At 39.2% G+C, this 72,089-nt stretch overlaps 2 protein-coding genes across 4 annotated transcripts; one reads left to right on the top strand and one right to left on the bottom strand.

Annotated features, from left to right (window-relative positions):
* The first annotated feature begins 10,419 nt into the window (after positions 1–10,419).
* On the top strand, positions 10,420–56,599 carry LOC145447974 (barrier-to-autointegration factor 1-like). The gene is made up of 5 exons (XM_080326279.1): positions 10,420–10,669; positions 29,166–29,289; positions 52,892–52,939; positions 54,785–54,919; positions 56,420–56,599. Exons 1-4 carry the CDS (start codon positions 10,544–10,546, stop codon positions 54,916–54,918), a joined length of 432 nt encoding a protein of 143 aa, XP_080182405.1. The 5' UTR covers positions 10,420–10,543; the 3' UTR covers position 54,919; positions 56,420–56,599.
* On the bottom strand, positions 44,317–50,889 carry LOC145447792 (uncharacterized). 3 transcript variants are annotated; one of them, XM_080326077.1, is made up of 10 exons: positions 50,688–50,889; positions 48,711–48,811; positions 48,455–48,652; positions 48,310–48,399; positions 48,008–48,253; positions 47,839–47,941; positions 47,163–47,356; positions 46,266–46,364; positions 46,078–46,194; positions 44,317–45,897 (listed from the first exon to the last, which is right to left on the bottom strand). In XM_080326077.1, the coding sequence occupies exons 4-10, from the start codon at positions 48,364–48,366 to the stop codon at positions 45,589–45,591; spliced, it is 1,125 nt and encodes a 374-aa protein (XP_080182203.1). In that variant the 5' UTR covers positions 48,367–48,399; positions 48,455–48,652; positions 48,711–48,811; positions 50,688–50,889; the 3' UTR covers positions 44,317–45,588. The 3 variants fall into 3 exon arrangements, with proteins under 3 accessions (XP_080182203.1, XP_080182198.1, XP_080182211.1); XM_080326072.1 differs by having other exon boundaries at positions 49,756–50,889; XM_080326085.1 differs by lacking the exon at positions 50,688–50,889 and having other exon boundaries at positions 48,310–48,396; positions 48,711–49,321.
* Positions 56,600–72,089: the final 15,490 nt, after the last annotated feature.

Below are 72,089 nucleotides of genomic sequence, written 5' to 3' on the forward strand. Positions count from 1 at the left end.
AATTATTTCATCCTATACTTCAATTTCCGAAAGCGTCGCTGGACTTGAACTTCACACTTTGCATAGTAACCGGTAGATAGTGGGCAAAGCTCATTCAATTCGCGGTGATATTAAGGAATTGTTAGTAATCACGACACGTATTCATTTTGTTGGGAATTCCTATACCAGTAGCTTCACCGGATGTCGTTACATGAATAGTGGTATTTGGCACAGCGCATGCGAAGGTGTTTGACCGCTGGTATATTATACATCTCACCAACAAAATTATTTAACACATGAATACAAAGAATAAATATGACCCACGCTCCTGCGCAAGTTGCCTGCGTGTATAACTAATTAAGTTTCGTAACAAAATTCTGCAACGCTGACATACGTCAAGTGAATGTGATTACCGCATTTGCGACAGCAACTGATGCTGTGATGTATAAATTATCCATCAATGTTTAAGCAACATCTAGAGTGGAACAAGTGACGCATAGACTTTGTGTTAAATTTTTGGCAGGGTCTAAATTAGGAAACAGCTCAATAAGGAAGCGTGACATATCCTTATTTTTAGGTCATCAGACCTTTACTCTTTACGTTACCAATGATACAACCAATCTTGTCGATCACATCTGTTTCATTTCAATGCTTTCGAAACGTGCACTTTTGACTCCTCTGATGTAATTTTTACGTTCCTTGTTTGCTGCAATTGAAATTTCTTCACGCATACATTACACATATGGAGTCAATGGTAATTGCGAGAGGAAGCTTTATTGCACACGTCACTTTATTACATCAGTGGTTCCCAACCTTTTTCACCTTGCAGACCGGTAAAATTTTAAAAAACATTTGTCAGACCGGTGTACCATCGAAAATTAAAATCAACCGAAAATGTCAAGCATGAAACCGTTAAATAGTGACGTTTTGAGAGTAATTAATTGTGTTCATGATATCATTCATGTGATTTTACGATAGTTAGTTTGCTGAGTCCAGGTAAAATTATTTGACCAGACAAACCTGCTAGCGCTGAGAATCGATGACAGTATTTCACGGCGAAAGCCGTGGATTAACCGACTACTGCACTACGCCAACTCGAATAATATTCTTCCTTTCGACAATATCGAGAGAAGTGTTTTGGAGTAGGACCAAGCACCTCGTCGTACTAAGACTAACTTGCTCATTTCACACTTTCGCCAGATGTACTATGTATGTAGTGGTAGCCTTACCATTGGGGGGGGGGGGTAGGTGAAACTTCCGGGGGGGCTCCTTTATCTATATTATCGTAACTTCTGAGGGCTACGCCCACGAGACCCCCCTCACTAATGGTGGACGAAAGTTTTATTGTTGTGCATCTCGGATGCACTGTTTCGATAGTGCATTGTCTGTATATCATGATAAAACTTTCAGCATATAAAATAATTATAATGTTATGCCAAAATACAATAAACGACTTTTCATATTTGAAAAGAAGTGAGTCAAGTGAACTATAGCGCGTGTCGAGACCCACCTATTTAGAAGAATTATGGGATGTAGCATGACATGATAGTATACCAAGGCAACTGCACACCAAATAGACCACATAAATCCAGAAAGCTGTCGGCTGACATTAGTAATAAGCCAACACACCACGTCAAGGTATCAGCCAGGGGCTGGATTGGGCCTATCATTTTACTGCAAAGAAGATTTTGTTGCATGATTTGGCATAAAAGCAAAATATGTGGCAATGAGGTACAACACCAGTAATACCACATGAACACATCAGTACTGGTATCACCTGTAAAGAGCTAGTTCCACGATCTGTAAGAATATACATTTCAATACAGCATCCATTGTAATGCAATATTTATTGAACTCGAAGAATTTTCGGGTGCCTCTTCTCAGGAGGCATTTAAACATATTTGAAAGCAAAACCAAAAAGGCAAAGCATGATGCAACAATCAAATCACACACCATGATATTGGCATTGTAACAATGATAACAACAACAACAAACTTTGAAGGATATGCACAGCCGGTACTACAGTAGCAGCACAATTTGTAAATAAACTGGTACACACACGAAACAACACGTACTAATAAGAAATCGGTAAGTATAGAGAAAATCTTTTTGTCTGTAAGAACCAGTGTTGGGATGACTCGAGTCATGACTTGACTCGAGTCAGACTCGAGTCAACTTTTCGCATGACTTGACTTGACTCGAGTCACTTAGCAAAAATGACTTGACTTGACTTGACTCAGCGCTTCAGAAATGGGGATTGACTCGTGACTCGGATCTAGATTTACGAGTCTATTTCAAGTCATCTAGTAAACGGTGTCAATTAAATCGCTGCATCTCTTTGATGTTCAGATTGTTCGCGATACGCTGGTGTGACTTGTGAGAGCCGCCAGTCATTCACAGATTGTACTTTTACTGATCCCCCATTGTTACATCACAAATATATAGACCGAAAACGAAATGATCACAGCTTACGTTTATGTACTAGCTGTAGAATAATCTAATAACTACGTATCTCTGTTTGTTAGACGGCTCAGTGCTTACATCGCGAAGTGCCCAGCTTAGCCAACCAACTATCTAGTATGATTTGAATCGAACGAATATAGATTCTGCGTTTATAATCTCACGGATGTGTTGATAGGTAGTGTATTGTACCATATCAATTTGTTTCAACTTCTCGGCGCTTCGTATTCGATCCTCCATCTTGGTTCACGTATTTTATTAGCTGCTCTAAGAGTTCGTGAGTGATACAACGCCTTTTTGCACGTATATTTAACTTGATACTCGTTATATTTGATTCAAGAGATATCACCAACCAATCTGTCATTCACACAGCTAGCAAAATGTAATGACTTTGAATCATCACTCGTACTTCGAAAATTTAATTTGACTTGAATTGTGACTTGACTCGTGACTTGACTTGACTTGACTCTACTTGACTCGAGTCACCTCCAAAAAACGAGTGACTTGACTTGACTCGAGTCACCTTCGAAAATCGATTGACTTGACTTGACTCGAGTCAATATGTGCAATGACTCGAGATGACTCGTGACTCGAAGGTAGTGACTTGATCGCAACACTGGTAAGAACTTGCCCGGTTGGATTAAACCTAAAAAGCCACAAATAGCATAGACAAAAGACCAAGACAATCAAATACCATATACGTATTTGAAAGCACTGTTACATCATTCAAGTCTATAAGGCATTATAGTTGGTGGAAAAACAGCATCATCCTTAATTTGTGCAGAACATTCCTGAGCTGACATGGATGGTTTAAATATTCGCGTAGCAGTTCAGAATTTGCATTGTCACTTTCTTTCTGAATCTGAACCACTTCCTTTTCTAAGATCCTGACTTACATTTAACATGTTCTCGCTGCATTGTAGCATATACTTGAATACAGCAATTAGGAGATACTGAAGCTATCTATCAGTTACAACATAACATATAAATGAGTGGTACAAAACTCATCGCAGCTAATGAAATCTACAGTTGTCAATCGACGTGTGGGCCTTACTAAATATGTTGTTTACCGAGTCATCTTAATGTAACTGGTAGCCCATTTCAAGAATGCAATGGTAAAAATGTTCTTATGCAGCACCTGATCTTTGGTCAAGTTTTGGTTGCAGTCGAATCCGTGGAAAATTGCACTTATTATTCTTAAAAGTTGCAGTAAAAAGTTGCATTTATTTTTCACCAAAGATGTACTAATCTACTAAATTCCCACATTTATGGACAAGTTCCTTGAAATTAATATGGTATGAGATACTCCAATCGATGCGTATCCCAGGCACTGTAGCAGAACGCAGTGTTGGCGACTTATCAAAATCAATAATCTGAAAAAATTGACCCAGTGTTATATAATTTTCGACGGTCTAGCCTGAATGTACGTCAAATCAGAAATGACTTAAAATTTAAACGGCAGCGAAAAAAATCAAGCGATCCATTTATATTTAGTACCAAATATTTCCAGTAAAAGTTAGTTGCATGAAAATCGAAAAGCTGCAAAACGTTGCTTGTAAAAATGAAGAAAAGTTGCAATATAAGATTCCACCAAACAGCTCAAAACATCATACTACATAACTTCCGAGTATTTAGGAAGCTGCCAGAAGCTTTAAAAAAGTTGCATAAACGTGTCCTATGATCATTCAACTCATACCTCTGCCCTCCTGAAATTGATTCCATAGCTAGATTGTTTGGTCACATTTTGGAACATCTTTTTCTGTGACATAACATTAAATGGTCAACCTCGCAATAAATTGAATATATGTAGCCTGCTGTTCACCTTTCTCAATGATAGCCGTTCAAACCGTTCAAGTAACGACATACATTTTTGAGGCATTAAATATCATGCATCAGACCGTTCGAACCTTTCCTGCATACAAGATATATTGTATATCTATTTGTATATCACTGCCGATTAAAAGACATCCATCTCTGATAAATAATACACTTCCTGCCAACACTATAAAGACTTTCTAACTGACTGTACCGGGTGCATATTGATCATGCTGAAGCTTTGAAAATATGCTGTCAATCCTCGCTCATGGAATGAACAAAATTACCATCATGGTAAGCCTGAGAATGGATTTCCATTCAGAAAAGGCCTAATTCACAACTAATATGTTGAGTCGCGAGAATGCCAATGTAAACAACAATATATATGTAATAGCCTACATGATTTCATTTGCTTTCAAATGACTATTTCCTTCGATATTTTGGATAATCAAGCTCAGTGTGGACTTGCTTCGTTATAAATTAACATATCATTTGAAAGCATAAAGAGCCAGCAAGTAGAATCGCAAACAAACATATACTCGAAACTTTGATGAACTGTAATATACATTGCTTCCACTAGGAAGTATACATTCTATAATAGTTCATTCCATGTTACAATATGACCCCATAAAATCAAAGTAAGCTTTTTTAACGGGCACAGAAATTTGATGATCGACTATACGGTTTACTGTACTATATTCTACATGGACATATATATTCACAGTTATTTGCAAAATGATAACTAACATTCGCAAAAATGTTGGATGGCGGCCCTTTAGGTAATGACAAAATGAATGGAGATCATAAAATCAAAGTGAGCTCATGTACCTGATACAGAAATTTAATTATCGACTACTGCTTACGGTATCATATTCTACATTAGGCTTACCATCTCAAAAAAGAGGACAAAAGGGCTTCCTCCGAGGACACTTAAAAAAAGTCAAAAAAGAGGACAAATCCTCTTAAAAGAGGACGTATGGTAAGCCTATTCTACATAGGTGAATGGGTTTTATTAGTTATTCGTAAAATGATAACTAAAAAATGAGAATCGATGATTGACCCCTCTTCACGATACACCACCATATTCTTCATGGTTACAAGGACTTCCACGGTTATTCAGAAAATAGTAATACTTGAATAAAAGCTCGTATACATCGGAGAAAAAGTTGAAAATAGCGCGTAAACCGAGTAGGGGGGCCTCGAAAGCGCGTAAATCAACCAGCAGGCCCTATGCGTCCGCCTACCTCGCCTACACCAATAGCCACCACTGCTTCTTACGTATATCGTTATGGTGTTTCAAAGGCAATCAATGTTTCGGCCAGTTAAGGAAACCACAGCTATACTAAGTTTATTGCGTCAAGAGAAAAATTCACAATGTCATACACAAGACCCAATGAGGTACAATGAATTTAAATGAATAGGCGAAATGACTTGGCACATTCTAATTATTAGACATATACCGATCATGGCGTGCCAGCCTTTTAAAGGTAAACTGCATCTTCATATACAACTTTGCGGAATCGTGTTCAGAATATTTTTTCATATGGCAATTTCCGACTTTACGTATTTCTAACCAATCGAAAATTGCCGTAATTTGGACTGAAAGTGCCAATATCTGTATGTTTACAGAAAAAGCCTAATGTCCATTTCAATATCTCCTGATCTATCCTCACCACCGCGGATGTTGTGTTGTAGAAGTAGCAGGGCGATTAGTTTAGTTGGTGTTGGTGGATTTTTCGCTTGCAATGGATAAGACAAGTCATATTGAAACAGAGTTGAGTACTCTGATTTCGAAGGTAAGCATACTTTTCACACATAACGTACTTACAAATATGATATCAATACGCTATGCGTGCTGGTATGTCCAATGTCGCGGTGTGTTGCATATCGTCATCACTGAGTTTCTCGAGGTTGCGAGGGAAAGTATGAGAGATCAGCAAACCGGATAAAAATCACCTGTGGATGTGAGAATTGAGAAATGCGTAGATTCATGTGTCCCCCAAGATCTGTTAAAATTGGTAATATTAAACCGAACTGAATTGAAGTATAGTCTAGTCAGGAATTTCCAAATATATGTTTGTCGTTGGTGATTTATTAGGATATAGCTATCGTTGTCACATAAAATTAGGTTTTAATTTCGAAGATTTCCCGCTTTTGTTGAGAGCTGCCGACGGCAGACTAACCTTGCATCGGTGCAATGCTGTGAAGTCTTTTTTCATGTTAGCAACAATTGTGTAAATTGTAGAATGAACAGGCAGAAAAATTCGCGAAAACTATTTAGATTTACTAGGTTGCTTTACTTCTATTCTTACGGTAAGGAATTTTAGACCGAACAATAATGATCCTGACCAGGACCGTAACAGCACTTCGTCAGCCCCCCCCAACGTTGGTCTTGGGCCGTCCATAGGGTGATAAAGAAAACTTCTGGGGGGGCATCGCCCCCCCCCCCCAGAACACCCATGGGCCTTTGCCTTTTGCCGCTTCTCATCAGCGAGATCTGTTGTAGTGTTTATGAATCATCTCTTTTTGTCGAGAAGCACGAAGCGCGAAATATTTCCATAATGATAAGGAATCGGGAATTGCATATTGCTATCAATTTTCTCCTTGGAAAATGCAGGGGCCGAAGAATCACAAACAAGAATCACGACATGATTTTTTTTTCATACGCTGATTACAAATATGAAGTCGCTTTTTTCCTATCACGTCAAGATTTTTTATAATCCGTGATTCAAAATTTCAGTGCTAAAAACAGCCTTTTCTGTGACGTATTCCTTGCTGTTGGGTCATATCTGTAACAACTGTGCCGTTATCAGAGGTGGTCAAAGTACTCACCATGGGTACTCAAGTAGAATTAGAAGTACCGGCGTCAATTTCTACTCAAGTAGAAGAAAAAAACCTCAAAAGACTGCGACACAATGAAAAGATAGGAAGGCGTCGAAACGACTTGAAGTAGTCTTTGAAATCAGCACCCACCTGAGCCCAGGCTCTGTAAAAAAGAGGAATACACAGCATATTGAATGAAAAATAAAGCGACATTGAGGCTGTGAAGCATTTGAAAAAAAAATCTTTAGGATTTCGCGTGCCAATGTTTTGGAGACATGGACATGGAAAAGACTGTTACATTTGCTCATATGGTATTCGTTTGGTTTCAATGTCAAAAATGAGCATCAAATGCAATATCCAATTTGACTTGCGCAATACGACCGATTCCTCATGGACCAGATGTCACAATTCCATTGCCTTCAAAAGTTTTACCAACAGTTGAAGATTCTCTCGGTGAAGAGCCTTTTTCTAAAGAATGTTCTCAGCATGAATGTGATGATGATCAGCAGCTATATAAAGTTGAATCAAGCTGAACTAAATTACTTTGTCATAAATTTGAATTTGTCAAGTTAATCTGCTCTTATTGTAGGTTCCAGATAAAAAGCCAAACATATACTTGACACTGACACCATTGTTGTTTGGTATATGCATCGTGATAGTGAATAAAGACGTTTGTTTGCCTCCCAATTTTCTTTAGTCTACTGTGTCGATGTTCAAGGTTTCATATAGGGACGTTGGGAACTGTGAATTGCACCTTTTTGTTTATTCACCAAGCCTATAAAAGCTGTTTTATCGGATCCAAGAATTATCAACGAAAAACTCAAATAACCCGGCTTCTACTAGTTAGAACTGAGTCAAATTTGTTTTGCGTTGTGTTCCATGGGGCTGACAGAAAAATTCGATGTCCTAATTTTCCTTATAAATTAAAAATTTTAATTGGATCTGCGGAGTCCTATACTTGTTAAAATCGAACCAAATTTGGTTTGCAGCGTTTTCTGGGACAACCTGACAAACTAATCAGGGAATGGCTGGAATGGGAAAAAAGTCATTTTTGAACAGCCCTATTGGACATGAACATTCGGCTCAAGCCATTTAGCGCCTATATGGACAATTAAACATATATGGAGGCTATATATATCTACGTTTTCGGTCAGCATAAGGGGAGTCTTATACGGCCAAGGTTTTCTCACTGCCGATCACTCTTGCACACATCTCGCATGTTACATGGCGACGCCGAAATGCCCATGTCTGTAAATCATGAGTATTTTTACTTCGGGAAGGATACCCAATAATCATCATATTCGGCATCATTGAATCGCGCGCGGCACTAATTTTTTTTTCAAAAGTTGCATAAATTTTCAAAAAAATACTCTATAATTTATGTAATTCACGAAATCATTTTGGCTCCCCTTCGTGCTCGCCCCCTCCCAATTGGGTGGTTTTGGGTGCGGCAGTTACGGTCCTGATGGTTATTTACCAGTGAATGTGCTTAGTAAGTTATGAAGGTACTTTAATCGGCGTTGCGCGGTACCGCACCTCTTTTTGTCGCAGTGGAATACAATTAGCATTTAAAATTTTGTAAAAATTTCATTTTTCAAGTAATATCTTGGCCATGTTCATGTTTTATCACATTGTTTCAAAGTTAATCATGACTAAAATATCACCCTGATAAAATTAAAAGACGACATGAATTAAATTTTCTCAGAATGAGTAAAACGGACATGAGCTACGTTGATTCTACCGTGACGATATAGCCTGTTCATTCAACCAATACTGATAAAAAAACAGCAGTATACAGAGCGATTCAACAAATTTGCACTATATACTTTAAGCCATGGGTGTGAAACTCAACTGACGTTGCGGGCCGAATTCAACACTTCAAGTCCCTCGCGGACCGCACTAAAATTCCTCAATCCCAAAACACCTCAAAATCCATGCTCTTGTTTTTTATTTGAATACTTCATAAACCAGCCTATATACACAATAGTACATTACAATGTATTACGAATCATGGGGATTCTATTTTAGCTGCACATTTATTCGCAAACATCGCAGTGAAATTGGCGATAATACGATAATTAGGCGGCTGAATACAGTTATAAACCGATGAAACAGTGGATCTATAAATGATATAAGTTGGCATATGTCTATGCTTCCTTTGTTTTAGTGGTATACTGGCCTCAGCCCTGCGTATACGTTGTGAGAAAAGCGAAAGATTCCACTGCCAATACGCGGAAGTTGGGATTTGCTTCATATTATTGTATCGCGATTCGGGTTTATCTGTAACTTGCATGTAACGGTTTTGCATTGGCATTTTTGCTTCAGTGAATAACTAGTTTTTAGTCAGTTTTTCTATAAATGATTGAAATGAATATAGACTACGCACATTCTTGCGTTCTCGGAATTGGGCGTCAATGGCAACGACCTTCTCCTAATGGTGACTATGCCAAACGCAACACCGCAATCGGGTGGTTATAATGTGGCCTGTAAACATCCTCGACATGTGCTCTCTTGAGGGACTACCTAATCGAATTATTTCTTACTAAAATTCTCAACATTTGTTAGAAATGTGCTAAATAATAGACGCATTTTCCAATCTACTCATAATTGCCTCGCGGGCCGGATAAAACCATCCGGTGGGCCGTATGGGTGACACCCCTGCTTTAAGTTCTACAGTTTAGAATATTATATACTAATCGTAGTCGGTCATCAGTATCACATTCACCTACAGGTACCGGGAGTAACAAGCATTTACTACAGTTTCGGCCGTTTCGCGTATTCATCTCTCTTCAATGCCATTGCCCTAGCTTTCAAAATTAGTTCCTGGTCCTATGTATAATATATTTGTAATTGCCGATTGCTGCGGGACAGTCATCATTCATTACGTTAGATAATTTAAGCTCTGCAATTTTTGAAGCAAACACCAAGTATAATATTAGTGTGTTTACTATACAGTTTTGCGTGCGTATTCAATCTCTGCCCAGTGTTATTGACCCAGCTTTTGAATTTAGGTTTTGCTGTGACAACAATCCGTATCTATGACAATTTCCTATGGATGATGAAGATGTTAATTATACGTCATATAGGTTAAAGAGTCAGTACCGCCAGATTTCGTCCTCCATGTTATCCCCAAGTGCTGACCATCTGGTGTGAAAGCCGCAGATACAATTTTAGCTCTGACGCTTGTCTGTTTGATGTTAATGTCTATAGGCTTCAGATGACGAATTTTCTAGTGATAACCTTTTCGTCTTGATGTTCATTCGTCATGTAATGTAGGTATTTTGCTGCTCATTGCTCTGTGGTCAAACTTCAGAAACGTTCAATGGCATTGTGGTTATTCATATTATCATAAAAATGTGTCTGTTCCTCAACAGAGAGTCGCAGTATAAAACTATTGTTAGACATAAAGCACTTCCCGATCATCTATACTACATCATATCAACGAGCCATAACCAAGCATATCAACATGAACCCAGAATGGAAAAAGCGCAACGATTTTATCCGGGATCACATGGGAGACAAGCCTGTTACAGATGTTAAAGGCATAGGGGTTTCGTATAAAGACAAACTAGCAGAGAAGGGATTTCACAAGGTTCGTTGGCCTCTAATATCTGCATTGTTATAGAGATTTGACTAAAAAGTTTGACATGCTCGAAATACAAACAACAAATCCTATTACAAAATATTTTTGATAGCCTACATAATATTAGGGCTGTTCAATAATATTTTTTTTCCCAATTCTATCGACTAGGTGACCTAAAGAACGCTGCACGCCAATTTTGGCTCAATTTCAACCTATATAAGCATTGCTATAGAAAAAAAGTTTTCGATTTATTTAATAGTACCCATGGAATTATAAGGTTGTCTAAAAACAGTTCCAAATTTTTGGTGACCGCAGTCATCACAAGCTTATTTCAGAAAGAATTGCAATGCATGGAAAGGCAAAAGTAAAACAGAATATAATATGTTAATAGTATCACTCATTGAATGATGGGGTGTATACATCGAATAATTGACCTCAACCATCAGAGTTGATGGGGGTGTGATTGAAATCAACCGAAAAACTGTTCGAAGAACGTTGCCCATGGAATATTGAGAAGGTGCCTACTCCAGATTTTCGCAAAACCCTCTTTACGACGAAGGTTGAGTCCCTATCCTCAGCATATACTTGCTGCATCATCTTGCAATGAAAATGCATATGCGCAAGCACAACTTAATTAACAGGCACATATGCTAACATATATAAATTGGAATATTGATAAATATACGCAAGACCACAATAATAGAAGCCTTTAGAACAGTGGTTCTCAACCGGGGGTCCGCGATGCAATTTCATGGGGTCCACGAGACTCCAAGTTTCCGAAATGATTGGAAACGAATTTGTAACTTTTTTAAATTAGGGAAATCACGAAGCAGTTTCGTTTGAAACTGCTAATGCTTCAGTAAGTACATCCACAGAATGACCGTAACAGCTTAAAAATCAAATGACGCCGCGGGCCGGATTCAAACCTTCCAAATTATCGCGAACCGCATGCTTTGTTTTTCACTTGAACACCTTATTACCAAGCAGATATAGAAAATAGTATATTACAATTGTATCAGGGATCATAGGCGCTTTATTCTAGCACAGCGGTTCTCAACCTTTTTGGACATGCGCCCCCTTGGCGATGGTAAAAAAATTGCGCCCCCTGACCCCTCCAACACTTATTGTCATGTCAAAAGGAGCATATAATGTAATACAGAGGTAGGCAACATTTTTGCAAATTACGCCCTCATTTCGATTACTTATATAGCCGCCAAAGGTCACATTCCAGGGCATAGCCGTAATGAGCTAACTGGACGCAATATACCTACGTTATTCTGTCCATATCCATTCCCGGTGAACTCGGGACTATTCTGCTGTTCACAACGGCCCATTGTACGCACCGAAATTGCGAGTGGCAATGTTATGAATAGTTGCCGGGATTGCAGATTATCGCACAGAGCGCGATAATTATTCTGATACACGAATTGATTCCGTAATTAATAGTAGCAGTATCACATATTATTATCAAATATTTAGCCTTTCCCCGCCCAAGTGATCAGATTCACCGGTAGGGTGCATGGAGGGAGTGCTGTCGAAAATTTAGGGCAAGTTATAAATGATAATGCATCTTCGGGGTGGCCAATAGTTATTAGTCACTTTGTTGCATACTGTTATTTCTTGACCCCCCATCAGGATTGTCGATTGTATCGGTAGTGGAAATATATTGAAATCGCCCAAATGTACCATCAACAAATTCCTTTCGCGGGGAGCACACGAATGAGAACCACTGTTCTAGCAAGTAGCAACACCTTTATTCGCGAACAATGGAATCGACGATGATGATTGGTGGGTCGAATAGACTTATGAACAGCTGCTAAAACAGTGGTGGTAACGACGATACAAGTTCACTTATTTTCAGAGATGGTCAGTAACGAAGTACTTCTACTTTTTGAAAGTACTCAAGTAGTTTTCCTCGTCTTCTGGTACTTACTCAAGTAGATCTGATTTTCTCTACTTCTACTTATACTTCGTAATATTTTGTGATCTACTTACTTACTTTTCGTTATTTTCAGTTTGTCAAGTAGAAGTAGTTTAATCCCTAATACGAAAGATAGCCTGAGGAATTTCGGGGCTGTTGTCACTGAGTACCAACATTTCATATTCATAAAAGTCAAGTGAAGCCCAGAAATTTTGTTGCGCTTCGCACATAGTAGTTATGGAGTGACAGATATGTTTCACGAAAGTATCAGTGAATATAATTTAGGTTCCGGATTGCTTGATTGCTTGCTCATACTGCACTGTCGCCCATATCAAATATTTCATCACAGTATGCTAAAGATGGCCCACCCTAACGTTTGAAACTACCGTTTCGCAATCTAGCAATTACCTATCATATCGTAATCGATTCGCCTGTATCCTGCTAATCTGGAAAATCCGTAGTTTTTCTAACGTTACACCTGTTTTAGCACTTTTGAAGCTTTATGGACAAAAGACATGAAATATATTCTACGCTTTTTAGAAGTGGTATTTGTATTTCACTTTAAATTCCGAGTATCATACTTTGAATTGTAATTGCTTTCAGTTCTTTTGTCTGCAGAACACACATGTTGAAGCACAAAAGCAAGTGTAGTAATACCTCTATTTTCCGAAAGTAAAGCTATACTCAATATCAATTTTACGATCCACAATATTTGTTATTAACGTATACCAATATGACATGGGGTGATTACTTCATGAATGTAATCGATTGCGATTACGATTACTTCCGAATGACGCGATTACGATTACGATTACGATTACAGCAAAATCAGGAAGTAGTCGATTACGATTACGATTACATTGGAAAAGTAATCACGATTACTCACGATTACATTTGTTTTACATCTTATAAGCTATGCTGCAAGACAATATATGGATTGCGCTGAAAAGGCCTAATGAGATAACAAACTCCCTTTAAAAAAGATGCGTCATTTGCTTGTTACGTCATAATGTAACTATTGCCCATTTTTATGGAGGTCACTTTATCGCGCCCATCGACGTGCATTCTTGCCAGGGCCATAACTGCCGCACCCCAAATTTCACAATAGGGTGGAGAGCGATCTCGAAGGGGACTCAAAAAGTATTTCGTAAACCAAAATAGTTATAGAGTATTTTCGAGAGATCTAATTAACTCGAAAATCCTCTCTAGATCAGTGATTCCCAACCAGGGCTCCCAGCTAGCCTACTCGCAGCTCCCATTGACGTTGGAAAATCCAACAAAAATAATAAAAAATCAATCTATAACAAACAAAAAAACTGATATTAAAAATTACACTTGCTTGGCTTGGAAACTGGAGTTTATAATTAAGGGTGGAGACCAATTCCTTTGCTGTCTAGTAACGATTCTCTATACTCAGCAACGATTTCGTTACTCAACTCTCGTCAGAAAGTATGCTCACACTCAAATGCGTTTGGATGGGCACTCAGATTTAAGTTTGCTTAACATCGGACTTAATTAAGAGCAAGTGGTGTTACAACACGTTTTACAACGCTATCTGACCATCAAACCAATGTCTGGATTGTTAAGTTCAACGGCCGCATTGACGGAATGAATGCTTTTTTGTCCATAATGAAATTGTTTTCAAGTCCTATTGTAGGTAATGTGGCCACTGACCCTAGTAATTTAGAACTTGAGTTGCTAGACATGCAGTCATGATATAAGACATGACAATTTGTTTGTGCGTCTCACGAAAGTTTTTCTTTTAGTCTGCTACGTTTGAGCCAATACAATATCTTTTGATTATATAACAAATAGGAGGTCACGAATTAACAACATACACTAAAGTAATTATAACAAGATAATATGAATTATGAATTACGTGTCCCCAGCTCTACTGGTAGGTAATTGTGTGGCGAGATAGCGCAGTGGTATAATCCATGGCTGCAACACCAATGGTTCCTACCAAAGGAATGGAGGTTTATCTAAACTCCTCCTCGCCGCCTCATCCGCGTAAGCGGTGTCTTACAAAAAGCCGAGAAGTGGGCCGTGCTACAAGTTGGCAGATACGGAATCAAAAATGTAGAAAATCGGCCTGGTGTATAGGACCGTTGTGGTCGACAAACACCATGATTACCTCAAACAAACAAACAAACTCTACAGGTAGATCTGACCATCGGGGGCTGAGAGAGGATTAAAAACTAAGAGTAATATAATGCAATTACTAATATTATTGACGAAATTCAGTCTTCAACTTGAGATTGCCACCCTATGGGGTCAAAGACCAACGTTTGGACTGGGGGACGAATTGCTGTTTTGGTCCCGAATCCAGCTACATCCCACGCTAACATGATGGATAAGCACGTGGCCATGGCGGTAGATCCCAATGTTAAGTAAATAATTGTGAAATAACGATTGGCGCCCGTTTCAAGTAGAGTCATATGAGAAACAGAAGAAGCGAACATAAAATTCTGCCTTCAACTTAATCAACTTAATACTACAAGCGGCAGTTACGAGAAACGGCAAAACGACTCGGTTATGATATATATCATCATCTGTTGATTTTACTGCTTCGTTGTGGAAACCCCAATGTTTTATTTGCCGAGTACAAAATATCAAATCTTTGTCCGGTGTCCGTACGTACTAGGCCTACTGCTCGCCAAGCAGCAACGGTCAAACTGCGTTTAACCAAGCATAACCAAACATCAACACATAAGGTAGGCTACTATTTTAAACTAGGCAGAGCGGAGACAAATTATACTGCTGCAAGGTAGTAGCGTGTGGAACGTGTTGATAACCTCATATAAAGCACGGCAGGTGTTCTTACAATCACACTAGTGTACGACGTATACGTACATCGAACATCTATTTACTGTGGATATACTTCTTACGCAATGACGCGCAAAGCTAACTGCAGCTTCTGACGTAATAACGAGCAGAGGCGTTTGAAAATCAGACGCTTGTGCTATCACGAAACTTGTATAATATCTCTTCCTTCAATTCCTTGTTAACAAATGTTCAGTTTATGTCATAGTCCTTGTACAAATAAAAAGTAATCGTTCTTTCACAGAGAAATCGATTAGATATGGGAAGTAGTCGATTACGATTACGATTACTTCGGATTTTTTTCGAATGTAATCGATTGCGATTACGATTACTAGAAAATGCTGTAATCGTCGTAATTGATTACGATTACTAATCGCGATTACCCCATGTCTGATACCAATCGCATAAAGTGTTGAAACCGTATCTGATACAATTTCTACGTATAGCTGTCGCCTGAACTTGGGGCCTTATAATATGGGGGAGGGCGCCATGTCATGATATTCTCTGAAACGGGTCTTCTAGTAAACAAAGGGTTAATTTCGCATTTTCATATCAATACTATAATTTCCATCCCATGATGCGAAAGAATGCTTATTTTGTCGAAAATTGATACCTCCCGGGATGCATCAATACAAATCTCTGCACCTTCGCATAGCTCAATTTGCAGCTTTTGACAGTCCATGCGAACGAATTAAGACTGTTTTCAAAACTACTTACTTACTTGAGTAGATATGAAGTCAGTAAATTCTACTTCTAATTCAAGTAGTTTTTGGTGGCTTTAGGAAAATTACTTCTACTCGTACTTGAGTAGATTTTTTCGTCGCTACTTCTACTTCTACTTGAGTAGCTTTCTTGACTACTTTGACCACCTCTGGTTGGAATGTAATTTTGCAACTCTCATACGTAAAGTATAGGCCTAATACTCACCAACAACATACTTGATTTCACATTTACAGAGTAAGAGTCTGCCACAAAAGGCCGTATCAGACGAGGCGCTGCCGGCGATGTCGGCCGATAATTTCTCTACTATCATGTGAGAGATCGTTGCACTTGATTAATTTCAGAAGTCGTTGACCCGTTGCATTTGAACCTGCTCGGGGATGATTGACATCTGCGAATCGGTTTTTTGTTGAAGTACAGTTCAGGTACACTGTACAATGTACATACTACCGTATTATGATCAGTGATGGGCGGATAGTGATTTTTGAGAATCCGAATCCATCCGACAGCTCAAGTCTCTGAGGAGCATTCCTTCTGAATACGAACAATCTCATCCAAATACCCATGCAAATCCGAAAAATCTTGTTCATAATCCAGAAAATCCGAACAGAATAAATATTCCAAAGAATCCCAATTGTGCAGCGGGGCTAGATACATTTAGGGCCTAGAGTTGGCTGGTTTATATTTGCTTGGACCTTTGACAGAACAACTTTAGAGTGCTACACGTTTTGGTTGTCGAGCTAACGATTTTTTTCTTTCGACTTGAAGTCAAGAGTTACGTCTGGTCAAAATTATCCAGAAAAAAGTAACAACTAGCCGAAAATATTCGAAACTAATTCTGCGATATGGTTATGATGCCTGTCCAATGTGTTCATGCTGCAATGTCTTGTCGAATGAAACGTTCTCGGAACCATGGTAGCATGGTATTTGTGAGGGTAGGTCAAAAAAGTTGAAAGTAGCACGAGTTTTGACTGCCATGATATCTGCAGAAGAACGTGCGCGTACTGGTGCTACTCGAAGGTGGTGGGTGCACCCGATTTTGCAACGCCGGCCTATACTGGGTGAAGCAGCTCACTAATTTAGTACTACATCGCAGTAATTCGTTTCGCAATATTGCGCCAGAAGGTCCGTCCGCCAAACGGCTTGAGCAAAAGTGACGCTATTCAAGTTTCGACACCGGTTTATATAGGGATACGCATGAGCGCATCTCCCACTTCTCTCATCGCCGGCGATGTCGCCGAGTTATTTGACACTGTCAATTAAAATCGGCGGCGATTCGGCCGATGGCAGCGATAATAAAAACAAACACTAACGCATCGCCGGCATCGCCTCGTCTGATACGGCCTTAATAGTATTTAGTCCTTGAATCTAACAATAAGCAGAATTGTCATTATCATGCAGATGGAGTAACAGCCCTTACCAGTGAGCTTTTACATAATGAGATTGATTTATTTTGCTGTTCTTGTGTAAATCACACTAACATGTAACATACTTACTCCCGCCATTTACCCGCTTCAATATTTTATTGTTTTTTGGCTGTAACTCGTTTTGTATTCACAATAGAGAAAACTTTCTTCTTAGGACTTATATGAACATGATGTTTCTGCAGCTTTTGAGCTATATATCATGACTCTACGACCAGTGGTTGTCGAGATGGGCAATTTTACCCCCTCCAGCGCGGAAATTGGGGGGTTGCCGGCTGGAAAATGGGGGCTATCCCCTAAAATCAATTTTTCTTGAAGTTTTAGGTCATTTGTCGGCATTTAGGAACCTCCTTTTTTAGATTTAAATAAAATCATTTTCACTCCACCCTAGTAATATATACATTGGATCCATTGATATACTGTATCTTGGAGATTGGTCACGGTACTGGTGATACAGCAATGTATGTGAATTCAATGTATGGTCACTACCGGTAGCCTAAGTTTAAAATTTCTACTGGGTACAGATAATTCCGTACAGTACAACTGCAACACTGAGTACAAGGAATCGGATCTATACGGGAAAAACAACGGAGCGAATGTTCTTTACAGTATATTACCCTTTCGAGGAATAACTCACCATCCAGATATTTCGAATCTCGAAAGTGGCTTTCTTTACCGATTCACGACAACCAATACGTTTACTCGATAGGGGTACAGAAACTATAGCGCAGCAGCTGCTTTGGTGACGACGGTTTATATGTTCCATTATGATGCGGCAATTGACTAAATGATTCCATAACAATATTTCGGGATAACGAGGTTAAGGATCTTCGAAATATTTGTATGCTATAATTGATATACCGGAAATATGGATTTAATAGCGATGAAGCTGCAGATTATATCATCGTAAGCTGAAGAAGTCTTGACGTACTATATTCATCTTAATAGATCGAACCATCGATACGATCCGAAATCTGTATGCCAATTGCCGGTGAAGCTGGCTTACTCTTACTGTGCAATTCAAAATCTACCAAGTATTGAATAACATAACATTATAGGTATGAAAGTAACCTGGAAGGTGCAGATAAATTCTGTAGCCCCTTGAGATTTTTTGTCTGGAAAACTTTGCCCCTATTACGCCCATGCGGTAACGTGTTGCGTAATACCTACGTAACTTATGGCTGAAATTTACCTTATTCCATTATTCCCAGTTCTAAATACCCTAAATCTGCCTGACTGTGGTTTTACACTAATGCCATGCGGAATAGGCCTGAGATATTTTGTACCGTTCGTGTACGTACATGTACAATTGTGCATTTGACGTGGCATGAAAGAAATAATAAACCATTTTCGTGGCAACTTCACATTATGCCGTATTTTGCCACACACTTGAGATATGTTGGTCATAGTATATAGTAGTATATATACTATCGATCTCAGTATACGGTAATTGTGAATTACAATATGATTTCGCGGTCATAGCTATTATTCATTTGACGTCGTATGTCGATGTAGCAGTAGCACACGAACTAATAGAAAGAATGCTTATTTTTTACCTAAGCTATAGTCGTAGGCAAATTGAATTGATCAAACCTGATCCATAAAGACTGAACAGCGAACAATGCTATATTCCAACAATGTAAATAGGCCCACCCAAAAAGCCTTGAAGACACGAACAACAATAAAGTGGGCCAAACCACCCCTTTCGATTGATAATTCACCGCCAAAGACAATGTCCTACACGACCTACAGTTTGCCACAGCAGATGAGTGCTCACTGCTCATACAGTTATCACCACAATGATTCGACTGAATTTTTTAACAAGGATGCACTTCACATTGCACACTTGTCGCCCCCCTGTCCGTTTATCCAGGCTTCTGACAGACACAGATTTAACACTCCAAAAGTTAAGTTTTGGGAAAGCGCAGCGCAAATTTAATCCCAAACTTCATATTTGCCCGAAAAAAGGTATAATCACTGATAACACTGGACAACAATTTTGAACGAAAAAATTTTTGACTTTGATTTTGCACTTGATTTAGGCTAATTTTGGCATGCTGATTCCAAAAATGCTGCCGGTTTTCTTCCATCACGTCAAGTTTTTGCTCTACGACATATTCCGAAAATATGCAAATTTTCACTAATTTGGCCATATTAGTTTTCCATACCACATATTAATCCATACATTTACCGTATAATAAGTTATATAGGCAAAGGCTCGATTGAATTATTAAGAAAAAAGGTATTGGTATCGATATACGTCGATGCTTAGACCCATTTTTGGTTAGAAGATGCAATCATCCGAGGATATTTTACACACATATTTGATGCAAACTGCAGGATAAAGCAAGAACAAAAACATTACATTTACTACCAGCTATAGGTCCAATGCTCCATTCAGCTTATCCAGTGTATCTTGAAACTCCTATACGCTCGATAATTTTGATCAAGATGAAGATCTTGACGATAGCAGGCCTAATGATGAAGATTTTGAAATCGAAGATGATTCAGAACGTACTCCATCAACACGAGTTATTGATCCGACAGAAGCTTTGAAAATTGGAAGAAAAATCTTCGGTACTTTTAACATCCTTACGAAGTAAGAAATTATTACTTGGCAAGGTAGAGAAGGTATATCACTTTCGATTAGGAGGAGAAACAGCCTTTTCTTCGTAGGCCTACTTTCGATAGCTTTGTGTATTGTCGTGATACAGGCATTGACATGATACTGTTACCATGGATTACTGGCGGAGTTAGGGATCCCCATTTTCAACTCAAGTGAATGGCAAATGCCTAGAGGTAGCCTAGCTCAAAAAGGATCGTAAAGTGTAGCATTCTCCAAAATGGCAACGTCTTCGGTGCATTAACAATTGCACACTCAGTTAGTCTTAGTGAATAATACAGAAACATGAGAATAATACAAAAACATTGAGTTGTTGCAATATCACGAACACGATTGGATCATATGTGTAAGATTTGAAATATTTTTTTTTCTTAGTGGTCAGACAACAAGGATTCACTTGCACATGTAACCCTGATACACATGTGTCATTGCCATAGGGTTATGTCCAGGCCGTGTTATTTTTGGCATTTCAGGAGCCAGATGCCAAAACTGCCCAAAATAAAAATTTGAAAATGCCAAAAATAACACGGACTGCCAAATAGTGTATTTCGTTCATGGTGTTGTGTTAACAGGACCGCGTAACAAGCGAGAAGATCGTTTGTGAAAGGCAGGTTTCTTAATCTGGGTCCAGCCAACCCATTAGGGGTGAAAGCATGATGTCCTAAATGGTGGGGGCACAGCGAGATTGAACGGCTCACTGCTTTTGGTTTACGTCATACTTTCCATTTGTCCAAAGGCAATTTTACGACCATTTTTGACCGGCTTGTCGAGCGCTAAATTTGATAAAACGGGTATCAATGAGAAGCTGCCGCAGTACTGATTATTAAAATATAAATTATATTCTGCTCATGGAACTGGAACTCCAAAAATCAACCACGATTTTTGCATCGTGATCGAGTTGAACATTGTGACGCAACAAACTGTCTGGCTATTTCTGAGCTGCATAGTCTCATTTTGCCAGACAGTCTTGTTGCGTCAATGTTCTTAAACAAGCTAACCTTCCAAGGACTCTTCCATGCGAGTTGGTAATATTAAAGCCACCTGAAGTGAAAAAATGTCCTCAGAAAATATATCGGTACTCTGAAGAAGAAATGATAGTCGGGCTACTAAATAGAATGTGTTGAGAGACAGCACATGAAACTCCTGGAAAAGGATCAGGAAGAAAATTATTTCCACGATGAGATCGATGGCACTGGCGAAGTGATCTCTTTTCATGATGCATGGAAGCCGGTTCGGCCCTCCAAAGATCTTGAAGCTCTGAAAACCTTTTGTGGATAACTGGCAACATTCTTTCCCTCAGCGGCTACTGTTGAAGCCGATATTTCCCAGATTCGCTGGACGAGAAATGAATTTAGGAGAAACTTAGCTTACCTGATTTGGAAGCACTGCTACAGTGCAAACGATTTAAGTCGATTCAACAGCTTTGACAATCAGCTGTTGAGCGTGTTTGTTAGGCTTTTCTTTCTTTTTTTGCTTATTGGCACCGATTCCGATGGATACTGCACATTTTGTGGTTTCGTTTGATATAATTAACCAATGAAATCGTTAGGTTTTTTCTTCTCTTATTGTTTGTTGGCACTGATTATACGTAGATGCCGCACATTTTGTGGTGTTTTTTTGACAAACTAGCCCAAATAAAGCGTTTTTGGGACTAATTCGAGGCTGAAACTATCTATTTAGAGGACGATGCCAAAACTGCCAAAAATAAAAATCGAAAAATGCCAAAAATAAGTTATTTTTGGCAGTTTTGGCATATGCCAAAAATGACACGGCCTGGTTATGTCGGACAGCAGACATTCAAAAAAGCTAAAATAGCTAAATAATTTCTCCGAAAACCTTGACATAGTCAGAGATGGGAAAGGAGAAAATGTCCCCTAACATCTGAAGATGATGGGGGTAAGATAGCAGAGTAGATTGGAGCTTACATATGTTAGCTGACTATAGCTCGAGTATCAAACCAGACAACCTACAGCATTATGGGTTATTAGCGTAAATTGGGACCCTGAAATTCGCACTTTGTCTGTCCTGTAGAAGCAATATCAGTCTAAATCAACCAAATAATGCAGTACAAATGTTTATTTGAAGTCTATATTGATTTAATTTCGACTGCTTATAGTTTTTGACACGTTTTATACAATCAATCCAAAATGTTAAAAGCAGTGCTATTACGTGGGTTATGCGACAATGTGGTGGGTGCCTAACCAAAAAACTTGATGTGAACGTAACGGAAGCCATTTTTGAATTCAGTTCCCAAAAGTTAGTCAAAATCAATTGTCTGATCAAAGTCAACAGAACCTGTGTTGACCAGTGTAATTCACCCAAAATGACAATCCTAGGGGTGTGTTTTTAATGGTATGGTATGGGTGTATTAGGCGTATTCAAACCCACTAGCATTGGTGTAAATGACGAATTTAGTACCCAAAAGGTGTGATGACTTGAAATACGGCCTGCGCTAGAGAGTAAATTGCGAAAACACACCATTTTCGTTTACATTGTACCTCTGGATCTCACCATCCAGCTAATTCAAAAGCATGCATATCGACTTATATAGATTCTATATCGCTTTATTTCAACATTGATGGACGCAGATTGGGGAGTGCCAATCCATTGAAATAAACTGAAAATGCACATCATTACTACAACAACATACTATTATGCCTTACGATTGGGGGGCGAAACTTTCATCCCCCTCATCTGTATAATCGAGACTTCTGGGGGCTACTCTTCGCCCCCCAGACCCGCCTATGCTAACGGTGGAGGAAACTTAAATTGTTGTACGCCTGGTATAGACTGTTCCGGTATTACATTATGCGTTCATCATGATGTGGCAGTTCACTGGTCAGTGCTCCCCTCAAAAAGATAAACTTTCAGCATACAACATAATTAAATTGCTTGCTAAAGTACAATAAATGACTCGTCATATTTGAAAACAAGTGACTCAGGTGAGGTATAGCGCGTGTCGACACCTACCTATTTAGAAGAAATTTTGGATGTATCATGACATAATGGTATACCATGAGAACTGAAAGTCGAATACCACATAAATCTAGATAGCTGTTTGCTGACATTAGTAATAAGCGAGCACATCACGTCAAGGTTTCAGCCAGGTGATGGATTAGGCCTATCGTTTTTCTACGAAGAAGATTTTGTTGCATGATTAGGCATAAATACAAAATGTGCGGCAATGTGTTACGACACTAGTAATACCACAGGAACACATCAGCACTGGTGTTACCTGTGAAGAGCCATAGGTATAACTGTACCTATAGTTCCACGATCTGCAAGAACGTGCCTGGTTGGATTAAACCTAAAAAGCCTCACATAGCATAGATAGACAAATGTCCACTACAATTATATACCATATACGTATTGGGAAGCAATGTAGGCCAACATCATTCAAGTCAATAAGGCAATATTATTGGAGGAAAACAGTATCATCCTCACGTAATGCAGAACATTCCTGAGCTGATATAAATGGCTTGAAATATTTGTGTAGCAGTCTAAAATTTGCATTGTCACTTTCTTTCTGAATCCGAACCAACTTCCTTTTCTGAGATCGCGACTTACATTTAGCATGTATTTGCGGCATAGTAGCAGCCCAGATACCTACTTGACTACAGTAATTAGGAGACATTGATGCTACCAATTAAACATGGCATATAGGCCTAAATGAGTGATACCAAACTCATCGTACGGTTCTCAACTGACGAGTAGGGCTGGGAGAAATCGAGTACCTGAGTGATTCTGAATCACGTAATATGATTTGAGTCGAGTTCAGTAATCCAGTATCACTCAATATGACGTCATAACAGAATGTTATACGTCAATGTTCAAATATGTACAATGTCTGTTATCCATCACATAAAAGGTACTTTGGTATTTTTTCGTCGATACCGACTTCATTCCACTTGGTGACAATGTTTTGCGATAATCATGAATTCTGAAATGTGCTACGTCCAGTAACCTTCGTAGCTTTATACTATATGTTTCGTATGCTACGGTACTGCCAATCAAGGTTTCAAGGCTTCAACTGTGACAATTAGTATCGAAACTATAATTCTCGTAGATAAATTAACTTTCAGTGGTGAGTAGCGTATAATTTCAGTGCTCGAAAATAGCGTCTTTTACTACTCGAATTGAATCATTGAAATTAATACTCGATTCAGATTAGAGTTCTCAAATCATTGTGCCCAGCCCTACTGAAGAGTGTACCATAGGGGAGACCGGGGACAAATGTAACTAGGGGCAAATGTAACAATCGACCTCGCCGCTAGTAGGATGGAGAAATCAGCTTGATATTTTAAGTGCGCATGCAATAGTTATCTCTCCTATTATACCTGGAGTTACGTTGAGCTACGATGCGAAACCCCGGAATAATTTGCAAAAAACGAAATTTTTGACCCTTGAGTAAAGTTTTTCTGGTCTGGAATAATTTGTCTAGACGAATAGTACCTCAAGTAGTTACAACGTAATATATGTAGCTGGAACAATGTTACTATAGTCTACCGTGATGATAGAAAGAATAGGACTTGCATCGCCGGGAAGGTACCATATTGAGACACTAATCATGGCCAAGCGTGTCAGGGGCAATCGTAACACTCTGTTACTTCTGCCCCGTTACAATATGTTATCAATTCTAAATGTCTTTGTTCATATGTTGGTATTACCATTCATCTACTGCAGAATAATCTTGCAACAGCCAGAAGTTCACTAGAACAGATACTACCTTGCGATAGCAATTCTAACATGATCATCTGTCGAAACGGCCATACAATAGTGCTGATGTGAATCTGACGGTTCGGTTATTTTCGTGATTCAACCACCCTTCCTCATGTTGATCGACTTTTGGTGTGTCGAACTTCAATGGTCATGACTGAATTCTCGTCCTCTGACTTTGATCATGGCCCACTTACGTTTTGATATTTGATGTGAGCAATTTATTTTAATTTTGTACAGCACAGAAGAATGTCATTATAGCTTTGACGCCACACAATGTTGCGTCCTCGTTTTGCCATACTATCATCGGCCCATTCAACCAAGATATGTTAGCCAGATTGGTGTCGCACATTCGCAGGTGACCGAAGGACCAACCCATTATGCACGCTGAACAACAAAACCTTGGTAGAAGAGGCCGAATATGTGTAGGGAGATGATGGAATGAATGTGTCTCTTGTACACTTTAAGCTTGAACAAGACACGAAGGGTGATATTGCATTCAGATGCCATAAATGCGATGGGGCGTGGCCTGGAAGCGTTCAAACGTCTCTTCCTTTAGTTTCATGCAATATTACAATTTGTGCTTCCGTTTTCGTTGTTCATTTCGTTTGTGTTCAGTTATAAATAACACTGTTACGATTGCCCCGCAAGGGTGTTAGAATTGCCCCTGGGTACGGGGCGATTGTAACATTTGAGCAGCGATTTTTGCGACCCAAAATTTCCATGATTGATTGTTGATTGAGTTCCAATTTAGTTTTTATATCAACTATCGAAATGTTGGCTTTTTTATTTAAAACTTTGGAAGTGAAATTTCCACGAGAAAAACACGTAATGTTGGAAAATACAAAAAGTGTTACAATTGTCCCCGGTCTCCCCTACTCAATATGCTGTCGAGTCATCTTTATATTTAACTGGTAGCCCATTTCAAGAATGTAATATTAAACATTGTCATATGCAACACCTAGGGCAAGTTTTGTTTGCAGTCACATCCGTGGATAGTTTCACGTATTGTTGGAATCGAGTCACTACCCTCCAGTCACGAGTCATTTCGAGTCATTGCACATTTTAACTCGAGTCAAGTCAAGTCAATCGACTTTTGAAGTTGATTCGAGTAAAGTCAAGTCATTTGAATTTTGGAGGTGACTCGAGTCAAGTCGAGTCTAGTCAAGTCAAGTCACGAGTCAAGTCACAATTCAAGTCAAGTTGTCTTTTCGAAGTATGAGGCATGCACACGTCATTGCATCTTCCTAGCTGTCTGAAATACATATTGAGTGGTCATTGATTCAGAACCTATAAACGAATATATAGTTAAATATACACGCAAGTAGGCGCTATATCGCTCACATATACGTAAAAATGCTAAACTACATAAGTAATTGCAGAATGCAGAGCCTCAGTTTATAGTTACCAGCCAAAATAGAGAATAGAGAAACGAATTGATAAGATGCAATACATCACCCATTCACGAATTGATATGGTACAATTCGAGCCTGCGCCAACTGTTGAGGACTATATAAACTATATCCGAATTCAATTTCAACAAAACAAGAAGTTTGGTTAAGGTAAGCACAGGGAACAGAAATAGCCATTTTGGTATCAAATTACTCTACTATACTAGTTTACAACAGCGTAAGCTGTGAGCTTCGATTACTTCGTTTGCGGTCAATTTGTTTGTGAGAGAACGATGGAGGCTCAGTAAAACGCACGATCATAGAATGATTGGTCGCTCCCACGGGTTACACCAACGTTTCGCGAACAATCCGACCATATATGCAAGATACAGTGACTTTTATCGACACCGATTGCTTGGTGACTTGAAATTGACTTGTGAATTTTGCTCCGAGTCACGAGTCAATCCACATTTCTGATACGCCGAGTCAAGTCATTTTAGCAAAGTGACTCGAGTCATCCCAACATTGATTTCACTTCATAAAAGTTGCAGTAAAAAGTGCATTTATTTTTCACAAAATTCGTACAAAAAGGCACATTTATTGACAAGTTTCTTGAAATTACTAGGGTATAAGATACTTGAATCGATCCGAATTCATAAGGCCCTGCAGTAAAACGCAGTGTTGGTGACTTTAACAAAATCGATGGCCTGAAAAAATAACCCAGTGGTATTATAATTCTTGATGGTCTAGCCTGAATGTACGTCAAATCAGAAATGACCTCAAATTTAATCGACAGTGAAATAATCAAGCGATCTATTTGCATATAGTACCAAATATTTCCAGTAAAAAGTTGGCTGTATGAAAAATCAAGAAGCTGCAAAAAGTTGCTTGAAAAAACAATGGATAGTTGCAATATAAGATTCATTCAAAATGATAACTAACATTCACGTAAATGTAGAATGGGGCCATTTAGGTATTGCCATAATGGATAAAAATGATAAAATGAAAGTGAGCTCTTGTAACGGGTGCAGAAATTTAATGATGGGTTACTGTTTACGGGACCATATTCTACATTGGAGCATGGATTTAATGATCATTCGTAAAATGATAAGGATTTGATGATTGACCCTTCTTTACGGTACAATACCATATTCATTATGGATACAAGGATTTCCGTGGTTATTCATAAAATGTTAATACTTGAAAATCGGGGAAATAGTTTTAAAAAGCACGTAAACGCAGGAGGGGGATAGAAAGTGTGTAAATAAACCAGGAGTTCCTGCCCTGGGCAACCGCTTACCTCGCCCACCCCAAATGTCACCACTGGTTATGTCTAGGGCTGGGCATAATGATTCGAGTACTCGATTCTGAATCGAGTATTAATTTTAATGATTCGAGTCGAGTGGTAAAATACGATTTTTTCGAGTACTGAAATTATACGCTTCTCGCCACTGAAAGATAATTTATCAACGAGAATTATAGTTCCAATACTAATTTTCACTGTTGAAGCCTTGAAACCTTGATCGGCGGTATCGTAGCATACGTAACATATTTTACAAAGCTACGAAGATTACTGCACATAACACATTTCCGAAGTCATGATTGTCCCACAACATTGTCACCAAGTGGAATTAAATCGGCATGGTCAAAAAATACCAAAGTTTATGAGATGGATAACAGGCATTACATGCTTTTTGGTGGCATAAAAGGTACATATTTGAACTTTGACGTTTCACATTCTGATATGACGTCATAATGGGTGATACTCGATTACTCGACTCGACTCGAAGCATATTACATGATTCAGAATCGAATCACTCAGGTACTCGATTTTGCCCAGCCCTAGTTATGTCGTTATGTGATGGCTCTTCATAAATTCCATCACCTGATGCTCAAGTGTGTGGGGGATTATACGTCGGGTAATATTGGACTTGTTGCAATCTATACTTGACTATGAGCCGTTATTTTGATGCTAGTAAAATTGTGTCGGAATTTACTCTTCACAGAGACGCTTTATAAGGGTCTATGACCAGCAGAGGTCAAGATATATCGTTGTCTGGCGGGCATTCATCCATGCATTTGACGCTAGTCTGAAAGAATTGAATTTTCTTCGTCATCTCCTTCCACCTCTGCATCTTTTGCCTCCTTTTCTAGGGCTCCTCTTTGCGATGTCAACTCCATCAATGTTGGCAGTTCGGTCCTCTTGTTGCTATTGCTGGTTTCTTTTACAGCTTATGAGATGCAAGACCGGTCCTTTTTTGTTAGCTTTCCTAGCTGTATCCTGTATTTTCCCCAAGGTTTTTCCTTTTTCATCCGTGATCTTATTTATCTGTCTTGTTGCCTTCTGCTGTTTCTGATGGCATTCTTGCAATGCGTCACGGTTTTCCTCAGCTACCGTATTTCTCTTTTTGTCCTTTGTGTGTTTTTCCGTTATTTTGACCCCGTCTAACTAGGGTTGCATTTAAAACAAAAATAAATTTCAAACAAGCATATTTAAAACAAGGCCCTTGTTTTAAACATGTTTTTTATTGTTTGTTTTTTTAAAACATGACGCCACGAATGTGACTTCATTGTGGATTGACATTGACAATTAAAAATATAGGGTAAATATAGCTCCTTTGACAAAATATCCGTACTATATTGCTATTGATCCGACTATTTTGAGGGTTCCAACCGTGTCGATATACGTCGGCTGTATCGAGTCAACAAAATGTAATATTGAACCTATAGTAAAATTAATTTTGTGATGAAATGGATTTTGTGAATAAGCTCACATGATTTGATATTTAATTTTTTGATTTTCAATTCCCTCATTAGTCAGAATGTATGAAATTAATACGTCCTTGACACTGATAAAATCTTACCACCCCGATAACTTTTTTATCAGGCTTATCAATTGTACGTCAATTATCTGCTGATGGAGGAGGATTGCGAAAGTTTCAAGGATTGGCTGAAGAGGGATATTGGCTTGAATATAAATCATGCTGAGACGTGTTCCAATCACGTGAAGGGTGGGTACTATGCTTTTTTTTTAGTGTAATCCTTTGTGATAATTGTCATTCACTAACTGGTTTCTACCTTTACTTGAAATGTGGATATTGGTTGCTTAAATCAGTTGCATCAGTTTTCCAACGTCAAATTCTAATCAAAATGGTTCTTCGGTATGGTTTATTTTTAATTGTTCACTTCACGCGGTATACGGATGCCGTGTGTGCATTAATCCGTAACATGGTGTCTGTACGGAATTAGACTAAAATATAGTGTCACAGACTTTGCTGAACACTTGATAGTCGCCACCGCCGTCCATCCTTGTGAAAATGGATATCACGTACTCGTTCATATAAAATCGGCGGCGATGATTTTTAAGACCTGGCCCGTATTCCAAGAAATGCAGCTACAGAATTTGTTTTGAAATAATAAAAATTCTTACCAATTTACACTTCAACAGTAAGGTGTTACTTTCAAGAAAGGTCATTTTGCTGTTGTTTACCACTACTATCAACAGCATACAATTAGTAATTGCATATGATAGATATGGTTCCATAGGGTTACCATACGTCTTTACGATTTGTCCTCTTTTTTGACTTTTGTACTTTTGTCCTCTTTCTAGTCATATTTATAGCAAAATTCGACTGAGATGCCGTATAATTCCGCACCGAAGTGACGCTCCGGCGGGTATTTCGGGAGCTGAGTGGAAAGTTGACTTTTTTTTAGTCAACCACCTGACAATGTTAAGGAAAAATTTAAATTTAATTTGAGCAATGAGAGAGAAAGTTGAACGGAAAGGATTTACCATTTTTTGAGAATTTTCCTCCGGTTTTGCAAGTCAGAAAATTCGTCCTCTTATCAGATTTCCAAAATATGACACCCATATGGTTGCACGATAATAGAGGAGGTAATGTTTAACCAAAACTTGGAGGTCCGTGGGGTTCGTGACGGTTCAAAAGGAGGGGGGTGGACGCGAAGACAAAAAGGTTGAAACCCACTGATAAAGAGAAAGAAATCGAGACTGATAATGATATGATTACACAGACCATTAAATAAGCAGAAATACACAAATGACACACGAAACAACGTAATGCTACCGCGGTACTGATTGCAAAAATATAAATTTTATTCTGCTCGTGGTCCTGGTACCCCCCAAAATCAGCATCTAATGTGGAATTATAACGGAGTTTGGTATTGTGACGTAACCAAGCCATCTCGGAGCAGGTGAAGAGCAGCGGAAATCACAAGTGTATCGGCCATTGTTGCGCAAGCGATTGAGCATCCACACTCTCACTATCGTGTAGACTTGCTCCTCAGCTGCGCCGTATTATTCCAAGCAGCAGTGTTGCGTCACAATACCGAACACTGGTACAATGCAACATTCGATGCTGATTTTGGGGGTTCCAGGACCATTAGCACAGTAAAAGTTATACTTTCGCTATCAGTACCGCGGTAGATTTCGATTGATACCAATTTCAATAATTTTGTCATTCAAAAATCATCGTAAAATTGCCTTTGGACAAATGGAAAGTGTGACGTAGACCGATCGCAGGGAGCCGTGACATTTGCTTGTGTGCACGCCATATACGACAACATTTTTCTTTAATACGAAAAAGTGGAACTATATTGAGATTGTATAGTAGCCATGCCTATTAGGTTTTTACAGCTCCTGCTGACAACCCTGTAAATCAAATCAGAGAGCTATTTACTGGGATCTATGTGATTCTTGGCTCCATTTAAAGGGTAGTAATTTGACTATTCTTCAATTTAATTATCTTGGATCATCCGAAGACAACTACTATTGTTTTCAATGCGTTAACTCCATATTACCTTTTTCTTTGCTTGACAATGTTCAACTTTCACAAGAATACCTTTGGTCACCGAAGAAAGAGCCTACCTACTAGTACTAGTTATCATGACATTGAACACCTCAAATGCTTGTTTGATTAAAGTCCTTCTATGTTGTTATTACATGCAACTGTGAGATCTCTACCTAAGAATATAACGATTCTTTCCTCAATAATTTCAGATTATAGTCAAAGCCTGACATAATTACAATCAGTGAAATTCGACTACCTTCTGTCCTACCGTATGAAATTGGCTTAGAAGATTAGGCTACTCATTCATAAATGCGAAATCGCCAAACATAGTTGGAGGAGTGGGGTTCTACATTAGTAGTGGTATCCAACTTCCAACTACCACTGAATTTGATCTAAAACTAAAAAGTTGCGAATAACTCTTGATAGAGACCCCCCTGATCTGCAATAAAATGATCTGATATTATCATAAAAGCTATCTACAGACACCCCCACCAACCCCTGGTTTAGTTTATTGAAGCTCTTCAGAATTGCCTAGGAAAGCTTACTGCAGAGCATAAGATTTTCTTTACCAACGATGGGATTTCAACATAGATCTTCTTAAGACATCACATAAATGCTGTAGGGAATCAGCCGATCTCATAGCAGTGATGAGCACCGGAGCGGAGTCGGAGTGGATTCGGAGCGGAGTTTTGCCAATTTTGTGATACCCGGAGTGGAGTCGGAGTTTACAACAGATCTTTTTCCGGAGTTTTACGGAGTATTGTGAGTTTTGCCCCCGATATCTTTCGATAGCTTTGACCAGAAGACACTATTGATTACAAACCAAAACACAGACAGTTGACACCTTGTAAAGTTGTAATATGACCGGTAACATGCAAAAATGATTGACAAGTGCATAAAAATCAGCCATCTGCACTGCAATTGGGGACTGGAGAGTAACCTAGTGATCTAGCAAGGCATTTCCGCTGAGCAGTGTCTGTAGTTCACAAACTTGAAGACACCCAATATCGTTCGCAGCGCATCATTTTCTCCCTGCAATGAGATGCAGTCTTTGAATCCACTGCTGAATGTCACCATATTATGAGATAAGATCTCCAGAATCTTCCACGTTGCTGTCATTGCAGTCTTCTATAGTCACATCATATTCCTCCTTGCGTATTTGTTTCGTGACTAATTTTCATGCTACCCCAGTAATTGTGCGAAACATTTACAATCAGCAACATACAGCGGGGCTTCCCTTTGGTACAGCCTTTGGCTACCCTGATTCTTCCAGCAAGTTGATGATCATAACGGAATATATCCCATTATCCTGATGACATTCAATATAGTAATAGGTCCATTTTGTGAAAATGTATTCCCAACGTTGGTATCAGTTGAAACAAGATAATATCCGATACCACTTTTGTGATAACTTTTCGCAACTTTCATCGTACTTGCAATTTGCAGTGAGAGATATCGATAATAAGTGTTACATCAATATTACCTTTATATCTGTGAGAAATATACATACAACATGCAAGTATCTGAATGGAAACAATAATAACTTATGCAATGTGTTACATGATTTAATGACATTGCGATGAATTTTCGCTAGTAAGATCCGCTCACAGAGGCATACCAGCATCTAAGCCCGCTTTAAAGATTTCAACAATACATAAATCACTAAGGTAAGCTGATCTTACCCTGTAAAAACAGAATATTCCGAATTTCTGAACAGCCACACTAAATAACTACAACCGTCTGCTTTGCTCTGCTCGCATCAACTCAACTACGCTTCCTTCAATATTGATTGACGTAGTCAGTCATCCAGAACTCTTCTGAATTTTCGTCATGTAATGTTTGGTTTGATTGAGAAATGACTTTGATGTGATATGAAAAATCAGCACCGCAATCAAGTTTCTGCTGCTGGTCTGTCTCAGACTCCAAATTCCAGATATCATGTATCAGCTTAAAAATTGGAAGTCACTAGTCATTTAGTCAACTTCAAGGAGCGTCGATCAGTGCGTCAGTGATGCATCATGTATGTTTAGTGCAGTGCAGTTCCATCATAGTGTCCTATATGGTGTCGACACAAGCAAATCTCACGGTTCAATGAAATTGTATCACGTCACAATTTCCATTTGGCTACAGGCAATTTGACGGTTATTTTTGACCGGCTTGCCGAGCAATAAATTTGATGAATCGGGTATCAATCGAAAGCTAACTCTGCACTGATTACGAAAATATAAATTTTATTCCACTCATGGCCCTGGAACCCCCACAATCAGCCCCAAATTATTCATTGTTGAGTAGATTGGCAGTGTGACGCAACAATGCTGTCTGGCGAAACGAGAGAGAAACTCAAGAGCAAGGATGCGGCCGAGCGGCGAGAGTGGGATCAGCTGACGTCGCGGCAATAGCTATGTGCAATTATGGATAACTAACCTAGCTATACTTAGACGGAAGGATCTCTATAAGTTGAAGGATATTGCAGGAAAATTCGTAGGTCCCAAATACATTCTGTGGACCCAGTTCTACCTTTACAAATCAAGGAAAGGCTGGTAATGTGTGCTCGCTTTTAGCGAAGCGCCTATAGAAAGTATCAACAGCGCCACGCATCTCTGGAGCCCTGCGCAACAAGCGGGCTGAGGTAATCGATATCATAATAATCTGACATATCCAATGTAGACTACTTGGACGTAGCCTACATATCTCTATCAGCTGAAGGATATTGCGCGAAAATTGGTAGGGACCAAATGCATTCTGTGGACCCAGTTCTACCTTTACGAATCAAGGAAAGGCTGGTAATGTGTGCTCGCTTTTAGCGAAGCGCCTATAGAAAGTATCAACAGCGCCACACATCTCTGGAGCCCTACGCAACAAGCGGGCTGAGGTAATCTATATCATAATAATCTGACATATCCAATGTAGACTACTTGGACGTAGCCTAAATATCTCTATCAGTTCAAGGATAATGCGCGAAAATTGGTAGGGCCCTAATACATTCTGTGGACCCAGTTCTGCCCTTCAAAGTCAAGGAAAGGCTGATAAGGCGTGCTCGCTTGTACCGAAGCAAATAGAAAAAGTATCAACAGCGCAGCGTTTCTCTGCGACGCGATTGCACATAGCTATTGCCGCGACGTCAGCTGATCCCACTCTCGCCGCTCGGCCGCATCCTTGCTCTTGGAGCAAACCCGTTTTACACTCTGCTGAATATCCATGTAGCAATACTCAGACGCCGGAAACATTATCCGGTATGGCCTGGACCGTTGAGGAGTAAGCTTATATTCCCTGTCAAGTCCTCGTCGAAATTACTGGTAAAGCGACGGAAGATAATGATTTTATGGGATTATTATATCATTTGATTGCCTCAGTTGATACATTTGGCTACGTTTAAAACGTCAATATGTACTTCAGCATTGTGGCATTGCTGGGCATCGTGCACAGTACATTAATATAGGCTATCACTTCATTGAAAGATAGGGTTGGAATTAGCAATATGACGTCACGTGACGTCACGAGGTTCACGTTCGTGTTCACACAGAACCTTTCAAAAAGGTTCGCGTTCACACGAACCTGAACCTTTCAGAGGTTCACACCATCCCTAGTGGTTTCCATCTGATATCAATATACGTTGCATTAATTCGCGCGCGGCACGAAGAAAGAATTTTGAATAGCATAAATCTTCTTAAAAATAATATTGTTCATGCTGCTTTACGAAAAATTTTTAAGCCTACTGCCAGCCTTCAAAATTCCGGACATTTAGGCATATTTTAGAAATTCCTCCCGGACGCCGATTTTTCAGTGAAATTCCGGACATGTCCGGGAAATTCCGGACGTATGGCAACCCTAGGCTAAGGCAATCGATATCATAATAATCTGACATATCCAATGTAGACTACTTAGACGTAGCCTACATATCTCTATCAGCTGAAGGATATTGCGCAAAAATTGGTAGGGCCCTGATACATTCTGTGGACCCAGTTCTACCCTTACAAGTCAAGGAAAGGCTGGTGTGTGCTCGCTTTTAGCGAAGCGCATAGAAAAAGTATCAACAGCGCCACGCATCTCTGGAGCCCTACGCGACAAGCGGGCTAAGGCAATCGATATCATAATAATCTGACATATCCAATGTAGACTACTTAGACGAAGCCTACATATCTCTATCAGCTGAAGGATATTGCGCGAAAATTGGTAGGGCCCTAATACATTCTGTGGACCCAGTTCCACCCTTACAAGTCAAGGAAAGACTGGTGTGTGCTCGCTTGTACCGAAACGCATAGAAAAAGTATCAACAGCGCAGCGTTTCTCTGTGGCGCGGTTGCACATTGCTCTTGCCGCGACGTCAGCTGATCCCACTCTCGCCGCTCGGCCGCATCCTTGCTCTTGAGCTAGTCTCTCGTTTCGCCAGACAGCATTGTTGCGTCACACTGCCAATCTACTCGACAATGAATAATTTGGGGCTGATTGTGGGGGTTCCAGGGCCGCGAGCGGAATAAAATTTATATTTTCGTAATCAGTGCAGAGTCAGCTTTCGATTGATACCCGATTCATCAAATTTAATGCTCGGCAAGCCGGTCAAAAATCACCGTCAAATTGCCTGTAGCCAAATGGAAACTGTGACGTGATACAATTTCATTGAACCGTGCGATTTGCTTGTGTCGACACCATATAGGACACTATGGTTCCATCAACTGTTTCATGGCGATGCGGAACTTAATTTACTGAAACCTGTGATGTGATCGTCAATTTCAGTGGTGTTAGTGGTAGTTAGTTCGAACTGACTGGTCTTCCTTCGTCGTTTTAATATAATGGCTGAAGCACCGTCGACGTCAAGTGGGTTACTCACTAAGATACAGAAAAAGAGTGACGTGTGGAAGGATTTCACTCTGATGTTGCATGATAATAACGGCCAGTATACTGGGTTTGCGAGATGTCAAAATTTCAATGTTCAGCTAAAGCATCACAAGTTGACAAGTGGTACGTCGCATCTTCGAAGACATATCGAAGCTTGTAAGAAGAATTGATCGCAGTTGAAATGCAAGTAAGCGAGTAATCAAAGGAGAAGGTGATCATGGGGAACACTGATCGCCGGGTGGAGAATACCGAAGAAGTGCCGGTTTGCCGTGGTGTTGTGCAGAAGACGTTTTGCCATCCAGATTTACGGTGAAACGTAAGTTCGATGAGGAGGCTTCATTGAAGCAGAAGCTGTCAGAGGAACTAAGAGTTGCTATCAAGTGTTATGGGCTGGCTGGCATCACCACAGATATGTGGACCGATCTAAAGGGTCGCAGTTCTATTAGCTTGACTGTCCATTTTGTTGGAGAGAACTTGACTCTCAGAAGTAATGTTGCGACTGTTCGGCAATTCACGGATACTAAAAAAACTGGTATGAATATCAGACAGGCTATCGAAAACATCGATTGGGATTCTTCGACAATGGTCTGAATATATTTCGGGGACTGGACAAGATTCTCCGGGTTATCTCGGAGTCTGGGATTGGGATCCCCGGAGTCGCAGGGACTTTGCCTCAGAGACCAAAGTTGCCGGAGGGACTCGGAGTCTCGAAAAGCAGACTCCGCTCATCACTGTCTCATAGCTTACTATTCTTGTCAAACACTGATAAATGACCCTACCATAGTAACTCAAAAGTCTCAATCACTGATTGATCATATCATTACGAAAAACTACTCTCAGCACGACTCTGGTATATTGATCGGTGACATATCTGATCACCTGCCAATATTCTGTAAGATTGCTAATACCTATCAAGGAATTAACACAAAAATATCTTTTATTCGCGACTATAGAAGACTCTCAATTGATTTGTTTTCATCCGAACTTACTGAAGCATTAAATGACCTACAACGCGACTGCAGATCCGAACCCAGTGACATTACCTAATGCTTTACCCCATTAATTAGCTGTATTAATTCACTGTTGGACAAATACGCAACTCTTCGCAAACTAACGCGCAAAGAACGCCGGTTCTCGACCAAGCCTTGGTTCACTCATGCAATCCGTAAATCTGTAGCAACTCGACGCGTACTAAAACAAAGGGTCATTTTCCCAGCCCTACTCCCAAATGACACACTCGAACATATGCGTCACAGTTTCCTTGTCGTTTTACAACTGTTTTATAGTTGTAGGCCTATCTGTCCATTAGCCATGCTTCCTAAGTTTAGGCGTCCTCGGAGGACATTGCAGATTTCCAGATAAAGGAGGACATTGGGTAATCCTATTAGATCGCTATCCGTAATTGATGTTCGTCGTGTTATAGAATGCCTACAAGGCATATGACGTAACTAAAACTAGGGATGGCGCGAACGTTATGCTCATTTAGAGTGCGGTATGTGATGATAGATGATCATTACGATATTCGTATTTTGAAGATAATCTTGGTGATTTCAATATCAGAAATATCAGGATATACATCAATCCAAACAATTTTTATCAAAATTGCTCTAGTGTCAGAATACTGCGGACCACTTGCAGCATCACGGTGGCACCGAGTAAGGGGATATTACAGGAAACCAAGATAAACTCCTTACATCGTCCAATATTGTACTGCTTCTCGATAATTGTACCGGAGATATCACGTGATTAAGTTGGAAGTAATAGATTGGCTCGTTTCTGTCACTTTATACGTGCCTGGCCCGAAAACGTGCGTCAGCTTGAGATAATGATCGTAGATCTATTCACGGTCGTATTAAAATTCACATTGTCCCACGAAAGCGTGAATATACTCAGATCCAATGATGCATTTTTCCAGTATCTTTTTTTAAAGATTATGGTAGGACATTTCGATCCAGCCACTCATACCAAACGCAGGCCTATACTTAAACTCCGCGGCCGGAAACCTATAGCTCTCGAGTCGCATTTTGCTCTTTTGATGGTAGCGTATCGCTACATAGAAATGATTGTTTGCAATTATCAAGCAAGTCATTTGTCACGAGAAAAATCCGTTGTAATTTATTGCATGAGTTTTATCGAGAAATATGCATGTTTCAGTGGCACACAACGCAAATCACTGTGACGTGGTTCTAATCTAACGACCGGCACAACTTGGGAGCAGGCTAGTCGGGACACGCAAAGGTGGCTAGCCTTTGGTTACTGAACAATAGCTATTTGTTCAAACGTTTGAACCTCACGGCGCTAGTAAGGGCTGATCGGGAAGTGTGCACTACATTAAGAAAAGTGCGCCTATACGGAGTGACTGATATGTGTCTATAATTTGAGAAGTTTCCAAAGGATTTAATTATGAGGAGGAGTCATGAAATCGAAATGTAGCCTACGTAATATTTCATTAGAACTGAATTATATTAACGAGGCACACTAATCGCCGGATAAAACTGACGGATATCGTAGTGATTTACATAACTCCGCTTAAATATCGGTGACAAAATTTGTCTGACTGAGCCAACAGTTCCTTCTCAGAGACGCGAAGTACGAATTTATTAGGGCGATTTTTTTGACACATAAAAAGAGTCGGGAAGATGTCAAAGTTGCACGGTTAGGTCGAAAAAATTCAAAATGGTTTACAACGTCAAAATTTGGAAACCTGCATCTCGTTTGCATCGTATATGCGCTGTCGGTGAACTTATCAATTGACCAGACTTATTGGACAACTAGACAATTCTAGTTGTCTAATTTCACTAAATTCGAACGAAATGTCTGTAATCTAATTTTATTGTAATTTGTGTAATGTTTCCATGGTCTAATTCTAATTCTAATCTGATTTGAGAAATGCTCATATGATCTAATTCTAATTCTAATCTACTTTGTGAAATGTTCCTATGATTTAATTTAATTTTAATCTAATTTACTGTTGTCCTGAAAATGCCTCGTGCGAGACATTTTGCAGCGTGTTAACAAGAATATCCCTCTCACACAGGGAAATCCAATGCCATCGTCTTACATACACCGTATAGTCATACTAGTTATTGTGACGAATACTAGTCTGCTAGCATATTAGCTTGTAGTATGCGAACAACATTCTAGTTTTTAAAACTTTGCGTTAGTACAACGCCGTGCTGACTAACATGGGCGATGCTAATTTAAGTAGTACAGAAACAAAAAAAATGATCATAAACGTCATTTTATTTTGAACTAATAGCTGCGCACGATTCCCGACAGCGCTTTCCAACGATTATTGAATCGATATTGGGGCTCAAGACATGTTACTGGCTGTAAGACTGTACGACTGAAAGACTATCTCATCTTAAAGATTGATCCTGTGAGGAAGTCCTATGCCGTTGTCTAAGGGTCTCGGTCTTGTCCTTGTCTGGGCCATTGCACGCCTAGGCAATATGTTTATTGATATCAGCTGACTCTCCATCAATGGAATGTTGTTCCCATCGCCAAAACTGTTTAGCATATTTTGAAACAACAGCAACATTTTAAAGCTGAAATCAATTTTAGCATTTCAAAATGCTTAATTTCGCGTTCTTCCAATATCTCAAATCCGATTGCCGGCCACGATTGCGTTGACCCCTGGTATAGTACAAAATGAGCCAAGCTTGGTATACAGACGTTAACCATTCTCATGGTTATGGGAATGCACTGTGATTTGACATGTACTGGTTTTTACTGTATTTATTTCCCATTCACAATTTCATTCAATGTCCAAGTTTCTGTGAATTCAGTATTTCTAATTCTAATCCAATTTGTAAAAAATCTGTGTAGCTCTAATTCTAATTTTTATCGAATTAGGAAAAACTTGTATAGCTCTAATTCTAATTCTAATTATAATTTAATTTGGAAAATGTTGTGCAGCTCTAATTCCAACACTAATCTAATTTGGAAAAGCTGAAAATTTTCTAGTTGTCCAAATCTGCGATTGACAGTTTACATCTTGTAGCCTAATTTATAGGCCTACTGTTAGGGTTGCATTTAAAACAAAAATCAATTTAAAACAAACATGGTTAAAACAGGGATCTAATTTAATACGTATTTTCATTGTTAATCCTGTTTGTGTTTTTTTAAAGTTACTACGTCACGAATATTCAATTGTGATGTCCTAGTGGCTGGATTGACATTGACAATTGAAAATATAGGGTAAATATCGCTTCTTTGACGAAAGATCTGTACAATTATTGTTGAACCGACTATTGTGAAGGTTCCAACCATCCCACATCGATAAACGTCGGCTATATCGGGTGGTAATTGTCCGTAGGCTCATACAACATGTAATTTGGAAAATATTTTCACATTTATGGCATAATTTAACAACTTGAAAAAAACAAAAAGAATTTAAAAGGCCCTTATTTAAAACACCGTTTGTTTAAAATGCAACACTTTCCCTATACCATTGTAATAGCCCATTGCCTGCTTATTGTGAATCAGAAACGGTCAAATGAAACAAATAGCTTGACATGATGTTATGCTCAACGTACCGCAATATCCTAACTGGAGCAAGACTTCTGCGGCATTGGTTCTTATGCCAAGAACCGCATGATGAAAAATTGTGATGTAGACAACATTGTCTGAAAGAAGAAACATGGTGTGTCACAAGCAATGTACGCACAACTTCAGTGTTGCTAGCGAACAACTGCTGCTGCCAGCGTTGGGATGACTCGAGTCATGACTTGACTCGAGTCAGACTCGAGACAACCTTTTCGTATGACTTGACTCGAGTCACTTTGCAAAAATGACTTGACTTGACTTGAATCGGCGCTTCAGAAATGTCAATTGACTCGCGACACGGAGCAAAATGTACGAGTCAATTTCAAGTCATCAAGTAAACGGTGTCGATAGAATCACTATATCTTATGTATGTTCGGACGGCACTTGCGTACGAGTGCAACCAGCCATTCACTGATTGTACGTTTCACTGATCCCACATTGTTACATCACAACTAAATTGACCGCAAACGAAACGATCACATCTTATGTTGTCGTAATAGTAGTAGATTAATCTAATTAATCTAATAATCTCTGTTTCTTAGACGGCTCAGTGCTTACATTACGCAGTTCTCACCGTTCACCTTTACCAACCCTCTTGTATGATAAATATCGAACGAACATAGATTGTGCGTTTACCTTCTCGCGGGTGTGTGGAGGGGTGTCGTATTACCATATCAATTTGTTTCGACTTCTCTAGGCTTCGTATTCGACCCTCTATTAATAATAACAGACATGTAGCATGTACCTATACGCAGTTACTTACGTATTTTATTAACATTTCTACGTGTGCGTGAGCGATACAACACCCTTTTTGTATGTATATTTAACTTTATATTCGTTATCTGATTAAAACTAAGTGGCCAATGAATACGTCTTCACCAAGGTAGCAAAATGTGATGGCTTTTGCATCTTCATATACTTCGAAAATTCAATTTGACTTGAATCGTGACTTGACTCGTGACTTGACTTGATTTGACACGACTTGACTCGAGTCACCTCCAAACAACGATTGACTTGACTAGACTCGAGTCATTTTCGAAAATCGATTGACTTGACTTGACTCGAGTCAAAATGTGCAATGACTCGAGATGACTCGTGACTCGAAGGTAGTGACTTGATCCCAACACTGGCTGCTGCTACACGTTCTTTTTTACCATTTTTCACAAGCTAATACTTAGTAATGACAGACACTTTCTACACGACAATGTAAGAAAGTATCTTTCGTTGTACTACAACAAATTTTAATTATTTCTACCATAATCGGTGATGTAACTACTGGAATTCTCCATATGTCAATATTTCGTTGAAATAATGTTTTTTTTTTAATGTTACAATTTGTCAGTTTCGAAGTCAAAAGGTTTTTTCAGGCCAAACCACTTCGTAATAACAGACGCAGTTCCAATGAGGAATGAAGATAAGTAGTACAACTCTAACATTACGTGCGAAAACACCTAAGTTACATTAATACCGGAAAAATCTTGTCAAAAGTAGGTTCTTTAGAGAGAGAGAGAGAGACCTAAATACATAAAAAAAAAAACAGACGACAAAAATGGCGGTACATGAAAATTGCATGAAAAGTATTCGATATCAGAGAGGAATGATCTATACAACTATGAAGGTCAACTAGTCTGATCACACCAACATCAAACAGGTACACTTGACTCTACACAATCAAGGTGTAAAAAATGATGGTTGATATGGAGAATAAAGAGAAAAAGTAAACAATGGTAGCAAGAGATCAATGAAGCAATGTCTGGGCAAGGTAGGACAACAATGTTATAACGACGAGGGGTGATTAGGTAGGTCTTTTTTGAATCTATTATAGTGCTATTCACGGGGAAATTGTGGTAATTCATTCCAGATGATAGGTGTTGAGCAATGTTTCCTCTAAGCTGCACACGTGCACCAATGCGCAGTGCTGACAAGGTCTCTGCGCAGATAAAATCCAAGTTGCGCACAAAAAATCCAAAGCGATGACCTTTTTTTATTCGTTACGCACTGTTGTCCAAGGGTCTACGCAGTAAGTTGGGGAGTGTGTGCAGACTCTTCATAAATTGGAGGGAACATTGGTCTTGAGTAGTCGATAGATGTCTTAGTTAGGTTGCTATTGTATGGGGACAAGTAGAGATTTCCCTTTGATGAGGATCTTGTGTAATGGAAGTGGAAATTTTTAGCAGGTATGAAAAAGTCATCAAACACATGAGGCAAACTATTTGAAAAATATTTAGGGCAAAAAATCTCCAAATTTTGTTATTTCAAGGCCAAAATCATCCGATTTTAGGTAAAAATTGCTAACCAATCCCCTTGGTCATAACGATTCTAACCGTGGAACATCGTTACAACTGTATTGAGCCTAGCGAATGGTTAGCAATGAACGATAAGCCGCATGCGACTCACTTGTCGATTTGCAGCATACATATATGGTCCATATAGTTGATATATGCAAAATAATGCAATATTTGTGAAATCAAGCGACTTGTTGTTGCAACAAGTGGTTGCAACAAGTGGTTTCCACATCGGAAACCAGTCACGTGTCTTATCAACATGGAAAGACTTAGAATGTCACCACCAAAAGTTGATCGGAATATGAAAAATATTTACCACAATATTCGTACGTTTAGTAGCGGCGTTCTTTGCCTGATTTTCGTTACGGTCCATACTTTGACGGAACATGTTGATATTATTACAGAACCAAAGATATTCTATTTTGAGCGCTTTAAATGTCAATTGCACGGTCTTCTGCCGCTATTCAAAGTCCCTGTGCGTGCAATGCAGCTGACGAATTTAAATTGCAAAACGGGCGAGCCATCGCGTGCCTTCATAGAGCGACGACCACGAACGAGGTATTACTGTTGGGAAATTCGTTGCCGCAGTATACGGACCTAAAATGAGTATATAATTAAATGAGCCATTACTTGAATGATGAGCAATGACGAAGAAGTTGGGTAAGATCGTAATATTAGACCAAGCGCAGCGACATTGAGGCTTTGTGTACCAAGCGTGATATAGTTGGGATCAAGAAAAAACAATGGTAAGCGTTTAAACCAGTAATTCGTAAAGTTTGCTTTCCCGCGATACACTTACCCTAATACGCAAGCCTTCGCAGAGCCCCAAATTTGCGATGACTCATGAAAAATATATTATAAAATAGAAATATCATACAATATTATTACTTTTCGTTACGGTCCGTACTCTGACGGAAAACGTTCGGTAATATTATTGCGGAACCAAGATAATATATATTTGGAGCACTTTAAATGTCGATTGCACGATGCTGCTGTTATTCCACATCTTTGTGCGTGCAATCCAGCTGAAGAATTTAGAGGGCTAAACGCATGAGTGTTTTCATAAAGCGACGGCCACGGAAGAGTTTTTTTTATTGTATGTTTTATTCACAACATTGGCGCTTACCAACTTATTTGGTCATTTGCAACCGCACATTAATTTCATCAAATTCAGTGTCTTTCGAGGTCTTTTCGTCATATTACGGACAACTTCCATTCACACGCTCTTCCACCATCGGCCTCTCTCGGTTTTCGTGCGTGCGTATCTTGTGCTTTTGCTGCCGATTTGTTGCCTGACTCACCTTCATTCGCGTACGCGGTGATACTGTTAGCAATACCGTTGCGGCATTGGATAAACCAAAGATATGAGTACATAGTTGAATGGTCCAATAATTGAATTGTAATGAGCAACCTAGGGTAGGAGAGAGAGACAGAAAGAGAGAGAGAGGGGGGCAAAGGGTAATATTAGACCTAGTAGATGTGATCCTAATGTATTTTGATGTCGAAGGTTGCTAATACATGCTTGACACTACAGGGATTGAGATATTTTTTAAACATACTACACTCTAAATTTTTTTCCGTTGGTGACAACATCAAAGAGAACGCGTTGCGTGTAAAAAAAAAGAACATCTGAAAAGGTGTTCGTGTTGTTGCTTGGCGTTGCCAGATACTGTGTTGTCTCATATAACCGTTGTCAAACGCTGTGTTGTCTGATATAGGCGTTCTCCACGATATCGCCCACGTAAGGGACACGAAAAACTACTAAATATTCTGGCCGACACGAATGCTATCTCTCTGCAGCTTTTTCTTACTAAATAATCTGGCGTACTCGGCCCACACCCTGTCGCTTGTAACTCCGCATCATTCTAGTTCACAATGACATCATTATATTCAATGTCAATATTTATATTCAATGTCAATATGACATCATAAGTGATAAAACGAAACCATCATTGAAATGTAAAAGCAATGCACTGCACAATGAAGCAAGACTGCAGCTAGTAAAAATAAAGAATCATCGGGACAGTGATAAATTATGTGCTTAAAGAACAATATGAGCATGCGACATACTTAGTTTGAGTAACTTGAGCATATGACTTTATAACGTAAAAACACTTCTGAAATGAACCCGTAAATATAGCCCCGGTGTACTGCAAAATTCAACCCATATGCTGAAGTGTCACGCTTTAAAGTCGCGTGCTTATGTCCAAGGATCTAATGGAATGGAGTATAATAACAAAATATTCTCAAGGAAAACAAGACAGTCAGTGTGCCAATATTAAGGTAGAGTATGAACAACTGTTGAACAACTGGTACAGTCATATTCAAGTCAAATTAGTGGGCCTATCACGCCTTTACAGTATGTGCTCAAAATTTTTGAAGAAATTATTCAATTATCCAGTTATCCAGTAACACTAAATCCAACCCATATGCTGAAAGAGTCACACGCTATCCAGCCACATGTTCATGCCCACGGATTCAATGGACTGATAAATATAAATGAAATATTGCAAATAAAAACAAGATAGTGTCCTAAGATAAAACTAGAGTATGAACTACTGTTCCACAACTTGCACAGCAATAACCAAGTCAAATTACTTAGTCTATTAGGCCCTTCACCTATGTGCTCAAAATTGTTGAAGGCATTATTCAATTTTCCACAGACACTAATTTCAACCAACATGTGTCACGCACTATCAATTCACATGTCTGTCCAGTGTCGACAATGCTAATGGATTTATGTATACCAACGAAATAGAAGCAAATGATGAACTACTGTTTAACAACTTGCACAAAAATAACCTTATGTCAAAGAAAATGGTTTATTATGACCTTACAACATGTGTTCGAATTTTCTGAAGAAATTATTCAGTTTTTCAGACACATATTGGGTGTTTTTGTCGCCAACAACTACTCTCTGAATAAATGCCAGGAATTGAAATTCCTTTGGGTATGACTCATCCCAGGCATAATAACATGCCATCATATCGATTAAAATATCGAACACCGTTGCGCCATCGTTACCACAAGGGACAGATTCCCCAACAGCTAGGATCCAGCCTTGAGTGGACCCATCCTGATGTCTTGCGACAACTAGATGTGGAGGATCATGCTTTTGACTCCTGGTCTCTATGTCGTGAGCCTGAAACACAGACATATATTCAAGTACTTACATACAAATTTTTGTTATCGCTTCCAAAAAAATCTGAAGTCATCAGATAAGGACATCCATAATATACATCAGTTAATAGGTTAGCATTTCCTGCCTAAACATATTCCTATCACATATCAATGGAAGTGGCAATTATGTATTATTATGTACCTGTTGGACTAGCAAAGCAGTTAAACCGCTTTTTTGCCGACAATTAATTCTTGCATCGGTAAGCGCCGACTGTAGTTTCAGCAGTTTGGTGAGCTCATCCTTGTCACCTTCAGTGGACTGATGAAATGAAATGGTTAAATAATTATTACTAATTGTGGAGCACACTAAATTTGCAAGCCCAAATTTACCTGAAATATTACATCCAATATATTTATCATATTTTGATAACTGCTTTTCATGTCTTCAATGGTGGTTGGTGCAATTATCTTCTTGAACTCTTCTCTGATCTGAGATGAAAAGCAAATTCATCACAAACACTGATAGAAATGGTTGATAACATTAGACGAGGAGCGGGCAGCCTTTTTTGCTATTCACGACCGCGTTTCGATTTCCTATGTAGCCCACGGCTGCATTTCAGTGCATAGTTATAATGAACTATCTTGACACCAAATGCCCACGTTGAACTTTCCATGGTATATTTACAGTGAGTTATGGACAGACCATGTCGCCATGACGTCTTACTCGACGGATCGAAATCACGAGTAGTCGTGCAGATATGAATAACTATAGTGGGATTGATGTTGCAGTTTAAGATATTACTATCAAATATGTAAGCAGATATGGTAGGCCGTGGCTATGGCTGCCACAATCTATTACGCAACAAATGCGTTACGCTCACATCAAAGACTAAAATCAATGAATGAGTTTGCAATCGCAGAGAAAAACAGGCAGACTTTTATTTGTGCATGTTAACATTATCTCTATAGCAGACTTGCGAACTAAACAGTCCTAGTTGTCTGATTTTTCTAATATACATGCAAGAAGGTGTTGTATTGCTCGTACACACGTGCAATTGCCAGTAAAATATACGCAAGAGTTAATTTGATGACTTGAAATTGACTCGGAAATTTTGCTCAGAATCACGAGTCAATGCACATTTATGAAGCGCTTGAGTCAAGTCATTTTGCTCATTGACTCGAGACAAGTCAAGCCACGCCAAAAAGTTGACTCGAGCCAAAGCAACAGTGGTATAAGAACTATAAAGTGATTATAATATGGTTCCATGATATAATAACCACACTCACCAGTTTGATATCAGTCAAGGAAGGGAACAGATCAAGTATTTCCGACAGGGGAATGTCTTTTTGAATTATCTTGGAACGTCGATGTCCGTAGAGGTAGTTGAAAAGAAAGACAACTTTTTTCCAATCGCGATTGACATTCAAAAATTCACTTCGAAACTGGAGAGAAGCTTCTTCAGCATTTAGAATGGATCCACCTAAAATCGCACATTTGAAGTATTCACCAAAAACATTTGAAACTTGTACTTCTGGTCTATTACTATTCCCATGACTCCGTGTCCACTCAGGTCATTTTCATGTAACCATTGAGTCAGCCCGAGTTATAGTAATTCTAATAAAGGTCGCGTCAAAGTCTAACTCACAAATTTCAGTCACGCATCGTTTAAGCATATAATGCTGTAAACGACTATCGTCTAAGGGTCAGGGTTTATCATCATGAATTGGAAATGTGGCGAAATAGTGAAACTTCTACTGCATGGACGCGGATGGTGAAGTTTAATGAATAGTTGAAGGCTTTCGGAGCAATAGAGCGAATTTTCACTTTAAAAGATATATGCGCCACTTATATATTGTAAAATTATTGAAAACCTGAAATGTCGTCGCGGACCACACAAAATGATCTGGCGGGCCGCATGCGGCCCGCGGGCTGTGGGTTTGAGACCTCTGTTCTAAACCATACCTGAAGTCACAAGCGCAGTATTGCTTTTGCCCTGAGGTGCAGCGCGATTTCTCAGAAGTCTAAGCTGTCTTAGTTTCTGGGACAACTTCTTGTTGAAATTACGCTAGAAAGCAACTGAAAATATGATTGCAAATAAATATAGGAAAAAACAACGAAGATTTGACTTTACCCAAGGTGGATGTTGCAAAGTTGATCCTAGACATGGATACTTTTCTATAAGTGCCTTTCCAAATTTGGAATAGGCCGACTTTCCAGTCATGTCACCACTGCTGAGGATGTGATTGACACACTCTTCCACAACAAGATGTATGACTTCATATGCAGCTCGTGCCTCGAGAGCCTGTCGCACTTCGTAACTGAATTCGGGTAAAGGCATCCCATGAATTCGTTCGGAGTGATTGCCGCTAGATGACGGCTGCAATATTACTATAAACAGGATCGTGTTAAACTATATTTATTTGGATATATTACCCCTTCGTCTACAGTTGTATCAGACAGTGTATCTGGTACGGACAGATCGGTCATCATTTCTTCCTCGCCTTTGCTGGTTGGTACGGACTTCTGAAGCATACAGTTGGGATGGGTAGTTGCAAAATATTACCAAATAAATCAATACCAGTTTCACAGCTGCGCAAGATGCTACACCCTCAACGAACGGCTCTGCTATGGGCCAAGTGGTATCCGACGCTTCTGCCAGTGATTATGCATCAACGTCGGACGATTTCTTCGGAGGGATGATGGTATACGGCTCAGATGAAGAGACAGAAGCATCACACGGATTTTCTGAAGCCTCGGTCAACATCTCTTTCCATAACTGAAATATCAACATCAACTTGCATACACACATTCAACAGCAAATAAGTTGCTTCTACCTCTTGTAATTTCAGTAGACCGCGTGTAGTACCAATATTGAATAACTGCCATAGATCTTTGTCGACAAGTTCGGTGAAAACATCCGAGTCTATATCATTATCTGAAAAATAATTGACGCTAAGTTGCAAACAGAACTCAATATGGCGATAGACTGAAACCCCATAACTACAAACACCAAACATGCCCAACATTCTTGGTCATCACAAACCGCTGCGTGTTGATATTATGACTGATTTGAGGCCACAGAAAATCATGATCTAAAATACAGCACAATCCGTGACTACTGCCATCTTCAACGGCAAATGAATTCATAGCAGACTCATGTACAACAGTTTATCAATGCATATAAATTCTGGAAAACCATCATCTTGGAAGCTGTCAACTAGGATATCACCTACGACCTACGTTGTATGCGATGTTTTTGTGCAAAACTCGTGTAGCACTAACAACACACGCGTCTAATTGACAATTCTCAAACTCCATTAGTTCCGGATAATCTGCAACTGGTGCAGTGGTTTTGTCAGCAACAACAGTTTCGTCCTTCAAAAAGTTGATTTTTCTCACACCGTTATTATCAATCATTTTCATACACATCCACTTCTGGTGATAAAAACTGAGACTCAGTGGAAGATTTTTGAAATTAAACCACCTCTTTTGTTTAAAAAATGCATTCTTAGCCTCATATCTCATATACACGAATGAAAACCAAGGGGACCAAACGCCAACAATTGCCATGACATGTGTACAAGAAAATGCATTTTGGGAGTAAATGACAAAGTTGCATACAATCGCTTGAATTCTTCATTGTGGATAGCTATCAAGCAAGTTAGGTCATACGCCACATTGGGTGAACTGACAAAAGAAAATGACACCTGCACAATTTTAAGCAGTCGAACTAAATTCAGATTCCATACTTTCTGATGAAGAATCTAATACAGTTACTTCATTGACGAGGTCATTCAAATCAATTTCAACCTGTCCGTTATGATGTGTCCTACAATGATTTTTGAACCGATTATGATTTTCAAATCTTTTCCGACAAACCGTGCAAGTTAAGATCAAACTTGGATGATCCTTGTGGCGCTTCAGCAAGTGTTTTCCAAGCTTATCTGGACTATCAAAAAATGAGCACAGCCACCAGGATTGTAGACGTGACATTATTTGAGGAACTTAAGATCGGTCGAAGTATTATTTCTGCATTAATAGCATATATCTGTAAAATTTATATTAATGATTACACTTGGTAGTACCATTCAACCCCACCCAAGATGCATAAAAATGAAATGAGTGTAGAGAGGTTTCACACGTCAATCAGGAGAGATAACAAAGCACACGAACAAATCATCACTGCCAACTATACATCATGATGTAGCCTACACAGGTGATGTGAAGAAACAATAATGAGGATCAATCAGTTTATATTTCGCTCACCAACAATTTGCACAAAACATGTTCATAGGGAACACTGATTCTTGCTGATCAAGCAATCATATATCGATGTTTGAAATGAACCAGACAACGAAATAACAGAGAATTTACAAGTGGAATTAAACTCTTCTATCAAGGATAGTTATCAGAGTTTAGGAATAAAATGATCACTGCCGACTTAATTATCACGTAGACTACACAGGCTTTGCAGAGATATATGTACATTTTTCTTAGGTTAAGTTGTTTGCCAATCAACACTACGTCCACACGGCATGTTCAGGGGGAACACGAATAGGTGAAGGTCATGCTTAAAACCTCTCGATGTCTGAAAATGACATCAACCACCTAGACCACATCTGTCTAGTCTTCAGTACTTCATAATTAAGCAACCAAAGGATGCAATGGCTGGCAAATGACCAGCATCTTGTAAATTTCCTTAAAACTTCCGAAAGTCATTACATCAGCCTAACTTAGCCCTCATTGCGCTAATGTTGTATCATACCAACAGGTAACATACAAACGAAGGCGACAAATGCTTTAGCTTTTACCTTCCAATTTATCGATATGGTGAGATGCGATACCGTGAATGGCTAAGAAACCTCTCAAATCGGCGCACGCTCTTCCTGTCATGGTGTCGTATCGCAAAAGAACCACGTGGCGGTGTTCGACGGGAGATGACGTTGTTAGTATTGGGAAAAGGTGAACGCGAAAAAAGGAAAGACATCAAACTTCTCTCGATCGCGGCGTTGTTGACACGATTAGCCGTTGCCACCAACGGAAAATACTGCGCTAGTGTTGTCTCGAATTTAGAGTGTATTACCCTTTATGCGATGTTGAAAATTCAAAACAATGTTGGGCAATCTTTTAACGCTGATCAATACTGACGGGGGGCCATAAAGCTAGCTATAATTTGTTTCGCGAAGCCATGAACACGAACTATACCACGTGAAGTTGTTTGGTGTGGACGTGGAGTCACAGTGGTAGGTGCTAGTTTTATAGTTTGTAAGCGTTTTGTAAAGCAATCTTCCTGTTGTGCATGATCAGCGTGTGCGGGGAATTCTGTGATATACTGTTTTTTCCGAAGTCATGTATTTCTTGTGGTATCTCCTGCGGCACGTCATCTTTTCCCGAAGACCATTGTCACGCTCAATTTTTTAATCAACGTACCGGCACTAATATACGGACGATTAGAAATCCAAAAACAGTATAAATAGAAATACTACAGAGAACAAAAAGAGGACCATGAGACACTATACATACAGAGGAAATGAGAAATTGGCCAACTTTTTGCTGATTCTGGTACCAACTACAACAAATACGGAAACACCAGATGCGGTTAGAAGTGATTTTTCTCTTCTTCGATAACGGAAAAACTAAAGCAATATGGTGTTTCTCCTTTTGGAAACAAAGAGGTGTTGCTTCAGTGAAACGCTATATAAAACTTGTGGCTGACAACGCTCTCGGTGGTTCCACGCGGAAGACGTAAAGACCAGTAAAGAATTGCTAGAAAATATTAAAATAAAATTCATTATTGGTGAGTAGACCCAGTTGGTTATTTTAGCACAGATTATGAATTATCTCCCTGATTCACTAGCCTACGCAAAAAAGTGGGCTGCTTTTTTGTGAGTAGTCGTCTACGCAGACGCCATAAATTGCAGAAACGGTATATTGAACTTCTGGCCGCGGTTGTGGCTGAAAATTGTGTCAAACAGAGTACTAGCCTGCATAGTACAAAGTACCAGTGGTGGGATGACTCGAGTCATGACTTGACTCGAGTCAGACTCGAGTCACCTTTTTTGCATGACTTGACTTGACTCGAGTCACTTTGCAAAAATGACTTGACTTGACTTGACTCGTCGCTTCAGAAATGTGGATTGACTCGTGACTCGGAGCAAAATTTACGAGTCAATTTCAAGTCATCTAGTAAACAATGTCGATTAAACCGCTGCCTCTTTTTTATATTCGGATTGTTCGCGATACGCCGGTGTGACTTGTGAGAGCAATCAGTCATTCACTGATTGTACTTTTCACTGATCCTCCATTGTTACATCACAAATAAATTGACCGAAAACGAAATGATCACAGCTTACGTTTATGTACTAGCTGTAGAATAATCAAATAGCAACGTATCTCTGTTTGTTAGACGGCTTAGTGCTTACATCGCGAAGTTCCCAACTTAGCCAACCCTCTTGTATGATTTGAATCGAACGAATATAGTTTATACCTTTATAATCTTACGGATGTGTGGATGGCCCTGGATGGGTAGTGTATTGTACCATATCAATTTGTTCCAACTTCTCGGCGCTTCGTATTCGATCCTCTATTTTGGCTCACGTAATTTATTTATAGCAGCTCTAAGCGTGCTTGAGCGATACAACGCCTTTTTGCACGTATATTTAGCCTAATACTCGGTAATTGATTCAGGATATATCACCAATCAATCTGTCATTCACACAGCTAGCAAAATGTAATGACTTTAAATCATCCTCATACTTCGAAAATTCAATTTGACTTGAATTGTGACTTGACTCGTGACTTGACTTGACTTGACTCGACTTGACTTGAGTCACCTCCAAAAAACGAGTGACTTGACTTGACTCGAGTCACCTTCGAAAATCGATTGACTTGACTTGACTCGAGTCAAAATGCGCAATGACTCGAGATGACTCGTGACTCGAAGGTAGTGACTTGATCCCAACACTGCAAAGTACGATATTATTATGACATTGTTTGAATAAGGCGTGTATTTCAGAAGTCTTCAAAATTCCTCCAGAAAGAAAAGGAAGAACTTTGGCGGCAGGTAATGGCTCTTCTGGTGAGCGCAACTTGCCTCCCGGTAACATATTCGACATGATTTAGCGTAGGCTATCTCTTACTTTTTCATTCATTACTAACGTAGTGAAGATCAGGGTGTCTGAAATATTTCGTCAACGAGCGACATCCGGTATACGAATGATAGCACAGGTCACTGTTGTTGTTACTCTATTCATGTTGGTCCGAACACAATATTGTCCTTTCACACCATGACGATATTCCTTATGACCCCCGAATTGCATCCACTGTCGCTCTAGGCTTTTGCAACTCACAGCTTATACCTGGACAACAATGCGAGGAAGAGCATAGATAAGCCCTTAACACTCATAAGTGGCATTCTGACGTCGATCTGTGTCGGACTCGAGCTCGAAACAAATCATAATGTCGATGATGACGCAGAAGATAGTCGCATTGCAAAAAGATGGAACTGACTATTATGTTGTACCAGCAGTATCAATATGTATCTTGCACCTGAGTATGCGGTTCAGGGTACTCTTTTTGCAATGCGAGTATATTTTCCTTCACTGCGCAGAAGTGATACCGAATTGCGCCACTATTCAGACTTGATTTGCGAATATGTCCTGATGTATCTTATCAATGCTTGATGCTTCCATAAAATTCTTCTTCGGAAAAGTGGTCGAGCAAGTGTAGCTTGTGGAGCTATAGGCTTGACATCAATGTTCCCTGTAATTTTTCACGAGTCTGCGCGCAAGGGCTGTTGAAAAAAACTTCCTGATTCTTGTTAACTACGTGATTAAATCGTTGGGTTGCCTAAAAAACGATGCACACGAAATTTGAATGCATTCCAACCGGTGATTGCGGAGTTCTTACAGTTTGAAACTACAAAACGCCAAGAAAAATATTTCCAATTCTTCTGTCAACGTCATGGAATTGTCGTGCTGTTTTCATGGACAATTCAAGCCAAATTTGAGTCAATTTTATCCCGTAGAACCGGGGTGATATGAGTTTTTTGATGATAATTTAAGGATAATCCCCGAATTATTAAAGAAAAACTCAAATAACTCCGCTTCTACGGGTTGGAATTGACTCAAATTTGTTTTGCATCATTTCTGAAGACAGCTCAACAATTTCATGGGCTTGACAGAATAATTCCGCAAAAAATATTTTGCATTCTATAGTAAATTCAAAATTTTCAAACATTTTTTTAGGCTACCTAACGGTTTAATCACGTAGTCAGCAAGATTTGGGAAAATATATATGTCTTTTTTAATGCCGCTCACGCACTTCGGATTTTTTGTGCGTAACTCAGACTTTCTGTGCGCAGAGACCGTGTCAGCACTTCGCAATTACGCACGTGCTTAGCTTAGGGGGAATAGGCAATAAACACTGAACTTTCAAATTATCGGTGCTACGTACGCACAAGTTCGTTTCTCTAGTCTAGTGTACAGTCTTCACAGGGCACACAATGCGGCCATAGATATACCCTGGAGTGGCATCTCCACTCCACGTTAGACAAATCAGGCGTCACTCGTTAGTAGTTATTACATCGTCCAAATCGTCGTCAACGTCATTGGCATTCAACCAATGAATGTTATGTTTGATTTACGGCCGTATTCCGAGGCTGCTATGCCCTTGGTACTCAATCCAGATCATGCAATAAAGCAATATGTGACATCATCACAATTCATGAGCGTAACAGTAGAGCTTTAGCCTGATGGCTGCATGAAACAGAAGTTTCTTTTAGTTGTGATTTAGTATCATAAATATATTGACCAACTAACTGTATACGTTCAGAGTGACACTGCATGCAATTGGAGTCAATGTAGGAGTTACTGAAAGTTGATATTATTTGGACATTCAACCATTTCAGAAAATCTTAAAAATAAATGCATGAAGATGAAGAATGATCTGCAGGCAAAAGTGGAGGCCATAAGGAAGAATAACGAAGAAATAACTCAAGAACTTACTGATATGGCCGAAAAACTGGAAGCATTTCAAATTTGAAGTAATATGAGTGATATCATAGGAATGCCAACTATTTACAATTTCTGATACAATACCAAAATATCGACATTGCGATGAAAGTCGAGGTATTGTATGTGTTTAAATCGCGAGTTTTGTCAATAGTAAATTACTAGCCTGAGAAAATATTCCAATAGAGATTATAAATAACTTCCAAAGCCCGCTCAAAAGAAAGGCAACAACAGAGTGGTGTTTCCACGCCGTGTTCCTGCTCGTGTGACTGGAAGTGGTTTAAGGTGGTCAAGAAAGTTACTCAAGTTAAAGTAAAACCAGTGACGCAGAATTCTACTCAATTACGAGTAATGTAGTGATTTTCAAATTGGTGTCAAACTAATTCAAGTAGAAGTAAAATTTGCTTGATTTGAAAAATATTCAAGTACGTGAGTTTTTAGAAGCAGTCATAATTACGCTCTCACCGACAGCCAAAATCTGATAACATATGCGGACGGTGCAGCGTTCGTGGTTTGTGTTGCTATATACCAGGAGATATACCTTTACAACACCATAATAAGCCGTCTATCTCATCAAGTGGAGGAAGGGATACAAGTGATGACTTTACTATAGAACGGCGCTTCTTGTCCCCATTCTCACTTCAGTGCCCCCTGCGACGGTATTGTGCCCTCTCTTATAATACAAAGCCCGCAATTGTTGTTGTTGTTGTTTGCGGAATTCATGGTGTTTGTCGACTACTATGGTCATTTACACCGCAGGTCAATATTCGTTATTTTTGATTCCGTATCTGCCGGGTTGTAGCACGGCTCACTTCTGGGCTTTTTGTGAGACACGGCTTATACGCGGATGAGATGGTGAGGAGCCAGTATAAACCTCCAACACTTAGGTAGGAATTCTAGAGTCGACCTCGGTCGGACTCGAACTCAAAACCAATTGATGTTGTAGCAGTGGATGTGCCCGTAGTTAATAAGACGACGAAACGATACGGATTAGTTATATTTGATAATACAGCAACGCTTTGCGCGATTAGGAAGGCAATTGTTAATTAGTTAGCTTGGGAGTCATTCTGTGCGATTCAAGTCTGAAATATTTACATTAGTCAGGTCCGGAGCTGAAAATACCGACCCGACTTCAACCTCCACCCCTCAGTTTGATCTAAACCTATAATATTGAAACATATGGCGTCAGAACATGTACAGTATGGTTGTTCAAAAAATTATCCGCAGATTTCACTGGCTACTCGATATAATTGTTAGGTTGCCCAAACTTTGACTACATTTCAGGATGTAAAATCATCGCCATGGAGAAAAACGTGGAATGAATAAATAAAAATAATTGATTTTCTAAACTCACTGAGTAGGCTACCCCACGAACCTTTTATGCCCTCCTAAAAATAATACATAACATATTTGGCTCAATCTCAATCAACAGATGCGAAGTACAGAATGTTCAATCTGAACAATGAGTCCCTATTCCCATAACAATTTCATGGTGTGGCCAGTAATATTTGATAAATTTTTCTTTTCAATAGCAATGCCACCACATCTCGCAAGGAGCCGTAGCGGAAAGGGGCAAGGATCTTGAGAAAGTCCTGAAGGATTGGAAATGAACTATATATATAAAATATTATACAAAATTACTATTTTCACTGACTGTATGCCATATTATATGACCATGTGAATTACTATCAATAACATATCCGTATACTATTTACTTGTATATCCCAGTTTTACAATAGTTTGAATATATTGCTGTATAAACGATACATGGAAGAATTGTCATCCTTCTGTAATCAGATTATAGTATAAGTACTAGTACAAGTTATTACAAGGTAATGGGGCTTCGCGTGACCAGGCAGTATTGAGACAGTCTCAGTCGGATACCGTGTCAAATGCAAGTGAAAGCAATGTTAAGCCTTCATTCTAGCATGATTATATTGTTGGTGCCAAAACCAAATGAGCGGTATGGATTTGAAGACGTAAACAGATTGGAAGATTTTGAACAGATTCGGAATTCTCATTTTTGTAAAACTAGGTTTGAACTTTAACACAGAATTTCTAACAGCTGACCGTACAACGCACTATACGTCGCCAAGGCAGACTTGAACACTTGTAGATAGAAGTGTTTGATTTATTCAGTCTGATATTGGATATTATCGATATATTCTCATCCATCAATATGGATACGCCCCAGCGAGTTACATCTCGCTTACCGTAATGTCCCTGCAAAATCTACCAAGAGCAAGTTTTATTCGAGTCAAAACTGTACAAAAGTAGGACCGACTTGTGACTCAGAACCTTAGGACTTGGTTACAACCCTGGACTAGTGAAATAATGTCACAATAATCACAATATTCACCGTGGCAGATATGATATTATAGCTCACAGGAAAATCAAAGTGAGGGTCCATTTCAACCAAATTTTACAATTACACAAGTAATACCCACATTGATTGCTCTTATGCAGAAAAAAAAAAACACGAAATGACCAGTACACATCTAACCAAGCATGTAAGTACAGCGTGCTATGACTTGACTACCGCTGCCTACGCCCTATGCCAAGAAATCATCAAGGAAGAAAATTATCAATAGTCGGTCGCTATCGGGATCAGTGATGAGTAGGGCGATTCTGTTTACCTAAAAAACTGATAATTTTGACCTAAACTATCATACTGTCTGTCCTTACGAAGTATTTTGATCTGAAAACAATTTGCCTCAAAAACTAACAAATTTTACATGAAAAAACTTTATTTTATCGAAATTAGGGCCTATGAAGAATTTCAGTAGTTACATTACGCAGTATGGTAGAAATAATTTTAAAAAAATTGTAGTACAACGAATGATACTTTCCTACATTTTCGGGTAGAAAGTGTCTTTCTTTGATAAGTAGCTAGCCAAGAATGAAGAAAGAACATTTAACAGCACCAGTTGTTGGCTGACAACACTGAAGTTGTGCGTACACTGCAGGTGACAAACTGTGTTTATTCAATCTAGCAATGGTATGTCTTCATCACAATTTTTCATCTTGCGCTTCTCAATGTCAGAACCATGCAATGCTCACGCAGTCTTGCTTCAGTTGGGATATTGCGGTACGTTAAGCATAAAACAATGTCAACCTATTTGTTTCATTTGAATGTTTATGATTCACAATGAGCAGACAATGGGCTGTCTGCAACGGTAGGCTCAAAGTAGGCTACAAGCTGTAAATAATAAATTCCCGTATGACCGTCGTCGAGTGCGGACTGCGGAGGTCTCTCGTGAAAGAGTAATTATCGCTAGTCTTCTTTTGCCTCCTCAGGTATCGATACTTCGCTAAGTTAGGTCTTTACGTATAGTGCATTTTGAGTGTCTCTTGGGGTCTTTGTCAGGTAGTTAGCAGAGTGTATCCCCTCACCGCCTTGTGAGGGTATGTGATGGAGGGTATATCCTCTATCTCTCAAACGTAGAATGGAAGCAATATCTTCAGATAGCGATAAGGGAGCTGTTGGATCTTCCGGGAATACCAAAATTCCTGCCAGAAAATTCATGGTCGTAGATAATCTCAACGCTACGACGTCTTCTCAGCCATCGTCAAGTCAGAACTTTGATAGCTCTTCGGAACCGAGCATTATCCCGAGTGCTTCATTATCAACACTGGTGTCTAGTGGGTCATCCGCATTCATGTCGGATCCCGTCCGACCGTTATCATTTCAGGCAAAGATGGGGGATGGCGCGATATCTCCATGGGAAAGTATACAAAGCTCTTTACGCTATCATCCACAGCTACTATGGTATCAATCCACTCCCTTCGGGAGATCTTCTCCTTACGCGTCTCAATCACAAGCAAGTGACTAAAATATTGGGCTGCGTTTGGTTAAGTGACACGATCACAAATACCAAAATTGCAATCACAGTTACACCCCACGCCGCACAGAAGTCATACACGAGTCGCGCAGTCACCAAAGAGAAATACCGGAGAGTGAATTGTTAGAAGATCTGTCAGCCGATATCGTGTCGCACCTGAAACGCCTGAAACGGAAGGCAGACAAAGGGTTTGAGCCAAGTCTATCCGTCGTGCTATACTTTAGCTCCACAGAGGTGTCCGAATACGTTACGTTCGGTTACTTACGGTTCCGTACGGAAAACCAAGCTGTTCAAAATGTGGCGCCATGGACCATGTATACAAGGAATGCCCTAATAACAAAAAATGTATCAACTGCAATGCAAATCATAGTGCCGCTTATGTCGGTCTATAAAGAATAGCCAAAAATTCGAATCGTCAAAGAGAGGGCAAACCTCCTCTTCTCTGAGGCGAAGCGTCACGTATATAGGCCCACGTACAAGAGATTTCGTGTCCGACTTTTTGACAGCGCCGCAGGATTCCAATTCTGCTTCTTCGATAATGCCAAAATAGTCATACGCCAAACGCAAATCATTGAAAACCAGGAATCCCTTGAACAGCAATATACCAACAGTGCCACCACCCAATAATGGGGGCTTGAGACATCTATATATAGATCAATCAATTGGACCAATCTGCGTTACGAAACCCCATCGCAACACAAACTGAAGATACTGCTGGCAACACGACAGTTCACTTGAATCAATTAGATCCGATATAACTGCTGGTGATGGTAGCAGAAATCGTCAGAAATATTTAACATCGGCACAGAAGCTTTTGGCAAGTACGTTGGGCGGCATATCGACTCGGCCTTGTTGCAGAAAATGTCGAAAAACGCAGACAATTAAATTCGGAAGTACGAAATGAAGCCACGGCCCCACAACATAGCGATGGACAATAAACCGCTAACCATATTACGATGGAATTGCCGTAGTTTAAATAAAAAATTGCCGAGTTCAATCATTTTCTATCGAACACAGATCGCAAACCAGATGTTATTCTTTTGAAAGAGACTCATCTAATCGACAAATATACTCCAAACTTACAGGGTTATCGGCTTTTCCGACACGCCAAGATACGTTCACCGACAGTGCAAAATCCAAGGTACAATTGAAATGTAAGCTGAAACTTTTTTGAACTTTTTTTAACAATGTTGACATTTTTCGACCTAACGCTACAATTTTGACATAATTTTGACTTTTTTTGACATGTCAAAAAATTGCCCTAGGATGAGCATCGAACGGACTCGGATAGGTTTCGGATCGGATTGTGCTCAATTTTTAGGCAGTCGGATTGGATTCGGAAATATTCGAGATTTTGTTTCGGATATTTTCGGATAGTTGTAACTTTTGCTTCGGATATTTTTAGATAGTTCTGACCCCAGACGTGACATTTGATCAAATTTAAAAGAATAAATTGTCAGTTCGACAACCAAGCACCGACAGTCAACACCTCCAACACTCCAACGTTGTTCCGTCGATGGCAAATATAAATCAGCTCGCCCAAATCTTAGCCTTGGGAAAGACGACTGTAATTGTATCGCAGCGCAGCTCTACAATTAGGATTATTAGGAAAATATATTTGATTCGGATTCAGGACGACATTATTCGGACTCGCAAGGATTTTTTGATGAGATTGTTCGGAATCAGACGGATAGTTTCTCGGATACTCGGGCTGTCGGACGGATTAGGATCATCAGAAATCAATATCCGGCTCATCACTAATCGTAATATACACATTACGGACAGGCCACAGTATGTTACGCAGGAGCGAAAAAGCACTTTTCAAGCTCCACCCAAATAAACGCTTGGCTTGTGTCATGCATAGGATGTTCAACCAAATCTTTGGGGATATTCAACCTCTAGACCTCCAATCCGTGTACAGATTATTACGTTTCTGGTTTTGCTATAAAGCATTCAACATTGTCAAACGCACACAGTCCATCCATAGAGAACAAAGTCCGGCATTATGCGTTTCACGTACGTTCCAGAATATCTAACGACGAACGCACGACTTATCTAACAGTTTTTCTCGGTTCCCTAGTCAAGTGTGTTCTAGTCGCGCGAGGAGCAAAATTTATTGATGTAAATGTATGAGTTTTGTCCAAATAATATAGTTACTTGCAAGATTACTGTTAATATGTCATCCTCTGCAGCCCATCTGACCAGAAATACCGGTCGAGCTAAAAGAGGTGGTGACATCGAACATGTATGTTATTGTAGGTAGAATGTAGAAGTGTACTTTTTGAGGAATGTTTCTGCCACACTGAGAAGATTGGTTTATATACAGTAATCTGTGAGCGGGCTCGACGGGGATGACACTAAGTCACACGCCGAAAAATTTAAAGTTTAATCAATCCGGCTAAAATATATATTTACATTTTGTGGATTTACTTCAGGGGTCGCCAACTCAAAACGGGTCGCGGGTCACTTTTTCAGTTTCGTAGCGCCCGCGGGCCGCATGAATTCAATATATATCTAAAAACTAGGCAACCACGTTTTAAAACTCTACGTCCGCAGAACGCCGTGATACCTAACATATGCAATGGGCATACTGACCACGAAAGAAGTTATATTTTAATAAAGGAATACAAATTCAACAAAAAATCATTATCATCAATTTCATTTTATTTTGAACTCTGAGCTATGCAAGTAGTTAGTATGATCGGTCGTGATTCGCCATAGGGTTCTTATGGGATCTCTGGTGAGGTGCCGCGAAACTCGTGTTGGTGATGGCACCCTTTTGACCCCCCCTTCCGCTGATGAGGTGCCATGTGTTCTTATGGGATCTCTGGTGATGGTACCCTTTCGGGTATAGGCTTCGTCGGTGATGTGCCGTGAAAACTCGTGTTGGTGATGGAACCCTTTCAGACCCCCTATCGCTCGTGATGTGTCATTGTTTCTTACGGGATCTCTGGTGGTGTACCATTGGTTCTTATGGGATCTCTGGTGATTCGCCATGTGTTCTTATGGGTGCGGTCGTGACTCGCCATTTTTGCTATAGGCTGCGGTCGTGATTCGCCGTGAAAACTCGTGGTCGTGACTCGCCTTTTTTGCTATAGGCTGCGGCGGTGATTCGCCTGTCATGTATTCTTACGGGATCTGTGGTGACTCGCCGTGTGTTCTTATGGGTGCGGTCGTGATTCGCACTTTCAGGCATCTCTCGCATGTCGTACTTTCGCGTATAGGCTGTGGTGACTCGCCACGCGTTCTTATGGGTGCGGTCGTGATGCGCACTTTCAACCATCTCTCGCGTGGTATTGAATAGTCACCAATAATAACCGCACAAACGGAAACGTGGCTTGTTGTGAGGATTAAGCAGCGCGACCTATATTTCGAATGACCTGCGCGCTGAATTGTTTCACAGCCAACCGCGGTGGTCGTGACTCGCCTTTTTTACTATCGGTGGTGACGGTGATTCACCTGTCGTGTATTCTTACGGGGTCTGTGGTGACTCGCCATGTGTTCTTATGGGTGCGGTCGCATGCGGCTATTGCGTCTTATGGCGGGGGTGGTGAGCGGCTATTGATGCTAACACGAAACCCGGGGTGGCGAGCGGCACTTATTTCTTATGGCGGCGGGTCTTATTTCTTATGGGTGCGGTCGTGATTCGTACTTTCGGTATAGACTGCGGGCGGCATGTCGTACTTTCAGCAAAAAAGGTGTGAAATAGTTTGCCAAGTCTAGGAATCACTTGCAAGGTAATATTTTGGTATTTAGTTTACCACAGAGCCGGCGTAGACGGCGATTCGAATATCAACAATAACGACGCTCACGAATTAACACTTCAAATAGCTGTGAAATAGTTTGCAAAACCCCGCGATCGCTGACAAGATAATGTCTCGGTCATAACCATCTTTCACGACTTGGTGTCATAACCATACCGATCGCTCACGCGGTGAAATTTTAGTAATCAGTTTGTCACAGTACTTGATATCGCTGGTAAGATTTAACAAGTAACGAATAACAGACCGCGGTAACTTGAATAGCGACAAATTGTCACTTATTTCCGCTCTAACTCTAATCCTTTGTGAAGTGAACGCTTATTCAAAAGGGTGTGATATAATTTGAAAATCCAACGACCACTCACCGGATAATGCTTCAGACATAGCAATTCCTCATACCCGCTCAGAAGGTAATATTTCGGTAATTAGTTTGTCACAGAACCGTCGCAGACGGTGATTCGAAAACCAACAATTTGTCACTTGCCCGCGATCGCTATATGTTTCACACCTCGCGAAAAGTGGCTGACTTTAGTTGCGTGATAAGATCCATGAAAATATTCAATCGATGTGTTAGTTTATCAACTTGAAATGAAACTCACTACACAAATCAAGTTGAATCGTATTTGAATGTATTGATTCGACCCAACTCAAATCCGTTGACAAATCCTATTAACGCGATCTGTTGAATCGAACGTAACCCGAATATTACTGACGCCGACTTTCAGCCGCATCGAATTATTCGCACATTCCGCGCCACTGTTTTCACACTTATAGAATCAATACCAACTATCTCTAACCCGATAATATTCAATCATTTTGGTAATTTACCAACTTTAAATCCATTCGCGGGATGTACTAAAGGTAAATCCAAATAATCCAGAATGAAATATTTGGACTTTGACATTGTCTGAATTGAAATATATTGACAAACATGACTGCCAACTTTCACCCAGTCACATTTCGAGATTATACTTTGAAACAATCCTTGAAACTGACAACCTCTATTCACGACTCCGTTTCCGTTTGTAAAATAGAGTTTCAGAAATACTATCGCGATATTTTAATGTGTTACTTCACACAATAGAATCAATCAATGAAATAACACCTGTTGTAAATATTTCTAACTTGACAACCACTTGTGCGTACCGCGATCGACTTGCGACGCGATGAGTTAAATCGGAATATTTCAATCTATTTGTCGAAACCTTGAACAAACTATCAGGTCATTTTTTGTTGTAATCGAGTGAACGGAAATAGTATTACGTCTCAACATTTTAGCATCTTCCCATAAACAAAAGAGTAAAATACAAAAAACCTTGTCAAGTCAATCCGTTTGTAACTTACCCAACCAAAGCAAAAAGTATCCTTATGAAAAGTAGACAAGACTACGCCAGTAATCACTACAATCCAAAATCCATAACAAGCTCGGTTGTATTCATATCCCTACGACGCGTCTTTTGTTTTTCAACTGTAAAAGTCGTTACTATTTTGCAAGACAAAGTAATTACTACTTGATATATTTTATAAACCAAAGTAAATACTACTCGGTGTGTGGTTTGAGATTAACATATTACATTTGAGTATACCGGATTTGAATGCCTGACCAACGTAGTTGAGAATTCATTTCTTACAATCAAACGCCGGTTTTACATTGAAAGGTATCATACTGTAAACATAAGGATTGACACATTGATTTGATATATGAGATTTTGTAATGCTCGACCACGACTTGATTATTAAATTATTCACGATAATTAGACCCGATGTTGTGGTAAAGGTTATTAGAAAATATCACTTTTGGCATCGAGTACCAGTCGAAGTGGGTGAACAATAACACCGAAAATGATAAATGCGTTTCGTGCTACTATTGATACAAGTTCATTTCTATCAGGTGAAATAAACGCCATCACAAAACTCAGAGCATGCAAAGGTCTTGATTGATATGAATTTCGATTTGTGTCTTATGATACCAGCAAGCATTTTAGAAATATTATGATTCGTTAAACCAAAGTCGTATGTCCGATTATTAATTGATTGGAAACTTGATCACGTACCTCGATCATTACAGAAGATTATAACCCCATTGTCCGACAATCTTTTACAAAAGGATCGAAACCAAGTAACCCAAAGTCGTTGCCGTCGCATAAACAATTTGTACGACGTTTGATAATTGTACCCTATACGTTGGTGTACTAGAGATATTTGTAAAACACACTCTGGTAAAGAAATCGAAAGGATATCCTACACCTAAATCTGATAAAACCATTTTGCACTTTTTGTTCGTCAGTAGTATCCATTTTAATTTCCCCATTTCCTCTCGTCAAAGTAGATGTAATCATAGTCACTAAAGAACTTACTTGGATGTGTTTGAATTCTAGACATAGTTATGATTTACTCAACGCAAGACCCAAGAACAACCGTAGTTAACAACCGTGCACACATATCCAAAATATCGCACACTCCACTATTCCTAAAGTACAAACACCCGATACAAAATATCACTTGTTGCGGCATCATCTTCACAATATCACCATTTTGTTTGTGTCAATTAGTTACTTTGTATGTTATCCCACAACTCTTACAAAAGTACGAAGGATATTAACATCGCACTAAGTAATTAACTTTACTCGATATTCTCGCATTACGAAACTAAAGAATGGTTGGTTAGACTCTACAAACTGTTTCGATATCACAAGACCTTTATTGTCTGAATGGGTGTTCATGTATCTTAATAATCAAATAGTTCAACACAGAACTAGTACTAACAGAAACATCAGAGTTGTTTACACAAAAGTTTGTATGTGTACAGTATGCGAATACCATGTGTAAGTCCGGCACAATTGCAGTATCCATTCGAGTTTAGTCAACACAAATTTATTACAACGGAGCCACGTAAACTTTCGTGAAAGAAAAGCATACTCACTTCCAGAGGGTTATGTCAACACCATAGCAGTTCCCCAACAACAAAGTACATATGTTTCTAGCCACGGTCCTTACATCTTTCACATAGATCAATCTACTTTGCTAACGAAAAGTGCTGAGTCATCACATGATCGCTCTCACAACAAAACAGCTAGTAGATATTATCATTCAAAATATTCCTAACCCTTTACACACCAGTGACAAATCATACAACGAATATGCTTTGCGGGTCGAATTGTTGTTCAGTGTCAAGTCTACCTGTTGAAACGTACATTAAATAGCGCAATCCAATTAAAACCACGAATCTATTTTCATTTCGTCACATACAGAAAAATAAATTTTCTTTCTCCAACACATACTTGTAACCAATCGCTTTCATTAAACACACAACACCATAAAAGTATTTACTTTCTACAACATAGACATTCCGATGTAGTCAAGAAATATTTTTATTAATCAAAATCATCGATTTCTGTTCACGGCGTTAGTGTGTGCATGTCATACCTGTGGGCCCCGTATTAAAATGGACACGACACGACTGACTGTAAGGAGATAGAAGTCTATCACATCGATTTACATGTGGTCTTCGCTACGGTTTCAAAAAACGAATCATCTCTTTTGCATTGATCTAGACCGAGCAAGTTAGTTAATGGCCATGATTGTGTTTGTCATATGCGAATGATAGGGTTACTGTCAAATCTACATACAACAATCTTCTGACGATCATAATAGCAATTTCATTTTCCGCCCCTTCATAATTGTACAACTCGGTAACTACGTTTAACAAGACCAATCACACTACCGGCGTTGAACACAAGATACCTACCCAAGTAAAAATATCATTCTGGTTTGGACAACTGACGTTTACCTGTGTAAAATTATCATTTTCACTTGGAGGTCCACCGTTACCTAACTAAAATACCATTGTCCTTTGGAGATTTATCGTTTACCCAGTGTAACAATCCCCTTTTCACTTGGAAATCTATTTTTGGCCTGAATAACAAACCCCTTTTCACTTGGAAATCTATTTTTGCCCTGGATAACAAACCTTTTTCATTTGGAAATATATTTTTTCTCTTGGTAACAAACCTTTTTCACTTGGAAATATATTTTTTCTCTGGGTAACAAACCTTTTTCATTTGGAAATATATTTTTTCTCTTGGTAACAAACCTTTTTCACTTGGAAATATATTTTTTCTCTTGGTAACAAACCTTTTTCACTTGGAAATATATTTTTTCTCTTGGTAATAAACCTTTTTCACTTGGAAATATATTTTTTCTCTTGGTAATAAACCTTTTTCACTTGGAAATATATTTTTTCTCTGGGTAACAAACCTTTTTCACTTGGAAATATATTTTTGCCCTGGATAACAAACCTTTTTCATTTGGAAATATATTTTTTCTCTGGGTAACAAACCTTTTTCACTTGGAAATATATTTTTTCTCTTGGTAATAAACCTTTTTCACTTGGAAATATATTTTTTCTCTTGGTAATAAACCTTTTTCACTTGGAAATATATTTTTTTCTCTGAGTAACAACCCTTTTTCACTTGGGAATATATTTTTTCTCTGGTTAACAAACCTTTTTCACTTGGAAATATATTTTTTCTCTGGGTAACAAACCTTTTTCACTTGGAAATATATTTTTTCCCCGGGTAACAAACCTTTTTCCCTGAGCAACAAACCTTTTTCACTTGCAAATATATTTTTTCCTGGGTAACAAACCTTTTTCACTTGGAAATATATTTTTTTCCCTGGGTAACAAACCTTTTTCGCTTGGAAATATATTTTTCCCTGGGTTACAAACCTTTTTCACTTGGTGATCCGTCGTTTACCTGAGTAAAAATATCATTTTCCTTTGGGGATCTGGCGTTTACCCAGTGTAACAATACATTTTCTCTTGGTCATCTAGCTTTTCCTAGTGTAACAAAACCATTTTCATTTTTGAAATCTGACAACCACACCGACAATTTGATATATTTGTATTTTCTTACAGCGAACAGCGACAAAATATACACCAACAACGACTCCGATACATTTGTCTAATCAAATATTCACTTGTGTTGGTGCATCCCATCAAAATCGTCGGTTACCCACATGCAATATCCTCTTGTACACAGAAATGCATGTTTTGGAAAATTGGACAATAGGCTTCGATAGTTCTGTGATGTCCGGGTTCGTGCTTTGGATTTTCCAGATTCAAAATGTCTGAATAAAACACCCCCTCGTCGATGGTTGGTATGTGGATAACGATGTTCGGAAAACGGTTGGATTTATGTCACCCATCGCGATAACAATTCCAGGTCGAGTTTTCCCCCGCGCGTTTACTATATTGTGTCTTTATTGGTCAATGTATGTCTCGACATTCAGTTTGAAATCGGAAACCCTGATAAGTATGTAACCGGATCCGGATATCAACTCTGAATCGATAAACCAATGAACAATATTCAAAGTAAACATGTTACACCCTGTGTTCCCACGAAAAAATACCATCCAGACATACGTCGCGCTTGTTTGCCCACATCAGTATACGCGTAAATGGAGGTGTGTGACATTGCATGCAATGTGTTGGTATACAAACATCGATCCACAGACATTATCATAGCCGGTAGTTTTGATGTAGATCGAATGTCATCACACCCGATAACAATGTCATACCAATAAGCCACATTGCAATGACTCTGAGTCAATCTGAAGCGTGACATAAAGACACACAAACATCGAACCGTAACATGGGTTATTCGCACGACGGTGAAAGTGAACTATACAGCATATACCAATAGAGCGTTCACAGTCATTCACCACGCACAATCACATACCATGGTTTTTGTTGGATATGTACGAAACCAATAAATCGATACATTTCTGTTCCTTCTACGTCAATAATACAAGCGTCATTCCAATGCATCGCTCGAATGTAAGGTTCGTCGGGTGTAAAATCCATGTCAAATAACACCAAAGTGTGCTTTCCGTGTTTTATTATTTCCACCGACGCTTCTTGTCTGTGTCGTAACACTATGGTGCGGGGAGTTGAAAAACGGCGGATTGTGAAACGGATTGACATGACCAACAGAATCGACGTCAATAGCCTTGTGACGATGTCTTTTCAAAATGATACCGATCTCTTGTGGCGATGACCGTTTCGAAATGTCACCGGACGAACTGAATCCTTACGATGATGTGTTTTATGATTGCGTGTGAAATCGCGAGGTAGTGTTCTATTGTGGTGTACGATTGCAGTCTTCATTCCACAGAAACACACCTTATTGGATCACAGTATCAGTCCGAGATTTGCATAATCACTGTTCACGATATTTGTCTGGAGTCGTTATGTGGGAGTAGCGACATCCATGCATCGTGACTGAAAGACTGATCGCAATCAATCCGAGCACCACTTCGATAGTTCACCATGGTCAAACGCTGCAGCAGAAAACTTCGGTGTGGACAACACATTGATCGATGTATCCAATTGGTCTGGGTGGTCTGTCCGGAGATAGGGCCATAACTATCTTGTAATGTTACAACACGATAACACAATCGAGTAAATCAGTGAACGGTGTCGAAATATCGATGTAATAGCGCGGACTCAGAGTCATTGCAATGTGGCTTATTGGTATGACATTGTTATCGGGTGTGATGACATTCGATCTACATCAAAACTACCGGCTATGATAATGTCTGTGGATCGATGTTTGTATACCAACACATTGCATGCAATGTCACACACCTCCATTTACGCGTATACTGATGTGGGCAAACAAGCGCGACGTATGTCTGGATGGTATTTTTTCGTGGGAACACAGGGTGTAACATGTTTACTTTGAATATTATTCATTGGTTTATCGATTCAGAGTTGATATCCGGATCCGGTTACATACTTATCAGGGTTTCCGATTTCAAACTGAATGTCGAGACATACATTGACCAATAAAGACACAATATAGTAAACGCGCGGGGGAAAACTCGACCTGGAATTGTTATCGCGATGGGTGACATAAATCCAACCGTTTTCCGAACATCGTTATCCACATACCAACCATCGTCGAGGGGGTGTTTTATTCAGACATTTTGAATCTGGAAAATCCAAAGCACGAACCCGGACATCACAGAACTATCGAAGCCTATTGTCCAATTTTCCAAAACATGCATTTCTGTGTACAAGAGGATATTGCATGTGGGTAACCGACGATTTTGATGGGATGCACCAACACAAGTGAATATTTGATTAGACAAATGTATCGGAGTCGTTGTTGGTGTATATTTTGTCGCTGTTCGCTGTAAGAAAATACAAAAATATCAAATTGTCGGTGTGGTTGTCAGATTTCAAAAATGAAAATGGTTTTGTTACACTAGGAAAAGCTAGATGACCAAGAGAAAATGTATTGTTACACTGGGTAAACGCCAGATCCCCAAAGGAAAATGATATTTTTACTCAGGTAAACGACGGATCACCAAGTGAAAAAGGTTTGTAACCCAGGGAAAAATATATTTCCAAGCGAAAAAGGTTTGTTACCCAGGGAAAAAATATATTTCCAAGTGAAAAAGGTTTGTTACCCAGGAAAAAATATATTTGCAAGTGAAAAAGGTTTGTTGCTCAGGGAAAAAGGTTTGTTACCCGGGGAAAAAATATATTTCCAAGTGAAAAAGGTTTATTACCAAGAGAAAAAATATATTTCCAAGTGAAAAAGGTTTGTTACCCAGAGAAAAAATATATTTCCAAGTGAAAAAGGTTTGTTACCCAGAGAAAAAATATATTTCCAAATGAAAAAGGTTTGTTATCCGGGCAAAAATATATTTCCAAGTGAAAAAGGTTTGTTACCCAGAGAAAAAATATATTTCCAAGTGAAAAAGGTTTATTACCAAGAGAAAAAATATATTTCCAAGTGAAAAAGGTTTATTACCAAGAGAAAAAATATATTTCCAAGTGAAAAAGGTTTGTTACCCAGAGAAAAAATATATTTCCAAGTGAAAAAGGTTTGTTACCAAGAGAAAAAATATATTTCCAAATGAAAAAGGTTTGTTATCCAGGGCAAAAATATATTTCCAAGTGAAAAAGGTTTGTTACCCAGAGAAAAAATATATTTCCAAGTGAAAAAGGTTTGTTACCAAGAGAAAAAATATATTTCCAAATGAAAAAGGTTTGTTATCCAGGGCAAAAATAGATTTCCAAGTGAAAAGGGGTTTGTTATTCAGGCCAAAAATAGATTTCCAAGTGAAAAGGGGATTGTTACACTGGGTAAACGATAAATCTCCAAAGGACAATGGTATTTTAGTTAGGTAACGGTGGACCTCCAAGTGAAAAGGATAATTTTACACAGGTAAACGTCAGTTGTCCAAACCAGAATGATATTTTTACTTGGGTAGGTATCTTGTGTTCAACGCCGGTAGTGTGATTGGTCTTGTTAAACGTAGTTACCGAGTTGTACAATTATGAAGGGGCGGAAAATGAAATTGCTATTATGATCGTCAGAAGATTGTTGTATGTAGATTTGACAGTAACCCTATCATTCGCATATGACAAACACAATCATGGCCATTAACTAACTTGCTCGGTCTAGATCAATGCAAAAGAGATGATTCGTTTTTTGAAACCGTAGCGAAGACCACATGTAAATCGATGTGATAGACTTCTATCTCCTTACAGTCAGTCGTGTCGTGTCCATTTTAATACGGGGCCCACAGGTATGACATGCACACACTAACGCCGTGAACAGAAATCGATGATTTTGATTAATAAAAATATTTCTTGACTACATCGGAATGTCTATGTTGTAGAAAGTAAATACTTTTATGGTGTTGTGTGTTTAATGAAAGCGATTGGTTACAAGTATGTGTTGGAGAAAGAAAATTTATTTTTCTGTATGTGACGAAATGAAAATAGATTCGTGGTTTTAATTGGATTGCGCTATTTAATGTACGTTTCAACAGGTAGACTTGACACTGAACAACAATTCGACCCGCAAAGCATATTCGTTGTATGATTTGTCACTGGTGTGTAAAGGGTTAGGAATATTTTGAATGATAATATCTACTAGCTGTTTTGTTGTGAGAGCGATCATGTGATGACTCAGCACTTTTCGTTAGCAAAGTAGATTGATCTATGTGAAAGATGTAAGGACCGTGGCTAGAAACATATGTACTTTGTTGTTGGGGAACTGCTATGGTGTTGACATAACCCTCTGGAAGTGAGTATGCTTTTCTTTCACGAAAGTTTACGTGGCTCCGTTGTAATAAATTTGTGTTGACTAAACTCGAATGGATACTGCAATTGTGCCGGACTTACACATGGTATTCGCATACTGTACACATACAAACTTTTGTGTAAACAACTCTGATGTTTCTGTTAGTACTAGTTCTGTGTTGAACTATTTGATTATTAAGATACATGAACACCCATTCAGACAATAAAGGTCTTGTGATATCGAAACAGTTTGTAGAGTCTAACCAACCATTCTTTAGTTTCGTAATGCGAGAATATCGAGTAAAGTTAATTACTTAGTGCGATGTTAATATCCTTCGTACTTTTGTAAGAGTTGTGGGATAACATACAAAGTAACTAATTGACACAAACAAAATGGTGATATTGTGAAGATGATGCCGCAACAAGTGATATTTTGTATCGGGTGTTTGTACTTTAGGAATAGTGGAGTGTGCGATATTTTGGATATGTGTGCACG

Source organism: Botryllus schlosseri, chromosome 1 (assembly GCF_051294905.1).
Source record: "Botryllus schlosseri isolate E-star chromosome 1, Bs_hap1, whole genome shotgun sequence".
Lineage (NCBI taxonomy): Eukaryota > Metazoa > Chordata > Ascidiacea > Stolidobranchia > Styelidae > Botryllus > Botryllus schlosseri.

Excerpts from the sequence above, each read along its gene's own strand:
- LOC145447974 (XM_080326279.1), top strand. The coding sequence starts at position 10,544 with ATGAACCCAGAATGGAAAAAGCGCAACGATTTTATCCGGGATCACATG. Across the intron at positions 10,670-29,165 it reads CAGAGAAGGGATTTCACAAG|GCTTATCAATTGTACGTCAA; the intron begins GTTCGTTGGCCT and ends CTTTTTTATCAG. Across the intron at positions 29,290-52,891 it reads GTGTTCCAATCACGTGAAGG|AAGTCTTCAAAATTCCTCCA; the intron begins GTGGGTACTATG and ends CGTGTATTTCAG.
- LOC145447792 (XM_080326077.1), bottom strand. The coding sequence starts at position 48,366 with ATGATGACCGATCTGTCCGTACCAGATACACTGTCTGATACAACTGTA. Across the intron at positions 47,357-47,838 it reads TACTGCGCTTGTGACTTCAG|GTGGATCCATTCTAAATGCT; the intron begins GTATGGTTTAGA and ends GTGCGATTTTAG. Across the intron at positions 46,195-46,265 it reads TATTGGATGTAATATTTCAG|TCCACTGAAGGTGACAAGGA; the intron begins GTAAATTTGGGC and ends TCATTTCATCAG.